Raw genomic sequence first — 72,089 nt, 5'->3', positions numbered from 1 at the left:
AAATATATTCCAGAAGATTGTCATTTAACATAAAGTGCATTTAGCACACAAGTTAATAAGTAAACAGTATCACACTACTGGCTTTTCATACGTGATAAGAGCTGGGTGGTGGGTGGGAGCTCAGTAATCTCAAGGCCTGTGAGAAGAAGCTGTTTCCCATCCTGACAGTCTTTGTCCTAATGTTATGGTGCCTCCTGACTGATGGAAGGGAATCACAGAGATTGTGCGACAGATGGAAGGCTTGGTAATTTGAACGGATATGATGGGCAAGAATATTTGTTTCTGTGCCGTGTTACTCTATTGCACAATGACTCTAAAAAGGCCAGGGGCAACAAATTGTTGGGATCACCATCTCCTTCCTTTTTGTCCTAAAATCACCATTCCTTCATCATACAGGGTCAAAATCCTGGAAACCCCTTCCCTACAGCACTGTGAGGCTAACTTCAAGTAAAGATGGTTAAAGAACCACCGTTTCCTCAAAAGAGTAATTTGGAATGCGCAAATGAGTGTGGAATAGGAAGAGGTGCATGAAATCTGTAACCAGCAGGTTGTATAGCGTTGACCAAAGGAGAAAAAAAATGTTTCAGGTTAATTACAGCCAGCCAGTTCCAATCCAAAGGATGAATACCTGAAAATTTAAAATCTAGTGTTTGGTTATAACGGCTGCAGTACATTGTTGAATCTGATGATACTGATCTGAGTTTCTTTGGAAGTCATGAACAAGGCGTAAAACTTTGGTGGTTACTGCCAAGTTTTACAAGTGCAAAGAACAAACGAAGAAAAAAACCCAGAAAAAGTAGTTGTGCTTGTCTCACCTTCAGCCTAGATATACACAAAATCACAGTGATAACAATTAATTTATAAAAATAGCCAGATTCAAGTGGTATCACACCTGCTGCAGAAAAACTGAGAAGCGTCTATAAAAACACAGCCATAAATTAATGATTACAGGAAGATTTACTAACAATTACACACATATATGGGTCATTATATGAAAATACGAGTAAGCATAAGAAAGCTAAACTACAAGGAAGGTACTAGAAAAATATAATTTCTACATTCTAATTCAACAATATCTATATAAAAAATGAGATACTGTTCCCTAAGCTTATATTGGGGTTCAGTGGAACAGTGTAGAATAGATTGGTGTGAGTAGAGCTAGAATGTATGTTTTGTGGGTGCACCATGGTCCGGAGGAACGTTGTTGCATTTAGTTGTGTGTGTGTGTATATATATATCTATACACACACACACATATAGAGTAAGATGACAATAAACTTGAACTTGATCAATAATTGAAGTGAAAGGCAACATCCTGTGGGCTGACCAGAGACTTCTGCAAAGTGCTCACCAAATTTACATTTGATTTCTCTAGTGTAGAACAGACCATGTCATAAATTGGAAAAGGTAAGAGTGAATCATGACTTCACCTGTAGAGAATGCTTGGGTTCCTGGATGTTGGGAAGGGAAGAAATGAAAGGCCAAGGTTTATCTTCATCCATTTTTTTTGCTCCTCGCATCTCTTCCAGACAGATCATCAATTAACAAACCAAATCTTAACTGTTACCGCCTCCACTTGTCTTCATCTCCACCCTATTATAGACATTCCCTTTGTGCTATCCTTCCCCTTCCCTTCCTCTGCAATCCAATAGGTATGATTTTTCGAGCAAACACGAGGAAATCTGCAGATGCTGGAAATTCAAACAACAACACACACAAAATGCTGGTGGAACACAGCAGGCCAGGCAGCATCTATAGGGAGAAGCACTGTCGACATTTCGGGCCGAGACCCTTCTGGCCTGACGAAGGGTCTCGGCCCGAAACGTCGACAGCGCTTCTCCCTATAGATGCTGCCTGGCCTGCTGCGTTCCACCAGCATTTTGTGTGTGTTGTTGGTATTATTTTTAACTTCCTTTCACTGAGACGTTAACTCACTTCCGCCCCTCCGTAATTGCTGGCTGAAGCTCGTTGGATTGTTCACCTGATGCCTCTGCAGATCCCCAGGCAGAAATTTGGCTGGCAACCAGTAGAACTTCCCACTAAAGTTCAGCCAATGTGACCGTTAACCAAAACCTCAAAACCCCATTGAAGAAGATGGCTCTGCTGTTGCACGCCAGCTTCTTGTGCACGTGAATTCTGGTAGGTTGCTTGGATAAGAGGTACAGCTGTGTGAGGCAAATCAACATAGTGTCTGATTTGAGAAAGAGTCAGCAAACAGTAAAATAGCATATTCTACTTGTTTCAGTGAAGTGATAGGCACATGGGAACTGTGCATTGGAAGGATTGATTGTGCAAAGTCTGTGCAAGATAATGCAGAGGGAATGGCTTTGACATCTATTATCATGAAGTTCTTTGAGACACAGGCCATGGTGCAGGGTGAATCCAGCCTTCCAGTCAATCTTGACCCACTGCAATTTACCTACATTAAAACGGGTCTGTGGTGGATGCCATCTCCTTGGCCCTACGCCCATCGATAGTAAAGACTTCTACGTCAGACTATTGCTTATTGACTACAGCGGCCTAAGAGCTCAGTTCACCTTCGGAGGGCTGAGATCTCATGGCTCTGGAGCCAGGCGGATCGAAGTTCGGTGTCCGGGTAGGAGATCGATGTGCCGTGGGAGATGGAAGATCTAAGGCTGTGTGCCCGGACACCCAAGACCTTTGGGCACAGAGCTCGGAAAAAAGCAACGCAACAGATTTTTAACATCATAAGCCAGTGAGTTGTTTGTTATGTCTCCCCTCTCGCTGTGAAATGGGGACACCTCTTTCTCCCTTATTAGGGAGAGAGAGAGCCTGCGGTGTGTCGAACACTGGGTGAACGAGTAGTCTTTGGAGTACTGCAGGTCTGTGCCTTTGCTGTTGTTCTGCTCCTGCTTGAGTGCTTGGTGGTGGTTGCCGATGCTTTTTTTTTGCCAGTGGGGGGGGAGGGGGATCGTTGCTTGCTACCACTTATGCGCAGGAGGGAGGGAAGCTTGGGGGGGGGACTTTGGAGTTCTGACATTTAACTGTCATTCATTCTTCAGGGGCACTCCTGTTTTCATGGATGCTTGTGAAGAAAAAGCATTTCAGGGTGTATATTGTATACATTTCCCTGACATTAAATGTACCTTTGAAACCTTTGAGCTCTACCTTCGATTCTCATCACCAAACTCCAGGTCTTGCCAGTCCTTTCCTTCCTTTGATCCTTGACTTCTTGACCAACAGACTGCAATCAATAAAGATAGGCAGCAACATCTCTGCCACAATTATTCTCAACTCTGGTGCTCCACAAGGTGTGTCCTCAGCCCCCTACTCTACTCGCTGTACACTCATGACTCATGACTCTATGGGCCGTTTCTGCTCTAAATCACCTACAAGCTTACAGACAATACCACCATAGTGAGCCATATCCCAAAAAAATGATGAGTCAGAGAACAGGAAGGAGACAGAGAGCTTAGTGACGTGGTGATGTGACAACAACCTTTCCCTGAATGTCAACAGAACATGAGAGCTGGTGATTGAATTCAGGAAGTGGGTGGTCACATGCTCCTGCCTACATCAAAGGTGTTGAGAGGTTTGAAAGTTTCTAATTCCAAGGAATAAACATCACAAATAGCCTCTTCTAGTTCAACCATGTTTATGTAATGGCCAGGAAAGCTCACCAATGCCCCAACTTCCTCAAGAGGTTAAAGACCCTGTCAACCCCCACTAATTTTTGTCAAAGCATTCTATCTGGATGACTAATGGCTTGGTATGGCAACTACTCTGTATGTGACCTCAAGAAACTGCAGAAAGTTGTGGACACAGCTCAGAACATCATGGAAACTAACTTCTCCTCTATGGACTTTGTCTATATTTCTCGCTGCCTCAGTAGTGCAGCCAGATAATCAAAGACCCCGCCTACACCACCTGGCTCCCAACGGCAGAAGATGCAAAAGCTTGAAAGCACTTGCCACTACGCTCAAGGACAGCTTTAGAATTTATTTAAATCTTATATCCACCCCACAACATGAGGGAGTAAATATCTTTGCATTATGACTCTATCACAATGTCAGACATGTGAGTTTAAAAGTCTAACGGCTTTAGAAAGAATCTGTCCCGTAGCCTGTTGGTTCTGGCTTTAATGCTGTGGTACTGTTTGCTGGAACAGTTTATGGTTGGAGTGAATGGTGTCCTCGATGATGTTCCATGCCTTCTTTCTGCACCTGCTGCTTTAAATGTCCTCAGTGGAGGGAAGTTCATTTTCACAGATGCACTGGGGTTGTCAGTACCACTCTGTACAATGCCCAGTGGTCAAGGTTGGTGCAGGTCCCATACCAGGCAGTGATACAGCTGATCAGGATGCTCTCAATGGTGCCCCTGTAGAAGGTCTTGATGATTTGGGGGCTCATGCTGAAATTCTTCAGTTGACTGAGGTGGAAGAGACTCTGTTGTGCTTTTTTTGCCACAAAGCCGGTGTGTACAGTCCAGGTGAGATTATCAGTGATGTGTGTACTGAGGAACTTGAAACTACTCACCCTGTCAACTGCAGATCCATTGATGTTGGTTGGGCTGAGCCTGTCTCTGTTCCTCCTGAAATCCACAATCAGCTCTTTTGTTTTTTGGACATTGAGGAAGAGTTTGTTTTCCTGGCACCTCTGCATCAGGGTGTCAACCTCTCCTCTGTAGGCTGCCTCATCTCTGCTAGAAATAAGGCCGAACAAAGTGGTGTCATCTGTGAATTTGATCAGCAGATTGGAGCTGGGTGTGGCAACACAGTCGAGGGTGTAAAGGGAGTAGGGAAGGGGACAGGACACAACCCTTGGGGATGGGGAGGGGGTACCTGTGCTGAGGGTCAAAGGTGAGAGAGCCCATCCTTACCACCTGTCAGCGATCTGATAGGAATTTTAGGATCCAGCTGCACAAAGTGCGCAGCTTCTATCTTGCTGTGATAAGACTATTAAACAGTTCCCCAGTGAGATAAAATGGACTCTCGACCTCACAATCTAGCTCATTATGATTGTTCACTTGTTGTTTACCTGCACCACACTTTATTCTGTACTCAGTTATTGTTTTACCTTGTTCTTCTGCAATGCACTGTGTAGGAGCCTTATGCAAGACAAGCTTTGCACAGTTTCTCAGTACATGTGACAGTAATAAAGCAATACAATTTGCTTTTGATACAAAAGCATTTGCAAAGGAATCTTACATTTATCTGTTGAGAATGTATTTATTTCTTTTTTACATTTGCTAGCTCCTGGAAGCTCTGTTAATCCCAATGTCTCTTCTCTCCATTGCTTCTAATCTGTTGTCATTCATTAACAGAAGCATTTCCCTTCGGCCTCTCACCTGTGGTTTTAGATGCTTCAGGGCATCAAGAAAAGACACATAACTCATTTCTTTTAGACAATCACTGCATAGTGCTTTTGACCTTTGTCATAAAGTGCATTTCCATTTTAGAATGTAGAGTCATCTTTACTTCAGTTTTCCCTGCACATCTGCTCAATGGGAACAATGTGCAGGTTGGGCAGTTTGCCTTGTGATTTTACAGACTCCCAATGTTCAGTCTTTTAGCTGATTTAACAAGGAGGGTGAACAGAACATTTTTATGTATTCAGAACATAAATGAAGGTCCCACCAAAGGCAGATAGGGCTTATTAAAAATCATGACCTGATAACATCATTGGTCCAATAATTAATACGCAATGATATGAATCACAGAAACAGAATATTGAACTGTTACAGCACAGGATCGGACCATTCAGCCTGATATGTTGTGCTCTACTAATTAAATTAGTAATCAAATGGCCAATAAGTAATCACTTTTGCTTACACATTGTCCATATCCAAAATTCAAAGTTCAAACTAAACGTATTATCAAAATAATGAACGTACATTATTACCAAATACTACCCTGAAATTTTCTTGCGCGAAAAATGAAATACACTAATTAGGAAAAAAATCTACGTGAGGAAAGTCTGACAAACATCCTTTGAGTTGAAAAATCCACACCAGGGGTGAGTTAAAAGAGTTACTTTTTAATCAGGATGGCAAACAAAAGTTTCGTGGCAGTTTCTCCGATTTGAGGACCGACCAATCAACAGGAGGGATTCCTTAGAAAGGGCCAATGAAAATAATTCCTGTGCAAGCAGAGCAGCCATTGTTTTGGAGCGTGCCAGTCTTTAGAGTGTCTTTGGCTCATGAGGCTTGGGTGAGATTAATTGTTTGTAAATTACTGTCTCTCAGTACTTATTTGTTCATTCTTTAACTATTAGGGCATAGTAGTTTAGTGAAAATGACTCCAGGGTACTGTTTTGTACTCTGTGTGGGATGTGGGAAGTGGGAGATCTCCAGTCTCCTAGACAAAAACCTCTGCACCAGGTACACCATATTGCAGCTCCTGAGAGAATGTATTAAGGAACTGGAGCTGCAGCTCAATGACCTTCAACTCACATGGAAGAATGAGGAGGTGATAGACAGGAGTTACAGAGAGGTAGTTACCCCTAGATTGCAGGAGACAGCTAACTGTGTTACTGTCAAGTGAAAGAGGGGAGATGCACAGCCAGTGCAGAATATACCTGTGGCTGGTCCCCTGAATAATGAGTATAAAATTTTAGATACCGTTGAGGAGGACCTACAGTGACTGGGTGTCTGGCAGTAAATCTGGTGCTGTGGCTCAGAAGAGCAGAGCGGTGAAGAGGACTGTAGTGTTGATTGGAGATTCCTTAGTCAGAGGACAGAGATGAGGTTCTGTGGGTGTGATAGACATCTGAATGGCATGTTTCCTCCCCGGTGCCAGGATCAGGAATATCTTGGATCAGGTCCATGACATTTTCAAGGTTGAAAGTGAGCTGCCGGAGCCTGGGTACATATTGGCACCAATGACATAGACAGACAAGGTGAGAAGGTCTTGAATGGAGACTTTAGGGAGCTAGGTAGAAAACTGAGAAGCAGGACTTCCAGGGTATTAATCCCTGGATTGCTGCCTGTGCCATGTGACAATGAGGGTGAAAATAGGATGACATGGCAGGTGAATGTGTGGCTGAGGAGCTGGTGCAGGGGGCAGGGGTTCAGATTTGTGGATGATCGGGATCTCTTTTGGGGGAGGTATGATGCGTACAAATGGAAAGGTTTATACCTGCGTCATGGTGCCGATCGTTAATTTCCTATCTTGTTCCTAATTTTCTTTGATTATCCCGTGGTTCTGATCGTTAATTTCCCAAATGGCTTCCAATTCTCTTTGGTGATGGCACACCTGGTTTCCATTGAAGACTCAGTATAAGAACCTCTATGTCACAACCACTAGTCACCAGTTCATTGGTCTTTTTCCCTGTGAGTAAACTATGTTTCCTGATTGCTTAGAACCACTTGTTCTAAGTTTAGCTCCAGTTTCAAGGTTTATCTATGAGAGTCAGTTTCTCTGAGTTAAGGCTCCGTGTCAAGGTTCCATATCAGGGCTCCCTGTCAAGATCCCTCGCGTGCTGTTCAGCGTTTAGGCCTGTGTAAACATCCAAACTCAATCTCGGTGCCTGTGTCCTGCACTTGGGTTCGCTTCAGTCGCTCAGTGCAACAACCTGAACCTGGGGGGGGCCAAATATCTGTGTGGGCAAGTTGGCTGGAGTTGTCCGGGTGGGTTTAAACTGATTTCGCAAATGGCGACAATGTGTAGTGAGACTCCGAGTCAGGAGAGGCTGATGATAGAGCAAAGTTGCAGTCAACAGAATGAGTTGCAATGTTAAAGGGGGAAAAGGCTGAAAAGGGTGAATACTTCGTTTATACTTGAATGCGCGCAGTATATTGAATAAGGTCGGTGAACTTGTAGAACAGTTACAGATTGGCTTGTGTGATGTTGTAGGCAAAACTGACTCATGGCGGAAGGAAGGTTATAGCTGGGAGCATAATGTCCAAGGATACACACTGTACCAAAAGGACATCCAGAAAGGCAGAGGGGGTGGTGTGGTAAAAAAGTTAAATTAAATCATTAGAAAGAGGTGACATAGGGGCAGTTGGTGTTGAATCATTGTGGATAGAGTTAAGGAACTGCAAAGGTAAAAAGACCCTGATGGGAGTTAAATACAGACCACCAAACAGTAGTAAAGATGTGGTCTACAAATTACAACAGGAGATAGAAAATGCATGCCAAAAAGGCAATGTACAACAGTCATGGGGGATTTCAATATGCAGGTAGATTGGGAAAGTCAGGTTGGTGCTGAATTCCAAGAGGGGGAATTTCTAGAATGCCTATGAGATAGCTTTTTAGAGCAGCTCATGGTTAAACCCACTAGTTATTCTCAGTTGGGTGTTGTTCAATGAACTGGAATTTGATGAGTGAGCTTAAGGTACAGGAACCCTTAGGGGAGATTGATCATAATACGCTTGAATTTACCCTGAAATTTGGGAAGAAGCAGCTAAGGTCAGATGTATCAGTATTACAGTGGAGTAAAGTGACTTACAGAGGTATGAGAGAGGAGCTTGCTAAAATTGATTGAAACTAACACTGGCAGGGATGACACCAGAACAGCAATGGCTGGGAGTTCTCAGAGCAATTTGGATGGTGTGGGATATACATATATCCCAAAAGGAAGAAATATTCTAAAGGCAGACAACACAACTACGGCTGACAAGAGAAGTCAAAGCCAATGAGAGAGCATATAATAGAGCAAAAATTAGTGGAAAGTTAAAGAATTGGGAAGTTAGAGGTTTGGGAAGCTTTTAAAAACCAACAGAAGGCAATTAAAAACATCATTAAGAAGGTAAAGATGGAATACAAAAGTAAAGCAACACACACAAAATGCTGGTAGAACGCAGCAGGCCAGGCAGCATCTATAGAAGAAGCACAGTCGACATTTCGGGCCGAGACCCTTCGTCAGGACTAACTGAAAGAAGAGATAGTAAGAGATTTGAAAGTGGGAGGGAGTGGGGAGATCCGAAATGATAGGAGAAGACTGGAGGGGGTGGGATGAAGCTAAGAGCTAGAAAGTTGATTGGCAAAAGGGATACAGAGCTGGAGAAGGGAGAGGATCATGGGACGGGAGGCCTAGGGAGAAAGAAAGGGGGAGGGGAGCACCAGAGGAAGATGGTGGACATCTTGGGGACATCATCCTCTGGAAGTTGCTCTCCAAGCACGATATCCTGACTTGAAATATATCACCATTCATTCACCAGTCCTAGTACTTTCTCCCCCCAACAGCATCATATGTATACACACATCTCAAAGATTGCAGAGGCTCCAGAAAGCAGCTTCTCATCACCTTCCCAAGGGCAACTAAGGACAAATAATATTGGCCTAGTCTGCAAAGCCCACATTCCTTGAATAAACGTATTTAAAAAACAGAGCAGGAAACAGCCACTACAATTAAGGCCTCAGTATAGCAAAGATATGGAATCTTTAGAGAGGGCGCGAAGAAGATTTACCAGAATGCTGCCTGGATTAGAGAGCATGTCTTATGAGAATAGGTTGAGCGAGCAAGGAAGGGCTTTTCTCTTTGGGGAGAAGGAGGATAAGAGGTGATTTGATAAAGATGTACACAATGTTACTGGCAGCAGAGACTTTTTCCCAGGGTAGAAATTGCTAATACAACAGGGCATAATTTCAAGGTGTTGGGAAAAAGTATAGGGGGGGATGTCAGAGTGTCATTTTCGGGCACAGAGGTAAGTAGATGTATGGAGTGGGCTGCCAAAGTTGGATGTAGAGGCAGATACATTGGGGACATTTAAGAGACTTTTAGATAGCTGCATGGATGAAAGATAAATGAGGGTTATATGAGTGAGAGAGAGAGAGAGAGAGTGAGGTTACATTGATTTTAGAGTAGATTAAAGGGCCAGAACAACATCATGGGCTAAAGGACCTGTAGTGTTCTATGTGGACAGGGCTGTAAAATGCAGGAATGTGACGCCTGTCACATCACTTAGTATGCATGATGAAACAAAAAGAAGTTTCTCCTAATTAGTGCAGTGGGAGCCCTGCATTGAGTTTAATCAGAAACTTGCTGAGTGCATGTGAAAACAATTTAAAGGATTTGTGAATTTGTTGAAGAATCACTTTAAGCCAATGACAAGTGAGATTATACAAAAATGTAAGTTTGATTTATGTTTAAGGAAACCTAATGAAACATTGGCTGAGCGTGAAGCTAAATTAGAATGGGTTTCTCCAAGTTATGATCGTGCAACTCAAAATGCTTCGAGACAGGTTAGTGTGTGGGATCAATAACAATTGGATTTCGAGGTGGTTGTTAACGAAGGTGAATCTGACCTCTATTGACATACTGAAAATTACCCAAGCAATAGAATCAGCAGGCACAGACATGTTGGACTTGAGAGCAACTATTCCACGTAACAGGATGCGCCCAGAACAAGTAAGAAAATGCACGGTAATGAAGTAAACCAAAACAATTTCAAAAAGGTGAGGAAAGATTGTTGTTGCTGTGGAGGGAAACTTGTGCTGTCTGTAAGCTGATTTGAGCCAAGAAAAGAGACATTTATGTACATCATTTCAAAGTCCATCTTGCCAGAGTTCTAGAAATAAAAATAAAGCTGAACAAACCAAATTAAAGTAAGTAAAACAAGGCACATAAAATTCTGAATATGTAAAAGAATCAAGTGAAGACAGCAGTAAGAGGAAAGCCTAGCAAAAAAAAGTGGCTGACTTCATAAAAGTATGTGATCATAAAAATGAATGACAGGGATGCTTAATAGTGATGAATCAGACATGAATATGCAGCGAGGTGGGCTGGAAACATTACACCTGCATTTACCAAGGCACAGTCAGCCCAGAATCCTACACAAGTATAGACTTTGAAATAGCTGGAGTTCCTGACGTAACAGGGAAATATCAAAGACAGTTGAAACATTGCCATCAGTTGTTGCAGAATTCAGACCAAATCAGTTGAAAATAAGCTGACTGAAAGAATTTCCCTGGATTCCCTTCATTATGTTAAAAAGGTGAGTTTGGAACATCAGAAGAGGTACCAGAGAGATAAGAAAAGTTTTTCAAAGATGAGCTGTGTCCAGTTCTGGTCGCCTCACTATAGGAAGGATGTGGAAGCATTGGAAAGGGTATAGAGGAGATTTACCAGGATGCTGCCTGGTTTAGAGAGTATGGATTATGATCAGAGATTATGGGAGCTAGGGCTTTACTCTTTGGAGAGAAGGAGGATGAGAGGAGACATGATAGAGGTGTACAAGATATTAAGAGGAATAGATAGAGTGGACAGCCAGCGCCTCTTCCCCAGGGCACCACTGCTCAGTACAAGAGGACATGGCTTTAAGGTAAGGGGAGGGAAGTTCAAGGGGGATATTAGAGGAAGGTTTTTCACTCAGAGAGTGGTTGGTGCGTGGAATGCACTGCCTGAGTCAGTGGTGGAGGCAGATACGCTAGTGAAGTTTAAGAGAATACTAGACAGGTATATGGAGGAATTTAAGGTGGGGGGTTATATGTGAGGCAGGGTTTGAGGGTCGGCACAACATTGTGGGCCGAAGGGCCTGTAATGTGCTGTACTATTCCATGTTCTGTGTTCGAGCTGAGCTTGTTAAACGACCCAAACCAATACCCACATTGATCCCTGCACTACACCGTAGTTCTTCAAAATATGGTTAGTGCTTTAAGCAATGAAATCAAATTTGCAGGCAGAAATCTGCAGGCTTCTTGAAGATAAAATAATTTAAATCATTCAGTCCTCTGAGTGGGCAGCGTGCATTGTTAATGTTAAAGCATGAGGGATCCATCAGGATTTGAGGCGATTACAAGTTGACTGTTAATTGAATCTCATCTCTGGAATGATATCCCTTCCTGGCATAGAAGACCTTCATGTGGTTCTGTCTGAACTAAAGCTAGTACTTCAGCTGATTTCCCCTGAGTTCAAAGAAGGGCTTTGACCTTGAAAGTATATAAATATGTCGTTGATTTCAAAGTTAGGAAATGCCATGGAAATACTAATGGTCTCAAATATTTTGCTGAAAGGTATTGAATTACAGTTGTTTTGTGTGTTCTCCTTCAACCAACAGGGATCATGGTGCTTTTAAGGTCTTTTGTCACTGCTTTGATTTTTGGCAGATACAACTTTGTTTGACCTCTGCAAGGGTTAAAGACGTAAAGAAATAAATAGATTTCCCAAAGGATGAAATTCAACGTCAAAATTTGTGTGTTATGCTCAGACATCAAGGGATGCTGCGCACTTTCTTGAGTCGCACTTTCCTGGATTGTGCTCGAGTTCCACTACCCACCCGAGCAGATTTTTCTTATAGGCCCAGACTGTGGCTGAGCACCCAGTACCACTCACCATCCACAGCTCAAGCTTCACTCGTCTGATTGTCTTACATTGTAATTGAGTTGTGTTGCTAAGCTCAGCCTCCATTTTGTTCAACTGTTCAACTGTAGACAAGAAACTGTAGAGGAATGTGAACACAGCCCAATGCATCACAAAAACTTGCCTCCTCTCCGCTGACTTGTTTACAATTCCTGCTGCCTTAACTAAGCAGTCAACATAATAATGGACTCTTCTGACCCTGGTCATCCTCTTTTCTCCCTGTTGCCATTGGTCAGATGATACAAAAGCTTAATAGCACGTACCACCAGACTTGAGGACTGCTTCTATCCCACTGCTACCTCAGTCAGTAAGAAACGATCTCTGCTCTCCCAACCTACCTCACCATGGCTCTTACATTTCGTTTGTCTATCTGCTCTGCACTTCCTCGGGAATTCTCTTTTCACATCCTCGCTGTACTGATGCACTGTGCCCTATGGCAAGAAAACAAAACCTTGGTACAGGTGACAACAATAAATCAATACCAAGTTATAGTACAGCTCAAAAGTCCTTTTGAAATCAGAACATATTTTCTGTATATTCATGTGTAAATGTTTCATTCAGAAATGCGCTGATGAATGGCACTGTTGAAATCAGCTTTCACATGGTGATAGGGTTGATACTAATAATTTAATAGGAGCAAAATAATTACTCAGATTCACCAAGGCAGCTGGTAACCATTCAATTCAAAGGCTTTCATTATTACGTTAGAAATGTTAATGATAACATAAATTGAAGAAATGCCCTCTTGTTTCAACACAAGCACCTAGGAAACAGAAGCAGGAACAGACCATACGGTGTCTCACCTCATCAATTTCACTTTCCCCGCCCAGATCCACGTTTGCTGATTCATTCAGTGTTTTTATTTCTAATGATCACAGCCTCAAATGTAATCAAAGTCTGGAGTATCCAAACCCTCTCCTGCTCTCATTCCTAAAGGGCTGACATCTTAACCTAACTGTGAATCCTATCTGTGGATGTTTCAGCAAAGGTGTATTCAGAGTCATAGTTATAGAATCATGGAGAGTCACACAATCACAGTGAGAATATATAAACTCCATACAGACAGTGCCCGAATTCAGGACTGATCCCTGGAGAAATATGTATTAAACTTAACCATTTGATGTAACAAAATGGAGTAGACAATCCCAGGATGCTAAGCTAATGTGCTACAACAAATGTGCTTACTAAAGGAAGATGTGACTGCCAGCACTCATTGTAATGAACATTGTGCGAAAGTAGGGAAGTAGGAGAGACGAACCAACTACACAATTGGAAGGATTGATCTTGCTGGAAAAAGGTAACCTTGTCTCGGTTTGACACAGGAAAAACCGAGATCGGAGCGGAGGCGAGCTTTTCCCTTGCGAGTAATAAAGGTGTGTGATAAAATTCTACTCAGAGTCTGTATCGTGCTTTATTTTGGGAAATTTAGTGGAGAAATACTCGACATCTCTGATCTTTGATCAGCGGTAGCAGCTCTTCTAGCTGCACCTCTGTTCTTCCCACTGTACTTTTAGTTGTGTGCACCAAGTACATCCAGGAGGAAGCTGCTGGCTGTCATTGTTCTGCAAAGGATATTTTCCCTTTTGTTAATAAAAGTCGCTCTCTGAGAACTTTGAAAATACATTTTTATATTGTGCCAGAAGGAAGTAATTAAGCCTTTCTTGCTATTTAACTTTAATAATGCCATCAAAGACATTAAGAAACCATTACCACAATTTCAAGAAGTATTTCCCTCATTTTGATAATCGTATATAATTTATCAGGGAAATTTCTACAGAGGGCAGAAACCTCTGGATTATCAGAACCATAGCAAATACGCTCAGTGCCCACTTTATTAGGTACACCTACTCATTAATGGAAATAACTAATCAGTCAATCATGTGGCAGCAACTCAATAGATAAAAGCTTACAGACATGGCCAAGAGGTTCAGTTGCTGTTCAGACCGAACATCAGAATGGGGAGGAAATGTGATCTAAGTAACTTTGACTATGGAATGATTGTTGGTGCCAGGCAGAGTGGTTTGAGTATCACAGAAACTGCAGATCTCCTGGGATTTTCACACATAACAGTCTATAGGGTTTACAGAGAATGATGCGAAACCCAAAAACATCCAGTGAGTGGCAGTTCTGTGCGTGAAAATGCCTTGTTAATGAAAGAGGTCAGCAATGAATGGCCACACTTGATCAAGCTTACAGGGAGGTAGCAGTAACTCAAATAACCACGTATTACAGCAGTAATGTGCAGAAGAGCACTTCTGAACAGACGTGTCGAAACTTGAAGTAGAGGAGTTACAGCAGCAGAAGACCACGGACATACGGAAGTACACTCAGTGGTACCTCCTGTACCTACTAAAGTGCCTACTGAGTATAAGCTGGCCATTCTGCCCATTGTCAAATGCTTGATTTTCCGCTGACAATAATTGGCAAATTCACTTATTATTGTCACATGCACTAAGGTACAGTGAAAACCTTTGTTTTGTATGCTATTCCATCCCATCACTGTACTGATGGGAACAGTACAAGAGGAAACAATAGCAGAATATAGAGAAATTTCAGTGCTGGCAGACAAGGTAGTTTAGGGCCAAAACAAGGTAGATTGTGAGATCAAGAGTCTATCATTTCATACTAGGGACCATTCAATAGCCTTATAAGAGTGGATGGAAGATGTCTTTGAACCTGGGGGGACGTGCTTTCAGGCTTTTGTATCTTCTGCCTGATGGAAGGAGAAGAATGGAGAATATTTGAGGTGTGTGGAGTGTAGACAGCAAGAAGTGTAGACAAAGTTCATGGACAGGTAGGTTTCCATGATGTGCTTAGCTGTATCCACAATGCTCTGTGGTTAAATACAGTATTGGACAGTGCAGTTGCCAACCCAAGCCATGATACTATGACCAGGCAGGAGGTACTGAAACCTGAAGTTCCACACCACCAAGTTCAAGAACAGCTACTTTGCTTCAAACCTAATCATTACAGGTTAGCAATACTATGACTACTTTGACAACTTTGCACTACCAAGGATTGTTTTTTTGTTCTAATTATGATCATCTTTTAAAAATTGTGTATAATTACCAATGTGTTTGTTTTTCTTGTGAATGTTGCTGATATCACGCTATGTGTCAGCGATGCTTCTACAAATAGGTTTTTCATTGCATCTGTACATAGAGGTACCTGTGCATATGACAATACACAACTTTGACTTTAATTGATGCTTTCTATCGTGCATCTGGGTAAGTGGTGTGAGTCAAAGGGGTCATGAGTAATTTCTGTAGCCTCAGAAAAAGGAGAGACACCACTGAGCCTTTTTTTTTGCCTACAAAGTCTACGAAGCTGGACTGGGACAGGGTATTGGTGATGTTCACTCCTCAGAACTTCAAGCGCTCTTCCCTCTTGACCTCAGCACTGTTGATGTACACTGCCCGAGCACTGCCTCCATTCCTGAAGTCAAAGGCCAGCTCTTGTTTTGAAGTTGATAGTGGACCAGTATGTATATAGTGTACTTTGAAGACAATATACACATTACTGTGGAATTGCTACAGAACGGATGCATGGAATTTCTGATACTTGTGTTGCTCATTTGAGGCAGATCCCTTTTCCCAAGAGGAGGTGCAAACTTTATATAGTATACAACAGGGAGGCATGATTTTTCTGCTACTTTCCCTGGTAGAAGCCTGCAGCAAGTGATCCTTACCACCCAGCTCATTCAAGTCAAAGAATTTATGAATAGCTTGAGAGAATAATTATGGAACCATCAAAATGGTTCTTTTGAGCAACCAGCAGGAAATCATGAAGATTAAGGATCTGCTTGCTTTTTAGCAATAGTTCTAATTCCCCAGGGCACTTTTTGACATTGCTCAGTCCTTCCCAAATACTGCCTCCTTCCCCAGGAGGGGCCTCTCCCCTTGAAAGCTGCTGTGAAGTTCCAGCATACTCGCTGATCCCACATCAATAAAGCCTGACAACTTAACAATAGTTGAGTTCCAAGCCTGGTTCTCACTTTCGAGGAGTGGTTCCCATGCTCAGAAGACTTATTTGAAACAATAAGTCGACCAACAGGGCAGGCAGAATATGTTATAACTGTGCTTCGGAAGGCTGGCATCAATGGTTAAGCCAGGAAATGATTAGTTTGATCAATTATAATCCTATTTCCTCATTGTAAACTTCAATATTCTTATCTCTGAAGTGCTTATCTGAATACCTCACACATTGTATTTAGAGATGAAAGTTCTTGTGTGCTCATGCTGCAGCTGCGATGGGAATAAGCAGAAGGTGTGAAAATGTCTCATTCATCAGCTTTCTCCAGCAATTGCACTGCCACCTTGACCGAGTACTCTGCATCCAAAGCAACACGCAGTGGTATAAGTAAAAGTTCCCTTCAGGGAAAGATGGGATTTGCTTGCACCTCGTCTAATTTAGTGAATTTCATTCTGTGCTCACAGTTTGATGTCCTTTAGATTGGAGAAGCCAAACACAGATCGTATGTCTGTTTTGGAGAATTGTTCTAAATGATCCACAAGGGCACCGCAGTTCTCTGTTACTTCAGTTCTCCATCCTATTGATATCTACCTTTCCTGTCAGTGGCCTTGTTCGTTGTTACAACAAAGGCCAATATAAACTCGAGAGAAGGAACCTTGTCCTCTGAGTTGGCACCACGGCACATCATAGAATACAACAAACATGAGAAAATCTGCAGATGCTCAAAGATGTTCCGAAGAAACACATACAAAATGCTGGAGGAACTCAGCAGGCCAGGTAGCATCTATGGAAAAGAGTAAATAGTTGATGTTTTGGGTGAAGACCCTTCCACAGTCCTGAAGAAGAGCCATGGCCCGAAACATTGGCTCTTTGTTTTTTTCTTAGATGCTGCTTGGCCTGCTGAGTTCCTCCAGCATTTTGTATGTGTTGCATAGAATATAACAATTTAGCAAAAACAGTCTGCTGGTTTTGTCTGCTGTATTTTAGTGATTAAAGATTTCAATCTTTAATCTCTCATCTCCAGACTATTTTCCTTCTGTCCTGTTTTATTTTATCAGATTTCATTCATTTCTTATTTACACCAATACCAGATGAATATTTTGCTATTTGCTAGCCTTTGCCACCCTGTCTCAATCAGCACCCACTCAACTTGTCTTTCAACACATTTACCTGACATATTGAGCCTTCAGATTTATATTAGAATTAGCAACAGCTGATAACTTTTGAGTTTTTGTAAGAAAATCTATGATTATATTCTAAAGGTCATTTGTGATAACATTTTACCTTATTGCTTGTTGAATTTCTCCTCTTGCAATCCTTTCTATAATGTTCCAATCACAGTGGAAAAGAAGCAGTCAGGGTAGTGTACAGACCTCAAGTCTATGCACTAGGACCACACAAGTGAGGTAATATTGTAGCTCTATAAAACATTGGTTACCACATTTGGAATATAGTGTTCAGTTTCAGAAGTTTTAGAGTGGGTGCAGAGGAGATCTCCCAGGATGCTGCCTGGATTAGAGAGGCATATCTTATGAAGAGAGGTTAAGTGAGATAGGACTTTTCCCTTTGAAACAGAGGATGAGAGGTGACTTGACAAGATGAACAGAGGCATAGATGGACAGAAACTTTTTCCCAGCATGGAAATAGTTATAGCAAGAGGGCATGATTTTCTGGTGATTAAAGCAAAGTATAGTAAGCTTTTTATACAGCGAGTGGTTGGTGCCTGGAATGTGCCACCTGGGGTGGTGATTGAGGCCGATACTGTAGGGACATCCATGAAACACTTAGATAGACAGGTGGATAACAGTAAAAAAACGAGGGCTATGTAGGAGAGGAGGGTTAGATGGATAGAGTAGATTAAAGGATCAGCACAACATTGTTAGCCTGCACTGTGCTGTTATTTTTTTTGAGATACAGTACAGAGTAGGCCCTTCCAGCCCTTTGAGCCACTCAGCAATCCCTGATTTATTCTGAGCCCAGTGATTCTCAGTGGTGGCATTAGGGGAAATCGAAGTCGGAGGGCATTCAAGATTCTTGGGGGCGGGGGAGCGGTAAGCGGCACGAGAACTGACCGACCATTAGTAGATCAGGCACTTCCAAAAAAAAAAGGATGAGGTACTGGAACACGGGAAGAACACTAGAATCGCAGGCGACAAGAAAGAGACAATCAGTGACCTCGAGAATTCCTCTTGGGGTGTTCAAAGTGACCTCGGTTTTATATGTGCGGTCAAGAACCGTCTTTGGGGATTATGAGACCTCACATGAGTGGTCAGTCTTGCTAACTAGAATAGTATAAAGGTAGCCTGATGAACATCACCACTATCCTGACTAATGTTCAGATTCCAATCTGAACCCTTCTCAACATAATGTTCACCATTGTGATCGTCTTCATCTTTGCGTTGCCGTTCCTTTGTGTGCCACTACCATCACTCTATTTGTGTCAACTCACTGTCATCATCAACATCCCATAGGCATTCCCAGTTTGTGTTAATTTTTTAAATTTTAGTTTAATCCATTGATGATAGATAAATACTTATGATGCAATCTCTATGCGTCTAAAGGTGGTGAAGCCTTGAATCCTAATCTTGCTAAGAAACAGAAACTACAGAAACTTTGTAAATGCAATGTTAGGTACCTGGAGTATGGTTTTATTCTGTTCCTGTCAGGTCAGCTATGCTCCATGTGTCTTATTTGCAATACTGTACTGTTCAAAGGGTGGAGCAGAGTCATGACGGTGCTAAATGGCAACTCCTTGCCTTGCAAATTTGGAAGCAGCTCTATTTACATCTTGGATAATCTCTTTTTTCTCCCCCTTTCAAGGTTCTTTTGAAGACCCTGACCTGGAGTTACACTCTGACTTTGATTCTTTGCGGGAATGGGACCCGCTCTCAGGGCCTCACAACCAGCTGCTTTTTGATATCCCAAAGGCGCGACCTGGAAGACTAGCATGCCTTCAGGGTGCCGGATTTTCATGGCTCTGCAGGCGGACTGATTCAAGGTTGGTTCCCCTGACTGAGGCGTCGCGGGAGAACACTGAACATCGGAAGCTGTGGTCTAGCTGCTGGTTTTGTGCCCAGTGTCCTGGGTTCTTTGGGTGCAGAGCTCGGAAAAAGCGACGCAACAGACTTTTTACACCATAGATCAATGAGTTGTTTGTTATGTCTCCCCTCTCGCTGTGACACCTCTTTTTCCCTTATTAGAGAGAGAGAGAGAGAGAGAGCACCTGTGATATGTCAAATTACCGGGTGAACAAGTAGTCTTTGGGGTAACTGCAAGTTTGTGTCTTTGCTGCATGCTTGAGTGCTCAGTGGAGGGTGCTGATGCTTTTTTGCAGGTGGGGGAGGCCTTGCTGCTGCTTGGGCATGGGAAAGGGGAGCTGGGGGGGGTGTGGTTCTGATGTTTAACTGCCATTCATTCTTTGGGGGACTCCTCTGTTTTCATGGATGTTTGCGAAGAAAAAGAATTTCTGGTTGAATATTGTATACCTTTCTCTGACATTAAATGTACCTATTCAACCTAATGAAGCTATGAAACCATCAAGATTGCAGGAAAACTTCTGTAAAAGACAACCTGAAAATGGTGTTGCTCAGTTCCAGAAGATGAAAGAAGGATTTGAAAAGTGTTGCACACTTGAATCATTTGCCAAGAAAGCTAAAGATAACCTTGATTGTGGTCTCATTGCTCCTTATAACATTTCCAAAATGATAGCATGTGTGGAAAATCTCATACAATTGGTGAAAGGTTAATAATGTCTGTTGTATCAGAAGGGCTCACCATGAACTCAAAATGAATACCAGTACTATATTTTAAAATCAATTCCTCTCAGTAGTAACTCTATAGCTTGTTATGTTGCCGAAATGAGTGAAGACAATGTGTACTAACTATACATAGAACTACAAAATAACAGAATTTGGGATACAACTGGATGAGTCAACTGTGTGAGACAACGAGGCATTGCTAATGCCATATGTACAGTTTATATAAAATGGAAAAGTTTATGAAAAGATTCTCTTTTGTAAAATGTTAAAACAAATATCAACAGAGAAACAACCTACGGTGAGCTCAAAATATATACTAAGGATAAAAGTATTCCGATTAGGAACATGATTTTTTTGTGCAACAGATGGAGCACCATATATGCTGGTTTAGTGGCATTTATGAAAAAATAAATTCCAAATCTGTTTGCAATCCATTGTGTAATTCATCTTTGACATCTTGCAGACAGAAATCTCAAGCCAAAGACTTTTATTAAGCATGACTGTAATATCTGATATCAACAAAATTAAAGCTCATCCATTGAATAGCAGAATATTTCACCAGTTACGCCAAGATAATGATGAAGTGCTATGTGTTCTTTCCTGGTTCAATTCAGGATATGTGCATATGCATTTGCAAACAAAGGAAATGACATGTGATCAAGGCCACAAGAAAATGTTTTATTACAGCCAGCACAAATGCAATACAGAAAGAAGAAAAACAAATGTCTACAGTAGTAGCAGTACAGAAATCAAGATAATACTTATCATTCACTAAACAAGTCAATGTGGAGGAGGCCACAGTTTTAACAATCTCAAACGCAGTCTGTTTTCCTTACATCAACCCAGTCCTTCACAGCTGGTGTTTTCTTTTCCCTACAGTGTTGGAAGCTGAGGAGTGATACTATGGAGCAGGTGTTCCCAGCCTTTTTTATACCATGGACCCCAACTGTTAACCAAGGGGCCTGTGGACCCCAGGTTGGGAACCCCTGCTATAGAGGTATTTAAAATCATGAGGCATGGATATGGTAAATGGTCACAGACCTTTCCCCTGATGAGTGGAGTCTGTAACTAGAGATTTAGGATGAGAGGGAAAAGATTTAAAGAGGACTTAAGAAGCAACTTTTTCACATAGTAGGTGATGGTATGTTTAACGAACTCTCACTGGAAGTGATACAGGTAGGTATACTTACAATGTTTAAAAGGCACTTGGACAAATATAGTATTTACAAGGAAAAGACTATGGGCCAAACTCAGCCAAATGGGAGCAAATCATGCAGGCAACTTGGTCGGAGTGGGTGAGTTGGATTAAAGGGCCTGGTTTTTGGCTATATATTTTTCTGTGATTCTAGTGTTTTGAACTTCATTGTGAAGAAGTTGGCGTTTAAGAATAGAAAGAATTTGTTACTGTTGTTGAAGGTGCTGGTGAGTCTACACATGAACTACTGAATACAGTTTTGTTCTCCTTACCTTAAAAGGGGGCCAGTTGCACTGGAGGCAATCCAAAGGAGATTTACCAGGCTAATTCCTGGGATGAGTTAATTGTCCTATTAAGAGAGGATAGGCACTTTTGGTCTGTATCCCTTGGAGTTTAGAAAATGAGAGGTAGACTTTATTTAAACATATATGATCCTAAGGGGATCTTGAAAAGGTAGATGTTAAGATGTTTTTGGGGCCTGTCTACAAAATAATGGGCTGACCATTTAAAAGTGAGATTAATTTCTTTCTCTCAGAGCATGGTGAATCTCTGGAATTTCACCAAGTGATATACTTAAGATGGAGATAGACAAGTATTTGTAAAATTAAGGAACTGAAAGTAATGTGGAACTGCCCAGGGTCAGGAGGGCTATTCCTGCTCTTGTTCCCATGAGTTCTTCTTGTGTTCATGCGGCTAATGGAAATTTCTTTGCCAGAAGGGGAAGTCTGCAGATTAGGTTATTGGATTCCAGATGTACCCTCAACAGTTTACTGTCATCATAAAATGCTCTTTTCAGAAAGGCTACCAATTGACTTGTTGGCACTTGAAACATTTATGACTGAAATATGGCAGGACAGATTGTACAAACTAAATGGACTAGTTTAGTTGAGCATTTCTCTTAGAATGAGCATGTGCTCATACCAGTTACGAAGAGCAAGCAGGAATGCTGTTTTTCACATAAAAATGTAACAAGTCTAGGATGGTCTTGTTGGGAGCTCTGGACTTATGAGTTGAAACTGATCCATGTGTTTTTCATGAGGAAAGTTGCTTGTGGCATCTGTTTGCCACAAAGTGGAACATAAACAATAGCCTGTCATCACATATTCTGTTTTTGGTCAGCTGTGCCAGGCATGTGATAAATCTGAGCTGATCATTTCAATGTCTGCAAAAACAAAAAAGCTTCTAAGCAATTATACCAGGACTGAATGGGATGTTAAAATCTCACTGATACAGTTCCTCCTACTCTACTACACAAGATGTGCTTTACTGATTAAAATGCAAAAGCGTAAAGGATAATATTTGCAAGGGGAAAAGATTACAAGGAAATTTGGGACAAACAATTGAGCATAGATTCATTAGGTGGCTCTAGCAAAAAGATCTGCATAGGACCATGCACACAAAATTGTGAAGGAACTCTGCAGGTCAGGCATCTATGGAGAGGAATAAACAATTGATGTTTCAGACCTTCATCAGGACTGGAAAGGAAGGAGGAAGCCACAATGAGAAAGGTGGAGGAGTGGAAGGAGTACAAGCTGGCAGATGATAGGCATGAGGGAGAAGATAGGTCGTTGGGAAGGGAAAGATGAAGTAAGAAGCTGGGAGGGGCTGGGTGGAGAGGTAAAAGGTTGAATACAGAATTTGATAGGAGAGGATATTTGACCATGAACGAAAGGGAAGGTTGTCGGTATCTACGGGTGAGGTGCCGGACAATTGGAGAATAGCTCATGTTGTTCCGCTGTTTAAAAAAGACTCTAAAAGAAATCCGGGAAATTATAGGCTGGTAAATTTGATGTAGGTAAATTATTGGAAGGAGTACTAAGAGATAAGATCTACAAGTATTTAGGTAGACAGGGACTTATTAGGGAGAGTCAACGCAGCTTTGTGCGTGGTAGGTCATGTTTAACAAATCTATTAGAGTTTTTCGAGGAGATTACAAGGAAAGTGGATGAAGGGAAGGCAGAGGATATTGTCTACACGGACTTCAGTAAGGCCTTTGACAAGGTCCCGCATGGGAGGTTAGTTAGGAAGATTCAGTTGCTAGGTATACATGGGGAGGTAGTAAACTGGATTAGACATTGGCTCAATGGAAGAAGCCAGTGAGTGTTAGTGGAGGATTGCTACTCTGAGTGGAAGCCTGTGACTAGTGGTGTGCTACAGGGATCAGTGCTGGTTCCATTGTTATTTGTCATCTACATCAATGATCTGGATGATAATGTGGCAAATTGGATCAGCAAATTTGCTGATGATACAAAGATTGGAGGTGTAGTGGACAGTGAGGAAGGTTTTCAAAGCTTGCAGAGGGATTTGGACCATTTGGAGGAATAGGCTGAAAAATGGCAGATGGAGTTTAATGTGGACAAGTGTGAGGTATTGCACTTTGGAAGGAAAAACCAAGGTAGAACATACAGGTTAAATGGTAGGACACTGAGGAGTGCAGTAGAATAGAGGGACCGGGGAATACAGATCCATGATTCCCTAAAAGTGGTGTCACAGGTAGATAGGGTAGTAAAGAGAGCTTTTGGTACATTGGCCTTTATAAATCAAAGTATTGAGTATAAGAGTTGGAATGTTATGGTGAGGTTGTATAAGGCATTGGTGAGGCCGAATTTGGAGTATTGTGTGCAGTTTTGGTCACTGAATTACAGGAAGGATATTCATAAGGTTGAAAGAGTGCAGAGAAGGTTTACAAGGATGTTGCCAGGACTTGAGAAACTGAGATACAGAGAAAGGTTGAATAGGTTAGGACTTTATTCCTTGGAGCGTAGAAGAATGAGGGGAGATTTGATAGAGGTATATAAAATTATGATGGGTATAGATAGAGTGAATGCAAGCAGGCTTTTTCCACTGAGGTTAGGGGAGAAAAAAACTGGAGGACATGGGTTAAGGGTGAAGGGGGAAAAGTTTAAAGGGAACATTGGGGGGGCTTCTTCATGCAGAGAGTGGTGGGAGTGTGGAATGAGCTGCCAGATGAAGTGGTAAATGCAGGCTCACTTTTAACATTTAAGAAAAACTTGGACAGACACATGGATGAGAGGGGTATGGAGGGATATGATCCAGGTGCAGGTCAGTGGGACTAGGCAGAAAAAAATGGTTTGGCACAGCCAAGAAGGGCCAAAAGGCCTGTTTCTGTGCTGTAATGTTCTATGCTTCTATGGGAACCAAAGGGCGGTAATAGCCAGATGAAAGGAGAAGGGGTGAGAGGGTAACTAGAATAGGGAATAGAAAAAGATAGGAGGGAGGAAGGAGAGAGTCCTGGAAGATGGAGAAATCAATGTTCATACTATCAGATTGGAGGCTACTCAGACAAAATATGAGGCGGTGCTCCTCCAAGCTTGGTTTCCCCTCATCACCTGTCACAGCTTCTTATTCTGGCTTCTTCCCCACCTTCCTTTCCAGTCCTGACGAAGGATCTCAGCCGAAATGTCTACTGTTTATTCCCCTCAATAAATGCTCCTGACTTGCTGTGTTCCTCCAGTACTCTGCATGTGTTGCTCAAGGTTTCTAGTATATACCGAATCTTCTGTGTTTCTGCAGAGGGCCAGTAGGCAACGTGGAATCCTTCCAAGTTTTATTGTCCTTTGATTATATCATTTTTGGTCCATGTATGGGATTACAACAATGCAAGCTTCCTGCTGCTCTGCACACAAAGATCACACTTGACGATAGAGAATTCAAAGGCAGTATCAGCAACAGTGGGCGAAAAGATCAGGCTAACATCAGTATTGAATTTTTACACCACTAATTTCTCACCCTCATTGAAATTGATAGCAGCTGGGAGAATTTCTTCACTGGGGAGTGAACCTAGAACCAGACTGGGCCTCAGGATAAGGGGCTGTTTTTTTTTACCATGAGGCCAATTCCATGAGGAAGAGTTTCTTCAAGGAATTCAAACATTCTCTGCCTCATGAGTTTTGGAATCTATGTCATTGAGTAGTGAGATAGACAGATTTTTTAAAATATAATTTGGTGGAATCATGGTTTATGGGAACCAGATGAGAAACAGAGTTCTACCTAATAGCACATCAGCCTGTATCTTCAGGTGAAGCCTGACTGTGGGAAAAAAATGGCCTCCTCCAGCTTCGGTTTCTTATGCTCTGTGGAGTAGGTTAAGTAGCAAGCTTGTAGTTAGTAAGTCATGGTAGTCAGTGGGCAACGTGTAATGTGGCTTCTCAAAGCGGCATCACGGGCACATGGCATGGCATAAGCACATTCACCAGAAAATAAAACAAATTATACATTTTACAATAACAAAAGAAATCAAAGGTCATTTTAATGTAAAGTGATCAAGTTGATCGTAGTGTTGCTACACTGCAGAATTAGGGTTGTGCCAGTCAGTTCAACAACCGAGTTCAACGAGTCACCACTGGAGTCTCCGTTGTCACAAGGACCACAGCAACTGAGATGGACAATGCACAACTTTGTTTTTGAAGGGGCATTGATGGAAGGAAAATTATAGCCAGAATAGATATTTAGGGTTGCAAACACAGAAAATGACATGAGCACATTTCAGGTCAGGTGTTATCCAAGGTAAGATAAAGCATTAATGTTTTGGGTTGATAACCTTTTCAGATTGTAAAATCTATGATGAGGACTTTACTAGGTGGTTATATAAACATTTTTTTCCCCCTTTGTCTCCTGCTATGTAGCTGTGGTGTGACAAATTAAACCATTTATGTGTTTTGATGTTGAGGTACAGTAGGAGATTTAAATGATCATTGTACAAGTTTGGGTTGATAAAATGTGAATTTTTAAAGTGAATTTATTGAACTATACATGAGTAATAAAATATATACATTCCCTACTGATATTTTACCAACTCCTTGAAACACGATCAATAAATCTCCCTTAACCTTAGCCAAAGCTTCAGTTTTGAAATTAACTATACAATTCTACCTAACTTGGTATTAAACAAACAAAATATGCGAGTTAAGTGAACTGACATATTCTTTGAAAGTTCTAGCAAGTTCAGTCTGATATGAATGTCGATACTCATAAATTTCACAATACAGTTACAGATTTGAATATCAACTGACTGAGAATTACCAGCAAGATAAAGAGTGAAACCAAATATCCACAAGTGCTTCACCGACTGCAGGTCCTGTTGACGGTGAACCTGAAGACCAGTGCTCGGTGCCTCCGAGTCTTGCTGCCTTCCAGTGTAACTTGTTTTTTTGCTACGCCCCTACATGATTTCTCTTTGAACGTGATTGAATTTATTTCTACAGTTTGTAGCCATGGAGACTCAAAGTCTTAGCCCATGCAGCAATTTTATCATGTCATGCTGTGTTTTATGTGATGTTTGAATGCTGCTCCTGAATTAAAGGAACATTTTCACTAATTTATTACTCTACCAATGCATATGCCATCACATTCCACACTCACTATTACTTTGGGTGTTAAGGAGGGGAGGATGAGTATCGGAAAACACTGCAGATTCTAAACAAGAGTGTCGATGAAAAACTGATGACGAGTCTCTGTCCTGTTTCTCTTTTCACAGGTACTGATTTGCTGTGTTTTCTTTTATTGTTTTTTTAAAAGAATATGCTGCTAAGCAAGCTGAAAATTATTGTTGTCCCTTATCCTGTGGGTTCCTTGTAATTTAAATGGTGACTACCTGAATTTTGTTAGATTTATGGTGGTTTTCCTGCCTTGAGTCACTTGTGTGCCTCTTTTATAAAGGAGTCCCCAGAAGTCACCTGGATAACCTGGTGCAGTAAGCCATTTTTGAAGAACTCTGACATGATTTGACTGATGCTGTCAAAATCTTTGCTGGTATCTCACCAATAACAACTAACAATTCTCCTCTTACATCAGGGATTGAGGCAAGGAACATTTCCATTTAAATATTTTACATGAATTCCCTAATGTTAGAAGTGACAGCTTTTGGGCATTAATTCTTCTGAAATCTGCCAGTGATGTCCTTTATAAGGGAGTCATAATTTAAATTGAAAAGTTCCAACCTTTTCTTTAGGGACCAACGAACAGTCTTTGCCTGGAATTATTTAGGTTCCTTTTCCAGCCAAATATGGTGCTAACTGGTGAGGTACCAGATGCTGCTGATGGCTTGAGATTATCAAAAGTCACATACTAGAAAAGACTTGCTCTGAATGTAATACAAGGCTGAGGTGCCCTTCAGCACTAATTTAATTAGCTAACAAACTAAACTGGAACTAACAGAATTGTTCCATTCCAATGTCATCCCTGGGAGAGCAAAAGAATATTGTTTGCTATTGTTCAGCCTAAACCAAAATTTTTGACTTGAGTATGGAATTCGCAAGGAAAATCAATCAAATCTTTGGTCAGTGGAAAATTCAATTCTAACTCCCATTCTGCCACATCCAAAGATCAAAAGTTGCTGATACTTTTAGCAAGTGGATTCTGCAGTGTTTTGTGTTGCTGTGCTTCAATGATTCCTACATAATCATCTGTAAGAAGCGCAGAAGGCCGATTTATAAATGCATTCAGACACTTGCCAATTCACCATTGAAAGTAATGACATGGAAAAGTGGTGCTCATGGTGTGAAAGCATTGAGCTGCTTGAGTCAACTGCTCCACAAATCAGAAGACGGTGACATGCCTTTGGAACTTGTCAGCTTGTGTAATCCTGTCTCACTGCTCTTTTATTGGAGGTCTCCTATATCACTTTTATGTTGATGTAGATCAACACTGTTTGCTCAAGCTTTGTAAGGAACTTCATTCAGTCTCTAGCTTGCCAGCACTGCAGTTTCTGTTCTTGTACACCATTTCTTTCTATATTAGTGACTTGAGTGAGTATTACACCAGATGCAGATATTGCTGCATTAGTTTTTCAGATATGTTAGAACTAACTTTGTCCAGGTTTCCACTCCCCTTTGTAAAACTCGAGTAGTCAGTTTGGAAGAAGTCAGAGTCATAAATACAAAAGAAGGCAATATGGTCCACCACATCCATAATAACCAGAGGATACACATCTGTATTAATCTCTTCTTCCAACATTTGGCCAGATAAATTTAAGTATTTAAGCTATCACTCTCCCAGCTGTTAGTTCGGCACTGCCATTGAGAAGATTTCCATGAAGAGTTGTATTAGGAACCCTGTTAAAATTACAGAAATCTGTTTAGCACTTCTGGGTACAGGGAAGATTCCTTTTGCTGAGCACTACAACAGATAATGTGCAAAAGAACTTCATATGGAAATTAGGAATAAATCAAATTCGCTTCTTTATCTTCATCATTGAACAACTATGAAAGCAAAGAATTACTCCCTCTTAACACACTCAATTTCAGCCTTTCCTCTTTCCCATGAAATTTTTCATATAAGCCACAAGGTTAGAAATGTTTGGGTTGGGACATTCATCCTTTTGAAATTCCCTATGGCCCCCTTTGTAACATTTGTAAAATTTCAGCCCGTTCTTTGGGCTTCAATGTTTGGTTTTTGCTTTACATCACATGGGTTTTTGTTCCGACCATGTCTGGCTGGTGATGTGCTTGATGTCTCTGAGGTCCAGAGGTGATGAGAACTCCTCAGGAAGAGAAACTTTGTCCTTTATTATGCTACTGGGCCTGTATTTTGCTCAGGCTTCCTAAACCTAGCATATAAAATTATGTCGAGAGTGAATCAGTCCTAGAAGAGATTTTCATTCTTTATATAATGTTGTGAAAGGAACAGCTGTGCATTAGATTCTGTAATTGTTTTTCCTGCAGATTTTATGGTAGAGGTCTGATCTATCACTGTTAGATTATTCATTTGTTCTTTGTTTTGCTAGATAAATTTGCTTAATATTATAATCTTAAAATGATGTCTGGGACATGGGATAAATTCCAGAAGGAAAAATAAAACAATCACAAGGCAGAGTTTTCTAATTTTGTTGCCATGGCATGTAATTGAAAACTTTATTAGACTTATCTACCCTTGCAGTTAAATTGGGTCCATACATGCAAATTACTTCAGGCATGATAGGCAAAATAATCTAGTCAAGTCAATTTAGAAGAAGGGGAGAAAATCTCAGAAACTTTACAAGCACAGTGCATAGTAATAAAAACCATATTTTAATCACAGTACTCTCTTATAGTGACATCTTTACACAGCTAGAAGCCGTAAGAAGTAGGAAAAGGAGAAGACTATTTGGACTTTTGAACATGCTCTGCATTTCAATAAGATCATGGCTGATCCAACTTTCCTCAAATCCACTCTTTTGCTGGCTCCTCATAACCCACAATTCTGTTATTTATTAAAAAAAACCTATCTTGGCTTTGAATATAATCTAGCATTCAGCCTTCATCACCCCTTTCAACAGTTCCAAAGACTCTCAATCCTCCGAGAGAAGAGAGGATTACGTTTCATTCAATTCATCTCCCATTTTCCTAAACTCAAGACTTGCTTAATGTATTTTTTCACCCTAACTAATTTTCTCCATACCTTGAATTATCTTATAATTTCCTATGAACTCAGTAGCCACTTTATGAAGTACACCAGCTTGTTAAAGTATTTAATCAGCCAATCACATGACAGCATAAAAACATGGAGCCATGGTCAAGAGGTTCGGTTGTTGTTTAGACATAACATCAGAATGGGAAAGAAATGTGATCTAAGTGAGTTTGATTGTGGTTTGATTGTTGGTGTCAGATGGGTGGTTTGAATACCTCAGAATGTGCTGCTCTCCTGAGATTCTCACGCACAACAATCTCAAGGGTTTACAGAGAATGGTGCAGAAAACAGAAAATTATCCAGTGAGTGGCTTTTCTGTGGGTGAAAATGCCTTGTTACTGAAAGAGTTCAGAGAAGAATGGCCATACTGGTTTAAGATTACAGGAAGGCAACAGTAACTTAAATAATCACGTGTTACAACAGTGGTGTGCAGAAGAGCATTTCAGAACACAAAACACATCAAACTTTGAAATGGATGGGCTGCAGAGGATCACGAACATGCAGAAATCTACTCAGTAGCCAGTCTTTTAGATAGCTCCGAAACCTAAAAAAAGTGGCCACTGAGTGTATATATTCTTGTAAATAAAGAGGCAAAACTGTCCACAATCATCTAGATACAGCCTATCTTATTTTTATACTCAAATGCCTCTGAAATAAAAGCCATCATTCCAATAGTCTTCCTAATTACCTGCTGCACATTTATCATATGCTAGCTTTCAGTGTTTCATGTGAGAACCTCCAAATCCCTTTGTTCTGCTGCTTTCTGTATCTTTGTCTATTTAAATAATAATATGTATTATTGCTTTTAAAAGTGAACAGTTTCATATTTTACTACAACCACAAGACCATAAGATGTAGAAACAGAATTGGGCCATTTCACCCATCAAGTCTGCCCTGCCAGTTCATCATGGCTGATCCAATTTTCCTCTTAGCCCCAATCTCCTGCCTTCTCCCTGTATCCCTCTGTGCCCTGACCAATCAAAAATCTATCAACCTCTGCCTTTTTTGTTACTATATTATATTCCAATATCTAAAATATTATCCACTCACTTATCTACCAATCACTTTGGTAAATCTTTGTAACCTTTCAACCGCTTTTCTTCCCTCTACTTGTCTATAATACACTTGCTTCTTTCTTCTATTGGAAATGTTGAAGTATAAAATAGGATTTATGTAGGATTAGTGTAAATGGAGCAACATACAAAAAAAAAGCTGGAGGAACTCAGCAGGAGAGGCAACATCTATAGAGGAGAATAAACCGTGGCCATTTAGGGCTGAGACCCTTCATTATTACGGGGGAAGAAGCCAGAATGTGAAGGTGGCGGGAGGGGAAGGATTACAAGCTGGCAGATGACGAGTGAAACCAGGTAAGGGGGGGGGGGGGAGGAATGTGGGTGGGTTGGGGAAGGGAGATGAAGCTAGGATATAAGAAGAAGTGAGTTGTTACGTGATCTGAGTTCCTCCAGCATTTTGTGTGTGTTGCTCTGGATTTCCAGCATCTGTAGAATCCCCTGTGTTAGTCAAAATGGAAGCATGTTGGTCAGCATAATCTCAGGTTCTGTTTATGTTCTATATCACTCTAAATTATGAATATATATTGTAAATGGCCACTACCCCAGCAGTGATACCTGTGGTACCTCTGTTATCATATTGAAAGTGCCCCCTTATCCTTACTGCTTCTTTCTTCAGATGATACAACAAGGGAGCAGAATTATGCCATTCGGCCCCATTGATTCTATCTTCCCATTTGATCATGACTGATGTTATCCCTCTCTACCCCATTCTCCTGCCTATTCCCGTAACCTTTTCCACCCTTACTTATCAAAAACGTCAGCCTCTGTTTTAAATATACCCTATGACTTAGCCTCCACCACCATCTGTGGTAATGAATTCCACAGATTCACTACCTTCTGGTAAAGAAATTCCTCCTTATCTCTGTTCTTAAGGGATATTCTTCTATTCTGTGGCTGTGCCCGCTGGTCCTAGACTTTCACACTGTAGGTATATCCTCTCCACATCCACATCCCTTTCAATATTTGATAAGTTTCTATGAGGTTCCCCCTTACACTTCTCAACTCCAGTGTATACAGGCCCAGAGCCTTCAAGTGGTCATCATGTGTTAATGCTTTCATCTCCAGGATGATTCTTCTGAACTTCTCCTGTACCCTCTCCAATACCAGCGCATCTTTTCTAAGATAAGGGGTCCAAAACTGCTCATGATATGCCAAGAGTGGTCTTCAGGATAGTATCTTTGCTTTTACAGTCTTCTCAAAATGAACGCTAAAATTGCATTTGCCTTCCTAACCACCGACTCAGCCTGCAAGTTAACCTTTAGGGAATGCGACACGAGAACTCCCAAGTCCCTTTGCACTTCTGATTTCTGAATCTGTTGTTAGTTAATCCTTTATTCATGGTAATACTTTACCTCCAACACAATGAGCTCTTATCTTGTGAATTTACCTTTCTTCTGTGTTACACCTTGTTGAAAGCCTCTTGAAAGTATATTAAATCTACTGATTATTCTCTATCCAATCTGGCTGATACTTCCATAAAAAAATGCAAAGATATGTGCTGGACAAGACATCACTTTCATGAAGCACATTGATTTACCTTGTTCAGATTATGATTTTCCAAAATACCCCCTTAATCATTGATTGAACCTTATTCCAATAGTGGATTGTAAGCTGACCAATCTGTAGTTATTAAATTTTTCTTCTCCATCCATTTTGAATAAGGTATCAGCTCGGCAGCATTCTTCTCATTCATGAACTCTCATGAATCTCTGTTTTTCGAAAGATTCCAACCAATGCACCCAATATTTCCATACGCACTCCTAAGATGCGAAGACTTATCAGCCATTAGCCCTATTAATTTACCTAATATTTATTCTCCAGTGATGGTGAAACCATTTAACTTCTATATTTTTTAAATACATTATTAATTCCATTAATCCAGCACCCTTTGTGCACTGATGATGGTGGACTTACAAATTTTCTGTTGCTCCTATTAATATCCCAATACACTTACAAGTCATTGTTTTCTCAGATGTTACACAAGAGTGTGATATATTTTACAAGGAATCTAGTTAGTTTAAAAGGGGAACAGGAAATGGGGTGGTGGGGAGTGTAAAGAAAATAAGGAAAATGGAGCCCTGGTGAAATTAAAGGAAGTGTGAACAACAGTATCTCATAGATGTAAAGGAACTGAAGGAATCAGAACCTGGTGAGACAAATTCAAAACCATTAGAGTTTCTAAATAACCAGACATCAGATTTCTACTGCAAAGGGCATTTTTACATAGTATCTTATACCTTTATGACTGTTGCAAAATAATGTAACTCCTTTGTCATATCCTTCTTCCCATAATTATTTTCCTATTCTTATTCTTTAAAGAGCCCACCTTCATATAATTGGAGAAGCTTCCATTGCCACTTAGCAATGTACGCAAAATGCTGGAGGAACTCAGTAGGCCAGGCAGCATCTATGGAAAAGAGAAAACAGTCAATGTTTTGGGCCAGGACCCTTCATCAGGACTTCATAAGTGACTCATTGTTACTAATACTTTACATTAGCTTGTCTCAGTTTATTTTCTCCCTCTTGATTTGCTTTTAGTTGGTTGCTGGATTCTGAATTTAACACAATCTTCATGCTTACCACTAACGTTTGCTATTTTAATATATTATCTCATTCAACCTAATAACCTCCTTAACTTCCTTGTTAACTATGATTGAATCACCCCTCCCTTTAGAATCTTCCCTGATTGGGATATATTTTAGCTGGGAGTCATGAATTAGCTCCTTAAATATCTGCCATTGCTTGTCTGTTATCTAATCCATCAGTCTATTTACCTGGTTCACTTTAGCTAACATTCCTCATTTCTCTGTAATTCCACTTATTTTAACAGTTGTTTCAGACCCAAGTTTCTCACTCTAAAGCTGAATGCTAAATCCTATCACACTCATCCACTCTGAGATCATTAATTAAAACTGTCTCATTACATATTACCAGATCCATAGCTTATTCCCTTATTTGGCTCTGTACCATATTGCCCAGAAAACTACTCAGACTACAGTCTCTAAAGACACTCTCATGGATTTATACTCTACTACAAGGCTGCTCTTTTCAGGCATTTACCACCAACCTTTACACCATCTTCTTTTCCTTGCTCTTATTTGCTTGTATTCAAAAATTCTTACACTTTTAATGTCTAGATAATTTCTCATATCTGTACTTATTTCATCTTTGATTAGCCAACTTTTCTTTCCAACAGTTCTTTTTAAAAGCCAATTGTTCCGAATAATGAGTTCCCATCTCTGATCTTCTTGTAACTATTGTATGTCTCTTCATCATTTTCAGATCATTTCTCTTTATCTCTAGTAATGCTATTTGTTTGTTGATTTTGTTTTGAATGTTCTGTATATTAAGATATAGAGTACTTAATTTACTCATTTTGCCACCTTTCCTTACACTAACCCTGTCCGTTAAATCATCAAATTACTTTAGACAACATTTTTCAAAACTACAATCTCTGCCAGCTTTAAGGACAAGACTAGCATCACCAATTGGAATTTAGTCTCAAAACTGCATGCCACCCTGTCATGTAAATATTATGCCATTATTTAATAAACAAATACTCCCATGAGGGTATCAGTCCTAGTCCTCCATGAAAAAGCATTTCAGGATGTATATTGTATACATTTCTCTGACATTAAAATTGACCTTTGAACCATGGGTGTGACTGGTTCTTCCCTTCCCCAGTCTCAATATCCTGAAGTTATTACCTTTGAGCTCCTGCTTTTAAACTCATTTTCAAACTCTTATTGACTTGAATGGCTTTATCCTTTCCTCACCTACATATATTGTTCTCACTAAGTTGCACTATGCTAACTAGCTATACAATCACCCATTAGAATGTCCTGCAGCCTCTCTATTACAGTTGGACCTCAATACCAGGGAGGCAAGATGGAGTCGCACCTCTCACCAATGTTGATTGCTCAGTAGCTCTCCCTCCTTTTTCCTACTTGCCTGTGAAGTTGAGCTACCATCGTGTCAAACACTTGGCTCTTGCTACATTTCATGAGAAGCCATTTCTTCCAATAGTAACCAATATGGTACCTCTGTTCGAGAGGGGCATTGCCAGTTAACTCCTGCATTCTATGCTTCCATCCACTTTCCACCAGTGCAGTCTTAGCATGGGTATGGCATTGTCTCTTAACGTGCTTAGAGAGGAACTTAGGTCCCAGTGCAACTTGGTGATTCTAGCCTCAGCTCCAGCTCTAAAACACAGTCTGTTAGCTGCAGTTGGATGCATTTCCTGCACGTGTTTGCTCTCTGGTTAACCATCTGAAAGCACAGTAGGCAGCAGGTAGAGTCTGCAGTTTTCCATATTCAACAGGAGGAGTGTTCCATGTAACTGAGCTGTACTACTCCTGAGTTCCTTAAATTAAAGAAGGTAATTTACACTCCAGATCCTATTTCACTTTAGCACAATTCTACCAGCTGTTGACCTCACTATTATTTTTGCATTAACTATTGAACATTTTAAGCATCAGAATCATGTTTAATATCATTGACGTGTCATGGAATTTGTTGTTCTGTGGCAATGCAATATAAATATATAAATTCATAGACGAGATGGAGTTACGCTGATGACTATAATGATACTACAATGCAATAATGACTCTGAGTTCATCTACGAAAGCAGCTTAATTTCTACCTTTGATGTCTCTCTTTTTCCATTTCAGGGTGGATGGGGTTCTGTTGAAGACCCTGACCTGGAGTTACCCTCAGACTTCGTTTTTTTGCAGTGGTGAGATCTGGTCCTCGGGGCTCACAAATGGCTGATTTTCAAATCCCAAGTGTCGCGGGAGAGAACGGAATATCGGGAACGGTGAATCAGCTGTCAGAGGCTCTGCATTCAATAAATCATGCTCTCTCTGTGTTGCCCATTCTCCGGTCAGAGAACTTGGAAAAAAAGCAAGTTGTTTTGATATGTCTCTCCCTTGCTGTGAAAGGGGATTCCTCTTTTTCCCTTTGGTAGGGAGGGAATGGTATGCCAAATTGTCAGGTGAAGAATTAGGTTTTGTTGTACTGCAGATCTTGGTCTTTATTGGGGGCTTTGCTATTACATGCCTGGTGGGTGGAAAGTGCTGATGTTTCTTGCAGAAGTGTGTTGGGGCAGGGGAGGTCATTACTTTGCTGCAACTTCTGCATGGGGGGAGTGGGAGCCTTTGGGCTTCTAACATTTAAACTGTCACTCATTCTTAGGGGCACTTTTCCATTTTCATAGATATCTGTGAAGAACAAGACTTTCAGGATGTATATTGCATACACTTGTGAGGTCCTTTTGATGGATGCTGCCATTCAGAGGCATTGCCTTTTGAAGATGTCCTCGACACTGGGAAGGCTGTTACCCATGATGGATACGGCTGGGTCTACAACCATATGCTGCTTTTTCAGATCCTGTGCAGTGGCCTCTCCAAGCCGGGGGTGATGCAACCAGTTAAAATGCTCTGCATGGTACACCTGCAGAAATTGGTTAGAGTTTTTGGTGACATACCAAATCTCCTCAAACTCCTAATGAAATATAGCTGCTGTCATGTCTTCATCAATATGTCAATATGTTGGGCACAGGATAGATCTTCAGAGTTGTTGACACCCAGGAGCTCGAAACTGTTCACCTTTTCACCCCTAAATGAGGAGTGAGCCCTCGAATTCCCCTTCCTGAAGTCCACAACTAATTCCTTGCACTTACTGATGATGAGTGCAAGTTTGTTATTGTAAGTGGAGATGCCCGCCTGGTCTTGCCATTTCCCTTACCCGATGTTGCTTTTTACATCCTGTTGTCAGAATCAGGTTTTTTTGTCACAGAGCTACGTTGTGAAATTTTTTTGTTTTACAGTGCAATCCATAAAAAATTACTATGTTACAATAAGAATTATACAACGAGTAAATAAATAGTGCAAAAAGAGAGCAAAATAGCAAGGTAACTTTCCAGGTTCATGGATCGTTCAGAACTCTGATAGCAGAAGGAAAGAAGCATTCAGTATGCATCCTCAGACTCCTGTACCTGCTCCCTAGCAGCGGTAATGGGAAGAGGACATGTCTTGGATGGTGAGGATCCTTGGCGATGGATGTCACACTGCAGAGGCACTGATCTTTGAAGATACATACTCGATGGTAGGGAGACTATTGCCCATGATGGAGCTGGCAGGGTGTATGTGATATTTCAGTAATATTTAAATAATATTGCAAATATATTGATTAATTAAGCAGTCTTGTTTATTTAAATCATTAATTATGGCTGATAAGTAAAAGTATGTGAATGGCCTACAGTAAATTATCACGCCACCACGTCATACTTGTGCTCCTTGCTTAAAGTGAAAATGAAACTAACCCATGCATGTCTGGGGCTCCCTTGTTTTTATTTTGATTAGTTTTGTCTTTTGGAGTTACAAAACAACATCGGAACCACTCTGCAGCTTTTTTTTTTATCTGTGTTGTACATGGAGCCTCCATACCAGATGGTGATGCAACCAATTAGAATGCTCTCCATGATACATCTGTAGAAATTTGCTCGAGCCTTTGGTGAGATACCAAATCTGCTCAAGCTCCTAATGAAGTATAGCTGCTAATGTGCCTAATTCTTAATTGCATCAATATGTTGGGTCTAGGATAGATCCTTTGAGATGTTGATGTCTCAGAGCGTGAAGCTGCAGACTTCACCTCTGGACTAGTGAAGACTTACTGTGCTGACTCTTTACACTTCTCCAGCCGTTCAATGCACAAAATGTAAATCCCCATCTCCATCTCCTCTCTCCACCTACTCAATTCTCTCACGTGGTAAATTTCACCACCTTGTGTGGAGACAAACATTTTTGTTGTTCAGCTTTTCTGTTTAAACTCTCCAGCCCTCTCGTGTGTACGTTTTTCTGCCCTTTTGTTCTGGCTTTTTAAAACTCTCTTCTCACTGCTTTTAAACTCTTTCATTGTGCAGGAGCTCTCCGAGTCTCGGCTTTTTCTCTGTTTAAACTCTATTTCCACTGTATTTAAAACTTTCCCATACTCAGTTTCTGCTGTTCTTAAAATGTTTTTACATTCGTTCATCTTAGGGTTGAGCCTAACTTCTAAACAGTGTGCTTACAATATTAGAATTATCCCGATGAAATTGAAATAATGTATTTTCTATAGATCAAAATGAAATCTGCTCTACTATTCAATAACCATGTAACCATATAACAATTACAGCTCGGAAACAGGCCATCTCGGCCCTTCTAGTCCGTGCCGAACGCTTACTCTCACCTAGTCCCACCGGCCCGCACTCAGCCCATAACCCTCCATTCCTTTCCTGTCCATATACCTATCCAATTTTACTTTAAATGACAATACCGAACCTGCCTCTACCACTTCTACTGGAAGCTCATTCCACACAGCTACCATTCTCTGAGTAAAGAAATTCCCCCTCGTGTTACCCCCTCGTGACATGATGTGTTGTCCAAACATACATCGTTTCTCTTAGTTCTATAACAAGAATTTAAAGTCCCCCAAGTTGGCGCCTGTCTCCCCTTTGGCATGCAATATGCCCACTTCATCTACCTTACAATTGACGCCCTGGTAATTGTATAATAAAATTATAACTCAGTTTTGTCCCAAACATGACTTGCATAGGTCTCCTTCCCTTTATTTCATTGTCCTGTCCTTCCAGATTCCTTCTACTTCAGCCCTTTAGCTCCTTCTGTCTACTATCTCCCAGCTTCTCACATCACCCACTGTTCCCCCTCACCTGATGTCACCTATCACTCGCCAGCTTGTATTCCATCTCCTCCCTCCACCTCTTCTTATTCTGGCTCTGTCACCTCCCTTACCAGCTCCGATGAAGGGTCTCCTCACAAAGCATGAACCCTCCGTTGATGCTGTCTGGCCTGCTGATTTCCTCCAGCATCTGGGCATCACTGACCACCCTGAGCTCCCAGTTACATGCCATTTTCACTCCCACTCTGATTCCCACACCAATCTCTCAGTCCTTGGCCTCCTCTGCTGTCAGGGTGGGGAAAACGCAAACCAGAGAATTAGATTCTCATTCTATAAATTATCAAGATGAATTTTGAATTCTCCAATAACAGGTAACCCACAGCCCCTCTATTCCTTTCTCTCACAATCTCTTTCTTTCCAACACTCCACCTTCTCCTGCCCTTTAGTTTCCCATCACCCAGACACTCCATTCCCTCAGTTTCCTCACCCTCTCCTTCCCCCATTCTTTCCCTTTTAACATCCCTGCATTATTGGGTTCCGCTCACTACCTTCCTTTTTATTAGATTCCATAATCTGCAGCCCTTTGTTGTCTCCAGGCACTGTTGCCATCGCCAGCCTCTCCAGCTCATTCTACCCATCAGCTCCTCCTCACTTCGATCCTCCTGTCTCACACAACCCTCCCAGCTATTTATAACGCTTCTTTACACTCTGTCTTGGTAGAAGATCTCAAATGAAAATCTCAATGATCACTTTTGATCCTGTATGCTCTTTGACCAGCTGAGTTCCTCCAGCAGTTTGTTTTCTGCCCCAGATTTTGTAACCTCTCAAATGCCATGATATGCTTTGATTTAGGGATACAGCACAGTAACAGGCCCTTCTGGCCCAATCAGCTCACATCGCCCAATTACCTTCATGTAACGAATTAACCCTTTGAGCAGAGAAAAAAAAGATGAGGAGTGTTTCGGAATAAAGTTTCAGTACAGACTAAAAGGGTGGAATGGCCTGTTTTCTGTGCTGTAGTGTTCTATGGTTCTAGAGTCAAAAGGTGGGGGTAGGGGAGGGAGAAACCAGGAGGAGGATGAGTGGTGAATAAAGAGTTGGGAAGTTGATTGGTGAAGGAGGTACAGGGCTGGAGAAGGGGGAATCTAATATTAGAGGACAGAAAGCAATGGAAAAAAGCTATACCTTTATGTGCTTGGGATGTGGGAGAAAACTAGAGTACCAAAAGGAAATCCATGCGGTCACGGGGAGAACATACAAACTCCTTAAAGACAGCAGCAGGAACTGAACCCGGGTTACTGGCGCTGTAAAGCTAACATGTTGTAATGGATGTTCAGTCTAATAGAAATTATCTCTCAGATTTCAAGTCATCTGTTACAACCTCTTGTTTTGTTTTGCTTCTGAATAAACAGGTACAATACCATCACTACTTTGTATCCATGACGACAGTGGTAGGTCACTTTACCATAAGACCATAAGACATAGGAGCAGAATTAGGCCATCTGGCCCATTGAGTCTGCTCCACCATTCAATCATGGCTGATCCTTTTTTTTCTATCTCCTCCTCAACCCCAGTTATAGGTCTGGCTAGGCCTGAGGCCCTACTGCTGAAGTTCTGAGACGCTGGTCCTCCTGCGGGAAGTGGAGGTGCGGACAGAGGAGATGGCCTATGGAGGCTGGGACTATATGAATGCCACTGTTGTCCTGAGAGTCCATGGGAAATGGCATCCTCCTCAACACCAGGACGTGAAACCCAACCAGGTTCATAGCTTTACTCAACAACAGGACCAGGGCCGGACCTCTGACAAAATGGTCACCCTCAGTGGTGTCAAGGGAGCGACAAGCACAGTTGGACTATAATCCCATGCTCGGGACCCTCTTGAGGACGGGCCAGGGTTGACAAAGATATGCAGGGCATTGTCAGCATGTGGCAGCTCATATCCTGGGAGAGGGGAGATAGGTTAGAATGTCCAAACAAAAAGAAAGTATTCTAGAATTCTCACATGTGGGGTGGTCCATGTGTTATTTTGACACAATGGATACAGAGTCAGAACCTGTGAACAGTGCTCCTGGTGTGGTCTGATCCAGGGATATGGAGGTGGGAACTGTGTACGGTGCACCCGGTGTTGGTGTGACCGAGGGATACAGAGATGGGAACAGTGCATGGTCCTCCTGGTATGGGTCTGCTCCAGGGGATATGGAGGCAAGGACTGTGCCCGGTGCTTCTGCTGGGGGTCTGATCCAGCCCTTTCTGGATTTAACCTCCATTTGATGATCCTATTGCCCACCCTCAGTCCCTGTAACTGATTCTCCATGTTCTTTCCATTTTCCCTGAGGGTCTGAGGAAGATAGAAACACAGAAAATAGGTGCAGGAGTAGGCCATTCTGCCCTTTGAGACTGCACCGCCATTCAGTATGATCATGGCTGATCATCCAACTCAGAACCCTGTACCTGCTTTCTCTCCATACTCCCTGATCCCTTTAGCCACAAGGGCCATATCTAACTTCCTCTTAAGTATAGCCAATGGACCGGCCTCAACTGTTTCCTGTGGCAGAGAATTCCACAGATTCACCACACTCTGTGTGAAGAAGTTTTTCCTCATCTCGGTCCTAAAAGGCTTCCTCTTTATCCTTAAACAGTGACCCCTCGTTCTGGACTTCCCCAACATCGGAAACAATCTTCCTGCATCTAGCCTGTCCAATCTCTTTAGAATTTTATACGTTTCAATAAGATCCCCCCTCAATCTTCTAAATTCCAGTGAGTATAAGCCTAGTCGATCCAGTCTTTCTTCATATGAAAGTCCTGCCATACCAGGAATCAATCTGGTGAACCTTCTCTGTACTCCCTCTATGGCAAGAATGTCTTTCCTCAGATTAGGGGACCAAAACTGCACACAATATTCTAGGTGCGGTCTCACCAAGGCCTTGTACAACTGCAGTAGAACCTCCCTGCTCCTGTACTTGAATCCTTTTGCTATGAATGCCAACATACCATTTGCCTTTTTCACTGCCTGCTGTACCTGCATGCCCACCTTCAATGACTGGTGTACAATGACACCCAGGTCTCGTTGCATCTCCCCTTTTCCCAATCGGCCACCGTTCAGATAATAATCTGTTTTCCTGTTGGGTGATTTGCAGCAGGGAAGAATGGCACGTCTTGGTCCCTTGCTGCTCATCCTCAGGAATTATTGACAATCAGCCCTACAGAAGGGCTACTGCTCGTTCTCAGGAACTGCAGTTGGAAAATTTGATGTACAGCAGCATTGCGAAACCAGCAAATATGAATGTGTTAATCTCTCACCTCAAACCAACCATCAGGCTCTTGAACAAAAAGGGATAACTACACTCATTTAAGGACCCTTTTATCTTGTTACTTCCTGTTCATTATTTACTGCTATTTATTTATTTATATATATCTGCTTTTGCAGTTTGTTCACAGTTCCAGATGTTTACAGTTACTGCTTTGTAGATTTGCTAAGTATGCTCGCAGATAAAGAATCTCAAGGTTGAATGTGGTGACATGTATGTACTCTGATAATAAATTTTATTTTGAACTTTGAACTTCAGGCCAGCAAAAGAACCATCCACCTAGAGTCAGCAAGGTCTCTTTCCTAGATATTCATATTTGCTCCTGTTGGTGCCTTTGAGATTTTGATTTCAACTGCTTTATCTGAGATATGAATTTTGTTTGTGGTGAAGGCAAATATTGATGGATTCAAGCATTCAGATGCTTTTGCTTTGCTTTGAGTGAACCGGAGACAAAAGGAGGTCTTTTTCAGCTCCCACTGTGGAAGGTTAATCTTGCCCTGCCATGAAATCCTCACTTCTATCTCACTTGTATGGAGGTGATCCCATCTGATGACAACAGGCGGACGTTGGGCAGTGCAATTTTTGACAATATTCCATCATTTCCCCTCTATTCATTGTCGGAAGTGAGCTGGAGTCATATTGCAGCACCAAAACAGGTCTTTTGATCCATCTAATCTAAAAAAAAACCCTGCATGTACTCACCCTATGTAATTTTGTATGTCTCTATTAGATCTCCCATTATTCTACTCTGCTCCAAGGAATATTCAATATCCAAGGAAAGTTCCAGCAACATCCTTGTAATTTTTTTCAGTGCCTTTCAATCTTATTGATACCTTTCCTGTAGCTATGGACAAATGTGAATGATATGCTCCATTGATCTCATCTCGCCTGTTAGTCAGTGGACACTCGGGTGAGGAATGAGTTGAAAGGAGTTACCATGTCAAAAGTTCAACTCATTCCCTTGATAACTTTTGACACCTAGGTATGCAGGGTGGTTTTATTGCCCAGACTTGTATTTTGATTGGTTATTGATGTAGGTAATAGCTGATTGTTTCAATTATCTTTAAAGCAGGTTGAGGAAAGAGCTGAAGAAAGCAAGGAAGATTATTCACACTGAGAGGTTTTGCATTAATGTTCTGTACCAGGAATGAGTGGGTGCCTGCAATTGCTGAGCAATAGATTCATTGGTCATGTTGCCCCATACAACGTGCGAAGGTATCTCAACACACTATCAACCTCCACATTCACATCATTATACTCCAAGGAAATCAGCTGATGATGCAAAAGCTTTCAGTGTGTAGGAAGCATGTAGAATTGTCAAAGTAATATCATGCTATCTGTTACGCAAAGAAGGCAAATTGTGCAATCATTTAACAGCTTCAGAGGTACAAAGTGAGTTCCAGCAGCAGTTTGTCTCAGTCAGCTTCATTCCTAGCTCTGGTTCACAGAATGGTCTTTTAAGTCTCCACTATAGGAGATTTTGCTACTTTGCCATTGTTTTGATCATGGTTAAAGACCCCCACCACCCAGGACATGCCCTCTTCTCATTATTACTGTCAAGAAGGAAGTACAGAAGCTTGAAGGCACACACTCAGTGATTCAGGAACAGAATCTGATTTCTGAATGGATGTTTAACCCATGAACACTACCTCACTACTTTTTTATTTCAGTTTTTGCACTACTTAGTTAGGATTTTTTTTCTATATTATCATGTATTGCATTGTACTGCTGCCGCAAATTTAACAAATTTCACAACGTATACCGATGATATTCATCCTGATTCTGATTCTGTGATTCTGTCCTTATGAAGTGTCTTGGTTCGAGACATTGGCTGTTTTCTTTTTTCCATAGGTACTGCCTGGCCTGCTGAGCTCCTCCAGCGTTTTGTGTTTTTTTCTCTGATGAGATGTTAATCTGAGGCTTGGCTCAGGTGGATATGAAGAATCATGTGGAAGTTTTGAATGAAGGCCAATGCCACGGGCCAGTTGCGGGTTTGCACTTACCATGCACTGACCAGGTGAAAAGTTCAAAAAGGCCCCAAAAGAAATCAAACACAAGAGATTCTGCAGCTGCTGGAAATCTTGAGAAACACACACCAAATGCTGGAGGAATTCAGTATGTCTTTTAATATCTATAGACGGAGGTAAACAGCTTACATTTTGGGTCTTCATTGGGTCTTGTGAAGAAGGGTTTCAGCCTGAAGTGTCGACTGTTTATTCCCCTCCATAGATCGTGACTGACTTGCTCAGTTTCTCTAGGTGTGTGTGTGTGTGTGTGTGTGTGTGTGTGTGTGTGTGTGTGTGTGTGTGTGTGTGTGTGTGTGTGTGTGTGTGTGTGTGTGTGTGTGTGTGTGTGTGTGTGTGTGTGTGTGTGTTTTAACCAAGCACATTTTATTGTAATCCCACCCCTTTATTCTGCCTTTGGCCCTCTTCCTTTTCAGTCTTGATAAAGGGCCTCGGCCCAAAACGTCGATTCTTTATTCCCCTCTGTAGGTGCTGCCTCATCTGCTGAGTTCTTCCAGCATTTTGTGTTCTTGCTCAAGATTTACAGCATCTGCAGAATCTCTTTCACAAAAAGTGCTGAAGGAACTCAACAGGCCAGGCAGCATCTATGGAAAAGATTAAAGAGTCGACGTTTCATCAGTCCTGAAGAATGGTCTTGACCTAAAGTGTCGACCCTTTACTCTTTTCCATAGATGCTCACTGGCCTGCTGAACTCCTCCAGCATTTTGTGTGTGTAGCTTTGGATTTTCATCTGTGGATTTTCTCTGGTTTGATTTTATGGAAGAAAGGACAATATTCCAAGGAATCAGTATTATTAGGGGGTCATTCTTTATTATTTATTTAGTATTTATTGAGACACAGTGTGGAACAGACCCTTCAAGTCGTGCTGCCCAGAAACCCTGATTTAACCCTAGCCTAATCACAGGGCAATTTACAAGGACCAGTTAATCAGTCCACATCTTTGGACTGTGGAAGGAAATCGGAGCACCTGGAGGAAACTCACAAAGTCACAGGGAGAACGTACAAATTCCTTACAGACAGTTTGGGAAACTGAACCCACGTCACCTGTTCTGTAAATCATTGTGCTAACCACCATGCTACAGTGAAATTATGGATTGCAAATATTAATTAAAATGAGAACCAGTCTTCAGAAAGGCAATTGAAACCAATCATTGAGTATTGATTATTCTCATTCTTTATCATTGAAACTACTCAGAACAAGATGGTAGGTGAACGTTCATATGAACTGATAGTCATTGAAACCCTTAGGATGAGATAAGGATAGCTGTTCAGTGGCTGTTCCCTGTATTAACATACTGTTAAAGGCATATCCACCTACTTCATAAACAGCTCAGGACAGTTTCATCACTTAATTTACTGGCTACTTGTATATTGAGGGAATCATCCCATAACTCTGTAACAAAAGATGTATATTTTAGATATCTGGAGTTTGTGTCGAGGCTCTTGAACCACCACATTATTTGAATACTCAAAAAGTTTCTGTGAATTGGTATGTTCAATGCTTGTGAAAGTTACCTGTCTACCTACATTTAAAATGTTAAAGTAGGTAAAAAATGTTTCCATCCAAGGGGTCAGTGTGGACATGGTGGAGGATTACAAATACCTGGGGATATGAATTGACAATAAACTGGACTGGTCAAAGAACACTGAGGCTGTCTACAAGAAGGGCCAGAGCCGTCTCTACTTCCTGAGGAGACTGAGGTCCTTTAACATCTGCTGGATGATGCTGAGGATGTTCTACGAGTCTGTGGTGGCCAGTGCTATCATGTTTGCTGGTGTGCTGGGGCAGCAGGCTGAGGGTAGCAGACACCAACAGAATCAACAAACTCATTCGTAAGGCCAGTGATGTTGTGGGGGTGGAACTGGACTCTCTGACGGTGGTGTCGGAAAAGAGGATGCTGTCCAAGTTGCATGCCATCTTGGACAATGACTCCCATCCACTCCATAATGTACTGGTTAGGCACAGGAGTACATTCAGCCAGAGACTCATTCCACCGAGATGCAACACTGAGCATCATAGGAAGTCATTCCTGCCTGTGGCCATCAAACTTTACAACTCCTCCCTCAGAGGGTCAGACACCCTGAGCCAATAGGCTGGTCCTAGACTTATTTCCACTTGTTATAATTTAATTCTTCTTCTTATTATTATTATTTAATTATTTATGGTTTTATATTGCTATATCTGTACACTATTCTTGGTTGGTGCGGCTGTAACAAAACCCAATTTCCCTCGGGATCAATAAGGTATGTCTGTCTGTCTGTCTGTCTGTAAATAGTCATTGAAACTGTAGTTCACTCCTTATTGTTGTCTCTGCATTTGAAAAGTATAAAATATTGTGTACAGAGAGCATAGATTCTTTCTTGAAGATCATAAAGACATTTTTTATTGTCCAGCTGCAGCCTCCACATGACTCAGCAATAGTCAATACTCAAACAAATGATTCTGCCAATGCCAAAACTCCAGGGTAACACATAGAAAATGCTGGAGGAAATCAGCAGGTCAGGCAGCATCTATGGAAGGTGGAGGGAAATAAACAGTCAACATTTTGAGCTGAAACCCTTCACCATGACTGGAAAGGAAGGAGGAAGAAGCCAGAATAGTCAATACTTATCCCTCCAACATCATCATTCAAAGAAAATGATTATCTAGTCCCTACTATGATAAAGTTGATTATGCTGTTTATTTGTTTATTTAGAGATACAGCGCGAAACAGGCCCTTCCGGCCCAATGACTGCATCGCCAGCAGTCCACCTACTTAACATGAGATTAATTACAGGATCGTTTAGAATGACAAATAACCAGTACGGTTTTGGACTGTGGAGCTCCTGGAGGAAACATGCTTGGCCATGTGGAAAACGTACAAGCTCCTTCGAGGTGGTGCCACAATTGAACTCTGAACGCCCTGGGCTGTAATAGCATTGCGCAAACCATTACATCACATGACCCCTGACTCTTTACCTCACAGTCAATCTCATCATACCTTTGCACCTTATTGTCCACCTGCACTGCTCACATCTTCTCTGTAACACTTCTTTCTGCATTTTGATATTATTTCCCTCTGATCAACCCCAACGTACTGTTAAAAGAAACGATCAGCGTGGATGGCATTCAAGACAAGTTTTTCATTGTACTTCACTATATGTGACACAATAAACCAATTCAGTTCAATTAATCTTGCTGTGTGAAAATTAAGTACTACATTTCCTGATGCTTAAACCCTTCACTGGTATTGCATTGGCTGGAAAATGCCCTGAGATTATGAAAAGCTCTAAAAAAATGCAACACACATAAAATACTAGAGGCACTTAACAAGTCGGGCAGCATCTTTGGAAAGAAATAAACATCAATATTACTGGCCAAGACTTTTCACCTTGCATATGTACAATATCCTGTGTATGTTACTAAAAAGGGCTTCTTTGGTTTGTTACGAGTAGGGATGCTTCTTTGTCTGTTAAATGTTTCTCTCGCCGTTGTTTCGCTTTAGAATGGCTGATATGGTAATTGTATTCATTTGTTAATCAATGGGGAATGTTATTGTGTTTTGTGAGGCTGGGAACTTGGGGGAGGGGTTGCACGGGCTTGGGGTGTGAAGGGAGTCGGGAGGGAGACGCCGAGGAAGGTGGACGTGCGCTCGGAAGACCACCGGGGAGTCCGAGGTGGAAGACGTGGAAGTCGGAGGCAAGCGACGAGGGGTCGAATGGTTCGCTGGTTGAGCTCCAACGAGTGCACTAACTGACTGAACTTTGATAAGTTGGCGCCTTTTGTTTTTTTCTTGTATATATATATTGTATTGCCTAATACTCTTTTAATTTTAGTAAACTCTTTAAAGTGTATTTCATACCGGGATTTGTTGTGGGTTTGATACTGTTGGCGGGCACGAGGCATAAACGCGATTCTCACAGCACCTGCGTGTACGGGAGGTGGGTTGGTGAGTGGCTGGATCTCCTTTTCCCCTAGACATATACCAGCCTTTTGGGTAAGTGTTACACATATGTTGCTTAAGATTTCTTGCACCTGCAGAATCTCTTGTATATATCTCTTCCTTTCTTTTCATCCATTCAGGGAATTTAAATACCTTGGAAGAAGCTTCAGCTAGGAATGTGAAAACATTCACTCAGTCAAATGCTATTTAAAAAGCCTGAGTGGTTATAACTAATGAGATCATACTGACCCCTTAATCTCTATAACTAGGCATTTCTATGTTGTGAAAATAATGCAACAAAACCTGGCCAAAGCAAACAAGAGATTAATTTAAATGACACAAATCAGTACAAAGAGGCATGATTTAGTAGCCATTATAGAAACTTGTATGCGGGGTGGAGATGACTGGGAATTGAGTATACAAATTTATCTGGTGATATAGAAGGATATGCAGGGGTAGTGTTCTTAATTAATGATAAGATCGAATAATGATAAGAGTCGAATGTTAAATCCATCTGGCTAAGAGATTAGAAATAATAAAGGGACAAAGATCTTTGATTTGAGTTATCTATAGGTCACAGAATCATAATATAATGTAGCATGGGTAATTTGCCAAGAAATACTTGACACGTGTAAGAATGGAAGGGCAGTTGTCATGGGGGCTTTAACCTATGCATCGATTGGGTGAATGAAGTTGGTTGAGGCAGACTTAAGGAGGAATGTAACTGTGATGCCTTTCTTGAACAGCATGTTAGTGAACCTACAAGGGAAAACATTATCTTAGATCTGATCCTGTGCAAGAAGGCAGGTTAAATTAATAACCTTGTAGTTGGGGATCCTCTTGGAAAAAGTGATCCCAGTGTGATAGAATTTCTCATACAAATGGAGGGTGCAACAATTCAATCTAAAACCAGTACATTATGCCTAAACAAGGGATGAGGGAAGAACTGGCTAGTGTAAACTGGGAACTCAGTCTGAGTGAGGAATTTATCTAGTAATATAGAAGGACATGCAGGGGTAGTGGAAGACTGCCAAAGAGGTATTTCACAGTGCTCAACAAAAGCATATTCCAGTTAAAAACAATTATAGTAAGAGTGGGAAAAACAAACCTTGGATGAATAAACTCTCTTCTTCAGATTTTAGCTGGGTACTGGTATCAATTTTAACCAATGTTTCCATGACAAGCTCTGCCATCATCAGGAATGATGCTTGGGCACGTTTATTTTGGTGATATTTATACCCCCGTCATCCATCCCTCCAGATTGGTTAGTCCTCATCCAACCAGATTTCCTGTGTCCCACCTTGTTTACAATTGAATTCCAGTTCTTACTTAGAGTGAGTTCTTCCTCTTTATTAAAATACTTATTCTTTAGTTTTATTTAAACGGATTCCTTCTCCAGGCGGTCCCAAAAGCCATTGGTGTGACACAGTAATTTTGTGCCGTTGAGCTCAATCCTATGGCCATTGCAAACTCAATATTCTGCTACCACTGATTTCTCCGGGTAACCCAAACAGAAACAACTCCTGTGCTCTTTGATACGGACTTCCTCTGTGTGTCCTTTCTGACCAATAAACCTCGTTGTGCATTCACAGGGAATCCTTTAAATGCCAGCTAGCCATCCTGAGTCCCAGGTTGTCTTTCACCCACATAAGCTGTGACTTGAGCATGGTCTGCAGGTCTGTGGATGGTATTAATCTGGTATTTTTTAAAAAGGATCCTGACAATCCTTCCAAAAACCATGGAAATATAGAGGAGGCAGGAGGTAGCAATGGTTCCTCCTCATTGGTAGGTTTCCTGGGTTTCCTGTCAGCCCTTTAAAGGGCATAATTGGTTATAATCACTTTGTAACCATTCTGTAGGAACATTGTTCTTAATCGTCTTATTTCTTTGTGGAGACTCTTCAGGTCTGAAATAGCTTTCACACCGTTAATCAAATTAGAAAGAACTGCTCTAAGTTGGGAGGTATGATGGTAGCTGTTATTGTTGAGGTACAGTCTATGTGAGTGGGTTTCCCAAAAAACGCCGTGTCTGAGGCTACCATCCAGTTTCCGCTGTATTGAAATGTCCAGGAACGGAAAGCAACCAATGGTCTCCGTCTCCATTGTAAATTGAATGTTTGAATGTATGCTGTTCAGGTTGTTGTGGAACTGTTGGAATGCCTGGCATCCACAAAGTCACACTACGAAGGTGTCATTGACATATCTGAAGAAGCATTTGGGGTGCAAGGGGGATGAACTCAGAGACCCCTCATCAGAGCCCCCCATGCAGAAGTTAGAAATCGCCGGCGGCAAGGGCGTACCATAGCCATCCCATCCTTTTGTTCATAGTAGTTTCCCTGACAGAGGAAGTACGTTGATGGAAAGGTGTGTTCAAAAAGATCACTGGTACCCTTATCAAACATTAACCACAGGAGGACCAGGGCATCTGTAATAGAAACTCTTGTTGAAACTGACCATTATGTCCTCCTTGGATAACCATGGAAATGGAAGGCGGCATCAAGCTGAGAGCTCATGCAGAAAAAGTTGGCAAGTGTAGTGGGAAACTAGAAGATTCGTAAAACTTTAAAAAGCAACAAAGAATCATTGAGCAAACTATAATGAAAGGGAAGATAGATTACAAAAGAAAACTCAAACTAGCAAACAAGACCATAAAACCATAAGATATAGGAGCAGAAGTAGGCCATTCAGCCCATCAAGTCTGCTCTGCCTTTCAATCCTGGACTGATCCAATTCTTCTAGTCATCCCCACTCCCCTGCCTTCTTCCCATACTCTTTGATGCCCTAGCTAATCAAGAATATATCTATCTCTGCCTTAAGCGCACCCCAATGACTTGGCCTCCAAAGCTTGGCCTCTACAGCCGCTCGTGGAAACAAATTTCACAGATTTACCACCTTCTGACTAAAGTAATTTCTCCGTATTTCTGTTCTAAATGGATGTCCTTCAATCCTGAAGTCATGCCCTCTTGTCCTAGACTCCCCTACCATGGGAAATAACTTTGCCATATCAGGCCTTTTAACATTCGGAATGTTTCTTTGAGATCCCCCTTCATTCTCCTGAACTCCAGGGAATACAGCGCAAGAGCTGTCAGATGTTCCTCATACGGTAACCCTTTCATTCCTGGAATCATTCTCATGAATCTTCTCTGAACCCTCTCCAATGTCAGTATATCCTTTCTAAAATAAGGAGCCCAAAACTGCACACAATACTCTAAGTGGCATCGCACGAGTGCCTTATAGAGCCTCAACAATAGAGGAAGTAGATGTTAAGCCTACATATAAAGACAGGAACTAAAAGGCTGAACACAGTGAGAGTAATGTTCTGAATTACATCTATTTCAATGCAAGGAGTATTGTTGGGGCAACTAATGAAGTTGCAGAATGGATCAGCATGTGGAATCATGATATTGCAGCCATTAGTGAGACTTGGATTACTGGACGGGCATATGTGGCAGTTCAGTGTTCTGGAGATCCATTGTTTATGAATGATAGAGGGAAAGGTATGAAAAGCAGAGGAATGGCATTACTCATTAGCGAAAGTGGCACAGCAGTGCTCCAACTGGGCATTCAAGAGGTCTTGTCTACCAAGAATATATGGGTAGAACTGAGGAATAAGGAAGTGATGACCACAGTAATGGGATTATATTATAGATTGCCCAATAGTCAGTGAGATTCAAAGGAGCAAATTTGTATAGAGATTGAGAACTGTTGAGCAGGTTGTGATAGTAGATAATTTTTACTTGCCTCATATTGACTGGATCTCCATACTGTAAAAGGTCTGGATAGGAGAGAGTTTGTCAAATGTGTTTAGGAAAGTTTCCTTAATCAATATATACTGGTCTCAGTTATACCAGATCTCCTCTTAGGGAACCAGACAGGGCAGGTGACAGAAGTGTGAGTAGGTGAACACTTTGGATCTAATGTACATAATGCCATTTGTTTCAAGGTTAGTTATGGAGAAGGATAGGACTAATCCTCAGGTTGACGTTCTCAATTGGAGAAAGGCCGATTTTGATGGCATCAGAAAAGATCTGCCAGGTGTGGATTGGGGTAGTTTTTTTCCCCCTGGTAAGTGTGAGGCCTTCAAAAGTGAAATATCAAAAGTATAGTGTTTATATTTTCCTGTTGGAATTAAAGACAAGAGAAACAGGTTTAGGGAGCCGTAGGTTTTGAGAGATATTGACGCCCTGGATAAGAAGGAGGTTCATGACAGCAAGGAAAATGCTTGAAGCTTTCATTAAGAAAGAAAGAGTGAGGCACCTGGATAGAAGTGGTTCCATCAGGGAGATCCAGCACAGATTCATGAAGGGTTAATTCTGTTTGACTGCAGCTCTTTGAGGATAGAGGGGAACAGGTGAATGTTGAATACTTGAATTTTTAGAAGGCACTCCATAAGATGCTGCATAAAAGACAAATTTACAAGGATGCATGGAGTTGAGGGTAATGCCTTCAAGTGGATAGAAGATTGGTTAACCAATAGAAGGTAGAGAATTGAAATAAATTGGTGTTTCTCTGTTTGGCAATGTTAAGCAGAGTGCTTCAGTGGTCGGTGCTGGGCTGGCAACTGTTCACAATGCACATTAAGGTTTTGGAAGAAGGGACCGAGTGTTGTATATCTAAATTTGCCGATGACTCTAAATCGAGTGGAATAGCAAATTACTCATTTAGAGATACAGCACAGTAACAGGCATTCTGCCCTAATGAGCCAGCACCACCCTATTACACAAATGTGACCAATCTATCTACAAACCCATATGTATTGGAACGTGAAAGGAAAATCGTAGCACCTCAAAGATACCCATTCTGTTACAACGAGAACATACAAATTACATACAGACAGCAGCAGAATTGAACTTGGGTTGCTGGCTGTATTAGTGAATAGTGTTATAATAATCACTATGCTACCTTGTTGCCCAAGGATACCAAAAGTCTGCAGAGTATCATAGGTGTTATTACTATACAAAAGTCTTAGGCTCCCAAGCTACATATATGTGCCTCAGAGTTTTACACAGTACTATAGCAGGGCTCACCAACCTTTTCTGCACCGCGGACCGGTTTAATATTGACAATATTCTTGCCAAGGGGTTGGGGGGTGGTGGTGTGGGTGTTAATATCGACCAGAATATAGGTGATAAGCCACTTATAAATTGCTAATACACTCAATTTCATTTCTAAAAGGGTTTATCTAACGAATTTAATATCAAACACACAGCGCATATTTTCCTCGCATGAACATAGTGATAAGTCAATTATAACTCACTTATAGGTCAAAAGCATCATAACATTTTAAGTAATGTTTTTATATTAAACACACAGTGCATATTTTCCTCGTATGAACATATAAAATCATTGCAACACACCAGTGGGACGACGAGGTAAGGGCCGGAGGTCCCCGTACTGAGGCCATGGCGGTCGCAGTCTGGAGAAAGTGACCGACCGAGCGAGGACTGCGACAGGGCACGTGCCCACCCTCCTTGTAGATAGGTAGGATCTATCGGTCGACAAAAGTTTGGCTCGGGGGATGACTTTCAGTAGATCGCAGTGAGGTAGCTGCTCTGCTACTTATGAAACCCTGAGCCCAAATTAGGTTGTTGGCGAATATTTTAGCATTGGGTTCCCCACGAACATTCGGTGTGCTAAAAAAGTCCACAACCAGGCCAGTAGCAACGGCATTTCTCGCTAGGTGACTGATGACCTCGCGTGCGTTCAAGTTCAACAGTGGGCGTGACAGGGAATGAGGAAAGGTGCAGCTGACTCGTATCGTTTCATATCGAAAAATCTAATCGTTTCCTCACGGCCCGGTAGCACATGCTTTGCGGCCCGGTGGTTGGGGACCACTGTAATATAGTTATTTTATGTATCACACTGTACCACTGCTGCAAAAAAACAGATTTCATGAATGATGATAAACCTGATTCTGATATGGGTCTCTATTGTGGATGGGGAGAGGTGAATCATGGTTGGGAAAAGGGGAAGGGGGAGGGGAGGGAGCAGGAAGCACCAGAGGGACATTCTTTAATGATCAATAAACCAATTGTTCGGAATCAAATGACCTTGCTTGGTATCTCGGGGCTGGGAGTGTCTGCATAGGCACCACTTCTCATTCCTGGCACTCCTTCTCTGCCACCTGTCCCACACTGCTCCTGTGGCACAACTCCCTTGTCATTCCTAACATCCTGTGCTTCCACCAGATTTACAAATTCCCCCTGCGCTCCATGTTGATGAATACAGTATTGTGCAACAGTCTTAGGCACCTGATCTCGATAAATGTACAAAAGACTTCTGCACAGTACTATAGGTTAAGTGAGAGGACAAGGGTTTATCAGATGGAGTATAATGTTGCTAAATGCGAGGTCATCCACTTTAGAAGGAAAAATACAAGGTATTTTTATTATTATATAGTGCAAGTTTGTAGCATGTTGTTGTGTAGAGGGACTTGGGAGTGTCTGCGCATGAATCACACAAAAGGTTGATTTGCAGATGCAACAGTTTATCAAGAAGGCAAATGGCATGTTGGTCTTCATTGCTAAAGGGCTTGAATTTAACAGCAAGGACGATTTCTTCTGCAACTGGACAGGATACTGGTGAGGCTGCACCTGGAGTGCCGCGTGCATTTCGGTTCTCCTTTCCTGAGGAAAGGTATACACACAAAATGCTGGAGGAACTCAGCAAGTTAGGCAGCATCTATGGAGGGGAGCAAACAGTCAATTTTTTAAAAATGTTTACGCAGCACAGTAGCATTGCAGCTTGAGTAATGACTAACAGCGCCAGCAATCGGTATTCAATACCTGCCACTGTTTGTAAGGAGTTCATATGTTCTCCCCGTTACCATGTGGGTTTCTACTCACATTCAAAAGATGTACGAGTTAGTAAATCATGGGCATGCTATGTTGGCACTGAAAGCATGCAGACACTGGGGTGTTGCTCCCAGAACATCCTCGATGCATTTCACTGTAAGTTTCGATGTATATATGACAAAGAAAATGTATCTAATCTAAACCATTGACATCTAAAACATTAAATAATGCATCACATTTGATACATCAGAGCAGACTCAAGAAGGAGATTTATAAATGCTGGAAAGCTATTTCATGAATTTCCACTTGAAACCCATTGCAGCTAAGTTAAATTGTTACTGCATTTTTATGTGCACTCCAAAATACAGTGAATACAGGCTTTCATGATCTGGCTAGAATTAGATGTCAGGTTTAGTTATGGATAAGATCGTTACAGAAGCAGAAGATAAGAGCATTCTAGTGCAAATTCTCGGTAAACAATAAAAATTGAATCATTCAAAGGTTTAAATTTCTTGTTCATAACATAATTCTTTATGTAACCCAATAATCTGGAAAAAATTTGGAGAAAGTAATGTTTCTATGCTTCATGACATAATGGTGTGGGTGAAATAATATACCTAACCAAGTAAATAAATCAGTTGAGATCATTCTGATGCTGAATCCAAGATACAGAGGAAAAGGACAACACAGAAAAACCCTCTGAGAAATACCTCCAATCACTGAAATTCTAGATGTGGATTCATTTAATGAGTGGAGGTATGAAACTACAGATCTATAATGTTTCAGTAACATTAAGTCATATCAGCATCTGATGATCTGTCAAAGATGATCTCTTCCTGAATAGCCAACAGATTAAAAAGCCTTCCATTGGGTTTGTGTCGGCCACTTTGTGAGCAAAAGGTCTTCCATGTTGATTCTTTTTTAAAGTTCAAAGTAAAGTTATTATCAAAGTACATAAACAACCTTGAGACTCATTTTCTTATAGGCGTTCTCAGTAAATACAAAAATATCTACAATAAAATTAATTAAAAACCACACACAACAAAGACAGACAACCAATATGCAAGAGATGACAAACGGTGCAAATACAAACACGGGATAAAACAACATAATGATAGTAAATAAATAAGCAATAAGTACTGAGAACGGGATTTGAAGAGTCCTTGGAAGTGAGTCCATAGTTTATGAGATCAGTACCGGGGTGAATGAAGCTGAGTGAAGTTATCCCTTCTGATACTTGAGGGGAGCCTGATGGTGTGGTGTACCACCTTCCTGACATTAGCAGCGAGAATTGAGCATAGCCTGGATTAATTCAACAACAGCTTATTCTAGTTATTAATATCTATATTATGTATATACTCATGAATAGAATTATTGTGCTAGTTCAGGATGTGACACAGCCTTTAAAAAGATGGCCAAAGGGAAGACTGAAATCCTCCTCAACTATCCGGTGTAATGAGAGGACATACATTACCATTTTACTGAGATAGTGTGGCAATATCATCATTGAAACACTGGGCAGCATTAACCACTGTGATATTCTTCTTGTAGTGTGCATGTAATATATTCCAGTCTCATTACAGTTTGAGCTGAACTGTGCTTGGATTTTCAATGATCATGGTCAATGTCGCTGAAAATATTAAGTTAAACACAAATTGAAATTCCGCTGACCACACAGGCAGCATTTTAATTACCAGTTAAATTGTTTGCCTTTTGCGGCAGTCACACAAGACTTCTGTGTATGCATTAGGGTACACTAAATTAAATGCACAACTGAGTGGCCAGTCCAAAACCAGCCGGAAGAATACAACTTAACCAGGCAAGTTTCTACATAATTAGCTAAACACTCAATTAACCAACATCGTGGTGACGTGTAAGCTGAATTAACAATGGAACAAGCAATTGCACTGAAAAGTAGAGAGGCAGTGCAGCAACTAAGACTATTATCTATGAAAGTACGACTTGTTCCATCAAAAGGTATGTGTCCAGAAATCAGATTTCATAGTGTTTCTTTTCACCCTCATGCTACACAATCTGAAATCAATTTTAGTAACTATAAATCATGTGAGCAAACATTTACGCAAGGAATCCTGCCAGCCATAAAATCGCATATGCATATCCAGCTCCAATTTCTCCAAGTCTTAGATTGGTGATTATGGCGAGCCCCATGTTACTTGGCACCTGCTTTTTCCACAGGGAGTTTGCATTCCCACTCTGTTTCAGTAGCCCACGCTTCTCTGAGGGGGGGGATTTGCAGTCTATGCTTGACTTTCATATCTCTTCGTACCTATTTTGCATTTGAATGAACACATTGGACCATTGCCACACCACCATCAAGAATTCCTGCCGTGCTATTCCACGCCCTCACGTCAAGAAGTCTGATCACCTGGCTGTACTTCTACTCCCTGAGTACAGGCAGAGACTGAAGACTCCAGCACCAGCAGTGAGGACCAAGAAGGTTTGGACAAGGGAAGCACAGGAGCTGCTTTGAATTGGTGGACAGGACTGCATCCAGGGATTCATCTTCGAACCTGGATGAGCATGCTGCAGTTGCTACCAACTTCGTTAAAACCTGTGTGGATGAGTGTGTGCCTACAAAGACTTACTGTGCATTCCCAAACCAAAAGCCCTGGATGAACCAGGAGGTATATCGTCTGCTGAAGGCTAGATCTGTGGCATTCAAGTCTGGCAATGCAGGCCTGTACCAGAAAACCAGGTATGATTTGTGCAGGGCTATTTCAAGGGCGAAGCAACAATTTCGAACAAGGTTGGAGGCAACATCGGATGCACGACAAATCTGGCAGGGTTTGCAAGACATTACTTCCTACAAAGCGAAACCCAATAGCATGAACGGCAGCGATATTTCACTACCAGATGAACTCAACGCCTTCTATGTCCGCTTTGCAAGGGAAAATACAACTACAGTTGTGAAGATCCCTGCTGCACCTGATGACCCTGTGATGTCTGTCTCAGAGGCCGATGTTAGGTTGTTTTTCAAGAGAGTGAACCCTGTCAAGGCAGAAGGTCCTGATGGAGTACCTGGTAAGGCTCTGAAATCCTGTGCCAAGCAACTGGCGGGAGTATTCAAGGACATTTTCAACCTCTCACTACTACTGGTATAAGTTCCCATTTGCTTCAAAAAGGCAACAGTTATACCAGTGCCTAAACAGAATAGTGTGATCTGCCTTAATGACTATGGCCTGGTAGCTCTCCCATCGACAGCGATGAAATGCTTTGAGAGGTTGGTCATGTCTAGAATGAACTCCTACCTCAGCCAGGACCTGGAACCATTGCAATTTGCCTATCGCCACAATGGGTCAATGGCAGATGCAATCTCAATGGCTCTTCACACAGCTTTAGACCACCTGAACAACACAAACACTTATGTCAAGATGCTGTTCATCAACTATAGCTCAGAGTTTAATACCATCATTCCTATAATTCTGATTGAGAAGTTGCAGCAACTGGGCCTCTGTACCTCCCCCTGTAATTTGATCCTCGACTTCCTAACCTGAAGACCACAATCTGTGAAGATAGGTGTGTGGTGAACTACATATACCTGTCTGGACTGCTCCTGTGGCTCCTCCCACAGACCCCTGCTGTCTGCTCCTGTGGCTCCTCCCACAGACCCCTGCTGACTGCTCCTGTGGCTCCTCCCACAGACCCCTGCTGACTGCTCCTGTGGCTCCTCCCACAGACCCCTGCTGACTGCTCCTGTGGCTCCTCCCACAGACCCTGCTGACTGCTCCTGTGGCTCCTCCCACAGACCCTGCTGACTGCTCCTGTGGCTCCTCCCACAGACCCCCGCTGACTGCTCCTGTGGCTCCTCCCACTGACCCCCGCTGACTGCTCCTGTGGCTCCTCCCACAGACCCCTGCTGACTGCTCCTGTGGCTCCTCCCACAGACCCCTGCTGACTGCTCCTGTGGCTCCTCCCACAGCCCCCGCTGACTGCTCCTGTGGCTCCTCCCACAGACCCTGCTGACTGCTCCTGTGGCTCCTCCCACAGACCCCCGCTGACTGCTCCTGTGGCTCCTCCCACAGACCCCCGCTGACTGCTCCTGTGGCTCCTCCCACAGACCCCCGCTGACTGCTCCTGTGGCTCCTCCCACAGACCCCTGCTGACTGCTCCTGTGGCTCCTCCCACAGACCCCCGCTGACTGCTCCTGTGGCTCCTCCCACAGACCCCCGCTGACTGCTCCTGTGGCTCCTCCCACAGACCCCTGCTGACTGCTCCTGTGGCTCCTCCCCCAGACCCCTGTATAAAGGCGATTGAGGCCTGTGCCCGGCCTCATTCCCCAGGATGTAGTGTTGTTCATTCTTCCAGTCAATAAAAGCCGATATCTCGCTTCTTACGTCTCAGAGTGAGTTATTGATGGTGCATCAAGGTGATAACATATCCTCCTCACTGATGATCAACACCTCAGGGATGTGTGCTTAGCCCACTGCTCTACTCTCTATATACCGATGACTGTATGGTTAGGCATAGTTCAAATACCATCTATAAATTTGGTGACGATACCATTGTTGGTAGAATCTCAGATGGTGACAAGAGGGCGTACAGGAGTGAGATATGACAACTAGTGGAATGGTGCCACAGCAACAACCTGGCACTCAACGTCAGTAAGACAAAAGAGCTGATTGTGGACTTCCGGAAGGGTAAGATGAAGGAACACATACCAATCCTCATAGAGGGATCAGAAGTGGAGAGAGTGAGCAGTTTCAAGTTCCTGAGTGTCAAGATTTCTGAGGATCTTATCTGGTCCCAACATATCGATGCAGTTATAAAGAAGGCAAGGAAGTGACTATACTTCATTAGGAGTTTGAAGAGATTTGGTATGTCAACAAATAGACTCAAAAACTTCTATGGATGTACCGTGGACAGCATTCTGACAGGCTGCATCACTGCCTGGTATGGAGGGGCTACTGTGCAGGACCAAAGGAAACTGCAGAAGATTGTAAATCTAGTCAGCTCCATCTTGGGTACTAGCCTACAAAGTACCCAGGGCATCTTCAAGGAGCAGTGTCTCAGAAAGGCAGCGTCCATTATTAAGGACCTCCAGCACCCAGGACTTGCCCTTTTCTCACTGTTGCCATCAGATTGGAGGTACAGAAGCCTGAAGGTACACACTCAGCGATTCAGGAACAGCTTCTTCCCCTCTGCCATCCAATTCCTAAATGACATTGGACCTGTGAACACTACCTCACTTTTTTAATATATAATAATTCTGTTTTTTGCACAACTTTTAATCTATTCAATATATGTATACTGGAATTGATTTGTTATTATTTTCTTATTTTGTGTTTTTTTCTTCTAGATTATGTATTGTATTGTACTGCTGCTGCTAAGTCAACAAATTTCACGCCACATGCTTGTGATAATAAACCTGATTCTGATTCTGATTTTGAATTAGTGGAGGTTCAGCACCACTGTCAGATTAGCAGTGAAAAAGGCAATTGGAATGGCATTCAACTGATTTTATCAGTATGGGGATGAAATACATTCCAGCCAATGCCCAGGAGTTCTGGCTCCACTCACATCCAAAACTGTGTGGATTGTTAGGTTAATAGGCCATTGTAAGTTGTTCTGGATGTGTGGGCAAGTGGCAGAATCTGTGGGAGTTGACAGGAATGTGGAGAGAATAAAAAGTTGGAATATTGTAGGATTGGTACAAATGTGAGTCAGTATAGATTGGATGAAGGGACTTGCTCGGTGTTCTACGTTGGTATGACTGCAAAGAAAAACAAGAGGACAACAATAGTTACCAGAAGGCCATGCCTGTCCAAAACCATGAAAAAAAACTAAATAGAGAGAGACTATTCAGCCCACTGTCAGAAAACCTAATCCTAACTAAAGACTGTAGGAAATAGAAAAGAAGATGGGGATGCAGCTGCTTCTCGGGGTCCAATCAAAGGTGTCATTACTTACTCTTTACATCTTTTTCACAGTCGCAGGGCATAGCTGGATATTAAGAACATCAAGTACTGCGGGCCTATCCTGTAAGTGGAGGATCTGGACTTGTTGTGTACCATGCTGCACCCTGCTTCAGCCTCCCAGGGATGAAGGTGACAATGGTGGTGTGCAGTCCATTGAACGGTGTAGGTGATTGCCTTGGATGTTTTTGTTGTGATCACAAGGCCCTCTTGGACATTGGTAATATAGAATACCGCAAGCCTGATACGCTGGCTCACAGAAAAGACCAATGGCAGGGAAGCTGTGTGATCTCAGTCACGGTGTGGACCAGATCCTCATTAATGCTTCGGGATCGCCTTTGGCAGTTGCCGAGGCCAAAGACGCTGGAGCTGGCTGTGTGCTGTTGGGTTCCACGTTGAGGGGAAGCTGGCTCCTCCCGTCAGCACCACCAATCAGTGTTTGCCCAATGGAAGACAGGCTAGATTGCTTTCATCTGCGACTACACTAAGCGATACATGGTACTGCCACAGGCTATTCTTGTAAACACTGCTCCAGGATAAAATCCATGCACCATCAATCTACAGCCATGATGCTCAGGGACTTGGGCTATATTATTTTTTATTTTGTTTTGTATGCTTTTATGCTATCGTAATTATATGCGCTCTATGTGCCGTGTATGATTGTTGGTTTTGTGTTTTGCCCCTTGTCCCAGAGGAACACTATTTCATTTGATTATATTCATGTGTATGATTGAATGACAATTGAACTTCAACTTGAAAGGATGACAACAGTTGGCCCCGTAAGCCTGATCCACATTCCACCATGTTCTATGTGGTAAAGGAATCTGCATCTACCATTTTATCTACCGTCATAGGTCATTATCTACCCAAGAGGATCTCTGGACATATGCTCCAAGGTCTTTTTTTTCCTACATACTTATCAATATCCTCCCACTTACTGTATATTCCTTTCAATTGATACATTCTACCAAATGAATTTCATCTCATATGCTTCTGGATTAAATTCCATTGGCCGCTACTAGGCTATCTGCATCTTTTTACAGTCACAGCTTTTGTTCTCCTTAGCAGCTACATAACTAGTTTCTATATCATTTACAGATTCTTAACTGGTCTTAAATACTCCTTTGTGGAACAGATGAGTATATTTTATTGCCTAAAGCTAATGGACATATTGCAATACATGAGGTTTTAAATAAATATGTTTACCCTGGCTTTTAGGAATCTTGTCATTTAGTATAAGTGTATTCATTGCTAATTTAGACTCTTGAGCTTTCGGCATTCATTGAGCTATTTCCTCCTAGCTCAATCTCGGAGGAAGAGAAAATAGAACTGCATGGAAGAAATACAAAAGAGAAAGAGGATTCTTTGGAGAAATCCTTTCCTTCTGAACATCACTCATTACATAATTTTCACAGTTGCAGCTCGGATAAGTTCTGCTGTAAATGTAAGACAGGAATACAAAAAGAAAAAAAAACACTTGATTAGAACATTTACCAACCTCTGTTTCATTTGCCTTCATGTGAAACAGTGAATAGACAAATTTAATTGTCTTCAGAGCCACATAGAACATTACAGCACCAAACAGGTGCTTTGGCCCATCATTTTTACACTGAATATGATGTGAAGTCTAACTAAAACCATTTGACTTGACATAGTCCATATCCCTCCATTTCCTGTCTGTTCACGTATCTGTCTAAATGCCTTTTAAACATTGCTACCATACCTGTTTCCACCAGATCCCCTGGCAGTGCATTCCACTTGCCTGTCACATTTCCTTTAAACATTCCTCTTCTCACTTCAAACCATTGCCCTTTAGTATTTGAAATTTCTACCCTGCGGAAAAAAACTCATATCCTTTCTATGTCTCTCATCATTTTATATGGCTGCCCCTCAGCCTCTAACACTCCAAATAAAGCAATCCAAGTTTGTCCAACCTCTCTTTATAATTAAAACACTCCAATCTAGGCATCATACTGGTGAATCCCTTCTGCACCAACTAGCAAGCCTCCACAAGGCACAGGACAAAAACACAAAGCATATATTTGCTGATTAATAGATCTGGTAAATCTCAATCTGGGGATTAAGCCTTTCAGATATTGATGCTTCCTTAAATTAGTCTCTAAAGTTTTCTATTACTTGGACATGAGCATGCAGTTACCTCGCCTATATTCTTCATCATGATTAATTGTTGGAAAATGGGAGTGAGCAATATTTTATGAATATAGTGTTCTATAGCCACAGAAACAGGCCCTTTAGCCCATAAAGTCCATGCTGACAATCTAGCATTCATTAATGCTAATCCTACACCAGAATGATTTTGCATTCTCCCTTTCCCTTTAACTCTTTCCATATTCTACCAGTTAACTACAAACCTGGAATACCTACCCATGATGCCAGACATCTGTGGCATGAGGAGGGTACTGGAGCACTTGGGAACAGCCCAGATGGTCATCAGCAGAGTATGCAAACTTCACATAGACAGTACGGGAGTACAAGATTGAAATTGGATTGCTGGAGGTGTGAATCAGCAACTTCATTAATTTTGTATTTTCTCTCAGGTTCGAACCAAAAATAGACATTACTGTCTGTTGTCTGTCTTTGTATGATTCTATTTATTTATTTATGGAGATACAACATGCAGTAGATCCTTCTGACTCTTTGAGCCACACCGCCCAGCAACCCCCGATTTAATTCTAGCCTAATTATGAGACAATTTGCAATGACCAATTATCCTACCAACCGATGTGTTCCTCGATTGTTGGGGGAAACTGGAGCACCCAAAGGAAACCTACACAGTCACGGGAAGAACGGACAAGCTCCTTAAAGGCAGCGGCAGGAATTGAACCCTGGTCACCTGTATTGTAATGTGTTGTGGAAACCACTATGCTACACCAAATTTACATTAATTTTGCTTCACTTTAATGCAGTAAGATATTCAAATAAAAACCTATGATTCTCATGATAACTTTTCAAGTTGATCATTTTGTTATGAGTGAGTAATGCTTTACAACTAAGATTTAGAATTTAGAAACTTACAATCTTTAATGCAGAGTCATCCATGATCATAACAACATTCTTATCAAAATTAATATATGCCTACTAACACTTTAATCTTATGTATAGTAATCACAGCCCTAAGCTGTATACATAAGCTCTATATTCTGCACAAATATTTTGCAGGGAGCCCACAGATTCACCACCTGTGCGCAATAGAATATCTGAATGCAGCCAGACTGAAACTGATTGTACTCACAGTCCAACAGCACTACATGTGTTTTTTTGTTTTATGGCTAGTCCGAGGGGTCTGAAGGCACAATGTGATTAATCAGCACATTACTGCCTTTAGCCAGACTCAAGCCATCATCCCTACCCACCAGTCAGTACATGGCTGAAGAGTACAGAGTTAAATGAGCACTGACATCACAAAGCTCCCCAAATAGCACCTGCTGAGGTCAAAGTTCACATGTACTTCTTTCCATAGTCCTACCTTCACATACAGTGTCCATAAAAATTATTCACTCCCCCCTTGGAACTTTTCATGTTTTACAACATAGAATCACTGTGGGTTTAATTTGGCTTTTTTGACACTGATCAATAGAAATAGACTCTTCCGTGTTAAAGTGAAAACAGGTCGCTACAGAGTGATCTAAGTTATTTACAAATATAAAGCACAAAATAATTAATTGCTTAAGTATCCACCCCTTTCAAGTCACTTCTTAGTAGATGCACCTTTGGCTACAATTACAGCCTTGAGTCTGTGTGGATAAGCCTCTACCAGCTTTGTACATCTGGATACTGCAATTTTTCCTAATTTTTCTTTACAAAAGTCCTCAAGCTTTGTCAGATAGTATGAGGATCTTGAGTGAACAACCACAAGTTCAGCCACAAATTTTCAATTGGATTGAGGTCTGGACTCTCACCTGGCCACTTCATGACATTAATTTTGTTGTTTTAAAGCCATTCCTGTGTAACTGTGCCTTTATGCTTGGGGTCATTGTCCTGTTAGAAAACAAATCTTCTCTGAAGTCGCAGTTCTCTTGCAGACATCATTAAGGTTTCCCCCAGGATTTCTCTGTATTTTGTTGCATTCATTTTACCTTCTACCTTTGTAAGCCCTACAGGGCCTACTGCAGTGAAACACCCCACGGCATGTTTCAGCCACCACCACATTTCACAGTAGGGGTGGTGTGCATTTAATGATGTGCAGTGTTTGGCCTACACCAAACATAAAGTTTAGTCTGCTGGCCAAAAAGTTCAATTTTGGCTTCATCAAATCATAGAACCTTCCTCTAGCTGACTTCAGAGTCTGCCAAATGCCTCTGACAAATGAGATTTCATGTATGTGTGTTTTTTACTGAGCAGTGGCTTACTCTTAGCTACTCTCCCAAAAAGCTGTGACTGGTAAAGCATCCGGTTAACAGTTGTTGTATGCACAGTCTCTTCCATTTCAGCTATCGAAGCTTGTGACTCCACTAGAGTTGTCACTCAATTTTTGAGTGCTCTGGACAGATTTACAGCTGTGCCATATTCTTTTCATTTCTTAGTGATTGACTTAATTGTACTCCAGAGATGTACAGTGACTTGGAAATTTTCTTGTATCCATCTCCTGATTTGTGCTTTTCCATAACCTTTTCATGGAGTTCTTTTATCTTCATGGCTTAGTTTTTGCCAGGATACTGACTTACCAGCAGCTGGACCTTTCAGACACAGGTGTATTGAAACGCCTTGACTGCTCACAGGTGACCTCTATTTAACTGATTACCGTATGTGACTTTGAAAACCAATTGGCTGCACCAGTGATGATTTGGTGTGTCATGTTAAACGGGAATGAATACTTCTGCATTCAAATATATCGTGTTTTACATTTGTAAATAAATTACTTTGTTGAGGTCTGTTTTCACTCTGACAAGAAAAAGTCTTTTTCTGTTAATCAGTTTTAAAACAGCCAAATTAAATCCACTGTGATTCAATGCTGAAAAACAATAAAACATGAAAACTTCCGGGGAGGGGCTGTGAATAACTTATAGGCACCGTCCATGCGCACTAAAGTTTACTATGTTAGAGCACTCTCTCTTGCTTTCAGAAAGCAACCAACATAATCAAGGACCCCTTTCACCCAAATCATTCTCTCTTCTCCCTCCTCCCGCTGGGCAGAGAATGGTGGGTATATGGAATGAGCTGCCAGAGAAAGTGGCTGAGGTGGGTAATACAGCATAATTCAAGAAGCATTTGGATCGGTATGTGGAGGGGTGGGGCTTAGAGGAATATGGGAAAAACACAGGAAAATGGGTCTAGCTGGGTGGGCACCAGTTGCATTATTGTTGGGTCAAAGGGCCTGTATCTCTTCTCTATGACTTTAACTGCAGCACTAATTCACTGTTGCCTCCTATCCTTATTGGATGAAACTTTGTCAAACTCATTCCTGGAAATTTCAATAGTCCCTCCAGCCATAGTTCAGATATCCCAACTTTGTATCCTTTCTCTTGAATGGCCCAAATTTTAAGATACTGCTCTCGTTTCAGTTATGGCACAGCTGAAAATAGCTTCTCCATGGCTGTCCACTTCAAATCCACCATTTCAAATACCTCAAGCTGTCTGCGAGCTATCTTCCACTTTAAAGTTTGGAATTATTGTGATTAAGACCAACAAAAAAATGACTTTCTGTCTTCCATGAATTTCCCACATACTGACAACTCATTGGCTGATTATACTTGAACTCCTTAACCTCTGGGCACTATCTGATAACCCTGTTGTGAATCTCTTCTGCTTCACGTCATCAAAAAATTAATGCTTTGTTTTAGTAAAGCAACACCATTTGAAGATCCTATTTTCCAAGCTGCAAATGAAAATTCAGATTTCCAATGGTTGCTGGGCTAATTTTATTACATTTTTATTTTATTTAGAGATACAACACAGTAACAGGATCTTCCAGCCCAATGAGCCCGCACTACCCAATTGAACACATCTATGGGTCTAATTAACCTATTAACCCATAGATTGGGTTATTAGAATCAGAATCAGGTTTAATATCACTGGCATATGTCATGAAATTTGTTAACTTAGCAGCAGTAGCAGTAAAATGCAATCCATGATAATATAAAAAAATAAGTAAATCAGTTACAGTAAGTACCAATATGTATATTAAATAGTTAAATAAAAAATAGTGAAAAATCAGAAAAAAAATAAAAGTGAGCTGGTGTTTGTGGGTTCTACGTTCATTTTGGTATCGATGGCAGAGGGGAAGAAGCTGTTCCTGAATCACTGAGTGTTTGTCTTCAGGCATCTATACCTCCTTCCTGACGGTAACAATGGGAAGAGGGCATGTCCTGGGTGATGGGGGGGGGGGGGGGGGGGGAGGGGTCCTTAATAATAGACACTGTTTTTCTGAGGCACCACTTCTGGAAGTTGTCATGTTGTCATGGATACTATGGAGGCTAGTAACCAAGATGGAGCTGACTAATTTTACAATTTTCTGTAGCTTTTTTTGATCCTGTGCATAATGGAGCTGACTAATTTTACAATTTTCTGTAGCTTTTTTTGATCCTGTGCAGTAGCTCCCCCCCCCCCCCCCCCCCCACCCATACCAGACAGTGATGCAGCCTGTCAGAATGCTCCCCATGGTATATTTGTAGAAGTTTTCTAAGTGTTGTAGATGACAAACCAAATCCCCTCAAGCTACTAATGAAATATAGCGTTTATCTTATAACCATATAACAATTACAGCATGGAAACAGGCCATCTCGGCCCTTCTAGTCCGTGCCGAGTACTTACTCTCACCTAGTTTCACTGACTCGCACTCAGCCCATAATCCTCCATTCCTTTCCTGTCCATATACCTATCCAATTTTACTTTAAATGACAATACTGAACCTGCCTCTACCACTTCTACTGGAAGCTTGTTCCACACAGCTACCACTCTCTGAGTAAAGAAATTTCCCCTCGTGTTACCCTAACTCTCAACTCATGTCCTCTTGTTTGAATCTCCCCTACTCTCAATGGAAAAAGCCTATCCACGTCAACTCTATCTATCCCCCTCATAATTTTAAATACCTCTATCAAGTCCCCCCTCAACCTTCTACGCTCCAAAGAATAAAGACCTAACTTGTTCAATCGTTCCCTGTAACTTGGGTGCTGAAACCCAGGTAACATTCTAGTAAATCTTCTCTGTACTCTCTCTATTTTGTTCACATCTTTCCTATAATTCGGTGACCAGAACTGTACACAATACTCCAAATTCGGCCTTACCAATGCCTTGTATAATTTTAACATTATATCCCAACTCCTATACTCAATGCTCTGATTTATAAAGGCCAACATACAAAAAGCTTTCTTCATCACCCTATCCACATGAGATTCCACCTTCAGGGAACTATGCACCATTATTTCTAGATTACTCTGTTCTACTGCATTCTTCAATGCCCTACTGTTTACCAAGTATGTCCTATTTGGATTATTCCTACCAAAATGTAGTACTTCACACTTATCAGCATTAAACTCCATCTGCCATCGTTCAGCCCACTCTTCTAACTGGCCTAAATCTCTCCGCAAACTTTGAAAACCTACTTCATTATCCACAATGCCACCTATCTTAGTATCATCTGCATACTTACTAATCCAATTTACCACCCCATCATCCAGATCATTAATGTATATGACAAACAACATTGGACCCAATACAGATCCCTGAGGCACACCACTAGTCACCAGCCTCCAACCTGACAAACAGTTATCCACCACTACTCTCTGGCATCTCCCATCCAGCCACTGTTGAATCCATTTTACTACTTCAATGTTAATACCTAACGATTGAACCTTCCTAACTAACATTCCGTGTGGAACCTTGTCAAAGACCTTACTGAAGTCCATATAGACAACATCCACTACTTTACCCTGTTACGTTCCCCAGTAACCGGGTAATTTTCCAGCAAAGATAGATGGGTCCATCGAAGCCTGATGCTACTATTTTCAAACGTTTCTATTTATAAAGGGGCACAAACGTATGGTTAATACAAAACATTCAGATCATATACGTCGTCACAACTCAATCTAAAGCACAGGTATAGTAATAATCAATCAGAAATAAGCTCTATTGTTGTCTAGGGGTAATGTAGATATATTTTGTTTACTGGATATTTAAAAGTCTTTTTGCGGTCACTGCAGCTCCACCCGCTGCCGTCGTTGTGGTGTCGCGTTGGTGCACTTTTGTTAGACAGAGAGAGAGAGGGGGGATGAAAGAGTTACCCGACAGGTTTTCCAACCTGGAGGAGTTCGGTTTGTCGGAGCCTTGTTGGGGGAATGAACGCTCATCTGTGGCCTCCCCTGTAGCTAAGCCATTCTTCCATTGTGGGGTCGCCAATCCCAGGCAAGGAAAAGACGCACACGAACCCCACCACCGGCTGTCGCTATCAAAACGCTGTCACAGGATCTCAAGCGCGTCTTCTGGTGCATCTGGCGCCCCGCCTCGGCAGCCCACCTTTTATCTGGACTGGCAGGGTTGTAGATGTCCATCAGGGTAGGGGGGCGAGGCAATCCTTCCCCCATCACCCATCTCACATTGCCCTGAGATTTTGCACATAGGCCAGTTCCTCATCCCACAAAGGTGACTCCCAAGACAATGGCTATGTCCGAGGCTTTTGTCTTGTTGAGCGACCAGCCCACATTCCAAACCGTAAGGCTCTCTCTCTCTCTTGCGATTCTCACAAAGGAGGGGGCTGAGGTCATGACAACCCTCGTCAACTTTCCTCGTAAACTCTTCAAAAAATTCAATAAGATTTGTCAAACATGACCTTCCACGCACAAATCCATGTTGACTGTTCCTAATCAGACCCTGTCTATCCAGATAATTATATATACCATCTCTAAGAATACTTTCCATTAATTTACCCACCACTGACAGGTCTATAATTGCTAGGTTTACTCGTAGAACCCTTTTTAAACAATGGAACCACATGAGCAATATGCCAATCCTCCGACACCATCCCCGTTTCTAATGACATTTGAAATATTTCTGTCAGAGCCCCTGCTATTTCTACAGTAGCCTCCCTCAAGGTCCTAGGGAATATCCTGTCAGGATCAGGAGATTTATCCACTTTTATATTCCTTAAAAGCACCAGTACTTCCTCCTCTTTAATCGTCATAGTTTCCATAACTTCCCTACTCATTTCCCTTACCTTACACAATTCAATATCCTTCTCCTTAGTGAATACCGAAGAAAAGAAATTGTTCAAAATCTCCCCCATCTCTTTCGGCTCCACATATAGCTGTCCACTCTGATTCTCTAAGGGTCCAATTTTATCCCTCACTATCCTTTTGCTATTAATATAACTGTAGAAACCCTTCGGATTTATTTTCACCTTACTTGCCAAAGCAACCTCGTATCTTCTTTTAGCTTTTCTAATTTCTTTCTTAAGATTCTTCTTACATTCTTTATATTGCTCGAGCACCTCATTTACTCCATGCTGCCTATATTTATTGTAGATATCTCTCTTTTTCCTATCCAAGTTTCCAATATCCCTTGAAAACCATGGCTCTCTCAAACTTTTAACCTTTACTTTCAACCTAACAGGAACATAAATATTCTGTACCCTCAGAATTTCACCTTTAAATTACCTCCATTTCTCTATTACATCCTTCCCATAAAACAAATTGTCCCAATCCGCTCCTTCTAAATCCTTTGGTATCTCCTCACAGTTAGCCTTTCTCCAATCAAAAATCTCAACACTGGGTCCAGTCCTATCCTTCTCCATAATTATATTAAAACTAATGGTATTGTGATCACTGGACCCAAAGTGCTCCCCAACACATACCTCCGTCACCTGACCTATTTCATTCCCTAACAGGAGATCCAACACTGCCCCTTTTCTAGTTGGTTCCTCTATGTATTGCTGCAAAAAAACTATCCTGCACACATTTTACAAACTCCAAACCATCTATCCCTTTTATGGTATGGGCTTCCCAGTCTATGTGTGGAAAATTAAAATCTCCCACAATCACAACCCTGTGCTTACTACAAATATCTGCTATCTCCTTGCAAATTTGCTCCTCCAATTCCCGCTCCTGTTTAGGTGGTCTATAATACACCCCTATAAGTGTTACTACACCTTTCCCATTCCTCAATTTCACCCAAATAGTCTCCCTAGATGAGATCTCTAATCTATCCTGCCAGAGCACCGCTGTAATATTTTATCTGACAAGCAACGCAACACCTCCCCCTCTTGTTCCTCCGACTCTATCACACCTGAAGCGATGAAATCAAGGAATATTTAGTTGCCAATCACACCCCTCCTGCAACCATGTTTCACTAATAGTTACAACATCATATTTCCAGGTATCAATCCATGCTCTAAGCTCATCCACCTTTCTTACAATGCTCCTAGCATTAAAATAAATGCATTTAAGAAATTCTCCACCTCTTCCTCTTTGTTTATCTCTAACAGTACAAAGAACTTTACTGTCTTTTTCTTCCTTCTCTCATACATCTGTTCCTACACTCTGGTTCCCCTCTCCCCTCATATCTAGTTTAAATCCACTGGAGCCTCTCTAGCAAACCTACCTGCAAGAATATTTGTCCCCCTCCAGTTCAGATGTAAACTGTCCCGCCGGAACAGGTCCCACATTTCCTGGAAAACTGCCCAATTATCTATAAATCTGAAGCCCTCCGTCCTGCACCATGTCTTCAGCCACGTGTTGATCTGCACTATCTTACTATTTCTAAACACACCTGCGCGTGGCACTGGTAGCAATTCTGAGATTGCTATCCTGCAGGTCCTGTCCTTTAACTTGGCACCTAGCTCCCTAAACTAACCTTTCAGGACCTCCTCACTCTTCCTACCCATGTCATTGGTCCCTACATGGACCACGACATCCAGCTGCTCACCCTCCCTCTTGAGAATACTGAGAACTCGATCTGAGATATCGCAGACCCTGGCACCAGGGAGGCAACAGACCATCCGGGATTTTCGATCTCTTTCACAGAACCTTCTATCTGTCCCCCTAACTATTGAATCTCCTATCACTACTGCTCTCCTCTTTCCCCTCCTTCCCTTCTGAGCTGAGGGTCCAGTCAGTGCCAGAGATGCAACCACTGCAACTTGTCCCTAGTAGGTCATCTCCACCAATAGTATCCAAAACAGTATACTTATTGTTGATGGGAACGGCCACAGGGGTGCTCTGCTCTTCCTGTCTATTCCCCTTCCCTCTCCTGACAGTCACCCAGCTACCTGCCTCCTGACTTTTAGGGGTGATTATCTCCCTGTAACTCCTGTTTTTTTCTGCCTCTGCCTCATGAATGATCCGAAGTTCATCCAGCTCCAGCTCCAGTTCCGTAACTCAGTTTGTCAGGAGTTGCAGCTGGATGCACCTTTTACAGGTGTAGTCATCAGGGACAACAGTGCTCGCCCTAACTTCCTACATACTGCAAACTGCTTCCCTAACTGCTGCCTCCATTACCTAATCCTAAACTAATTAGATTAATTAAAGGAGCTTACCCGGCCTTACCTCACCTGGAGTGAAGCTCGTACTCAGCCTCTGCTCGCTATTTAAATTCTCCCGCTGCCTCACGGGCCGACTTTCACACGCTCGCGCAGTTGTGCCCCGTTCAAACCTCGCCTCTGCCTGTTCTCGCTGAAGCCTGATTGAGTCAAAGCCGACACACTCTGCCTCAGTCCACTCCGACAATGGCTACTACAATGGCCGCTATCTTACATTCATTGTGTTCCATTTCACACCCTGTGGCGCATTTGGAGGCTTTTTTGCTTTTTCTGTAG

Source organism: Hemitrygon akajei, chromosome 12 (assembly GCF_048418815.1).
Source record: "Hemitrygon akajei chromosome 12, sHemAka1.3, whole genome shotgun sequence".
NCBI classification, from domain to species: domain Eukaryota; kingdom Metazoa; phylum Chordata; class Chondrichthyes; order Myliobatiformes; family Dasyatidae; genus Hemitrygon; species Hemitrygon akajei.
The sequence above is the reverse complement of the archived record's forward strand: the minus strand, read 5'-3'. Positions refer to the sequence as shown.